Source organism: Marmota monax, unplaced genomic scaffold (assembly GCF_021218885.2).
Source record: "Marmota monax isolate L192 unplaced genomic scaffold, Marmota_monax_Labrador192_F-V1.1 WCK01_AAM20220418_F8-fsc00005, whole genome shotgun sequence".
In the NCBI taxonomy this organism is placed as follows: Eukaryota; Metazoa; Chordata; class Mammalia; order Rodentia; family Sciuridae; genus Marmota; species Marmota monax.
Genome location: NW_026692254.1, coordinates 17,285,948 through 17,358,036, shown reverse-complemented (window position 1 = coordinate 17,358,036; position 72,089 = coordinate 17,285,948). Strand labels below are relative to the sequence as shown.

At 36.6% G+C, this 72,089-nt stretch overlaps 1 protein-coding gene and 1 long non-coding RNA gene across 3 annotated transcripts; one reads left to right on the top strand and one right to left on the bottom strand.

The window, feature by feature from the left end:
• Positions 1-30,426: 30,426 nt before the first annotated feature.
• Positions 30,427-48,966, bottom strand: LOC124088934 (uncharacterized). 2 transcript variants are annotated; one of them, XR_009226108.1, is made up of 4 exons: positions 48,662-48,966; positions 42,031-42,269; positions 41,425-41,605; positions 30,427-40,204 (listed from the first exon to the last, which is right to left on the bottom strand). It is a non-coding gene; the product is annotated as an uncharacterized LOC124088934 (long non-coding RNA). The 2 variants fall into 2 exon arrangements; XR_009226107.1 differs by having other exon boundaries at positions 30,427-32,382.
• A 354-nt stretch (positions 48,967-49,320) lies between these two features.
• Arrdc4 (arrestin domain containing 4) lies at positions 49,321-61,827 on the top strand. Its single transcript, XM_046436296.2, has 8 exons — positions 49,321-49,774; positions 53,712-53,778; positions 54,007-54,154; positions 56,003-56,105; positions 57,078-57,334; positions 57,864-58,023; positions 58,581-58,735; positions 59,132-61,827. The coding sequence occupies exons 1-8, from the start codon at positions 49,468-49,470 to the stop codon at positions 59,186-59,188; spliced, it is 1,254 nt and encodes a 417-aa protein (XP_046292252.1). The 5' UTR covers positions 49,321-49,467; the 3' UTR covers positions 59,189-61,827.
• The last annotated feature ends 10,262 nt before the right edge of the window (positions 61,828-72,089 follow it).

The following is a 72,089-nucleotide window of genomic DNA, read 5'->3' as shown; positions in this document are numbered from 1 at the left end:
GTACAGGTGGAGGTTGATCACAGAAAAAAAGGAAGCCTTTCATGTTCCTTCTGTTCCATGTGAAACTGCTTGTGTTTCCTAAGCGCACACACAATGGTGGACAGCCTGCACACAATGGGATTATGGGACACTTTGATTTTGTTAAATGCTATGTCCGCACTTGGCACACCTATGTAAAAGAGGTTCAAATGAAAAAAAAAAAGGTTAGAAGGAAAACTACTATAGTATTTTTGCCAGGGTAATACAAAGATCCAGCATCTTATTTTCCCTGTTCATTTTTAAAAATATTTATTCTTAAGTTTTTTTTTTTTTTAAGGTGGACACAGTATCTTTATTTTACATTTACGTGGTGCTGAGGATCGAACCCAGTGCCTCGTGCATGCTAGACAAACACTCTACCACTGAGCTACAACCCTAGCCCCTTTAACTGTTCAAGAAATTCTTTCATATTTATTTTCAGATATAATAGTTTAAAGTAATATGTTCTTATAAATTATTTAAAGGTGACACAAAAATACTTCCTGATCTTTCCCATACCTGGCCTCTCCAGAGTCGAGGGCATCTTCTGAAAACTTTTTTTGTTCAGCTATATGCATAATTATATACAAATATATAATTTTACTTAGCAATATAAATGTTGTTGAATTTCATGGATTTCTCTACAGTTTGCTGTCTTCAATTAAAATTATGTTGGAAAAATTAATCTATTAGAATACAAATATCTAACTTGTTTATTAACCGCTGCTGTATCCATTTACCTGATATGTCCATAGAACAGCTTATATCACCATTTCCCAAGTATTGAACACTTAGTTTGTTCCCAAATTTTCCCTCTTGTCATCAATACCAAAATACAAATCCTTCTGCACACCTCTTTTTCTTTGACTTTCCTCTATTTTCTATACTTTTTTGAGATGTATTGCCTTTACAGTACGAAATAATTTTTAAACTGATGAGACTACCAATAAGGGAATATTTTAGTCAGTTTTTGCATCATGTGATCAAAAGACTTGACAAGAACAACTTAAAGGAGGAAAGGTTGATTGTGGCTCACAATTTCAGAGATTCATCCATGATCAGCTGACTCCATGGCTCTTGTCCTGAGGTGAGACAGGACATCACGGTGGAAAGATGTAGTAGAGGAAGGCAGCTCAGAACCAGAACCAGGAAGAAGAGAGAGAGAGCTCCACTCAGGGGACAAAATATAAACTTCAAAGGTACATACCTAGTAACCTACTTCCTCTAGCCACACTATCTGCCTACAATTACAACCCAGTCAATTCAGATCAGTGGATTAATCCAGTGACTTGTTACTCCTCTCATAATCTGATCATTTCACTTCTGAACATTCTTTCATTGCCTTACACACGAACTTTTGGGAGATACTTCATATTTAAATAATGGAGGAGTATTAGTTCATTTTCCAAACCCAAGAATTCCACAGTGTCTTTCATCCATTAAAATATAACATGTCAATGGATATCAGGACACCTAAAAGGGGTTAGTGAAGTCAAACAAAACTTCACAAATAATAAACACTTATTTTCCTCTAGAGGGTGTAAAATGTACAAACACAAAACTATACTTCAGCTGCATGCATAAATGTCACAGCATTAACTGTCCAGTGGGATGTTTAGGGACAAATTGAATTTAATGGAAACACTATGAAGAACAATTGCATTTCTGGGTGCAGTGGGCAATGACAGGATGGTGGACTAGATGGATCACAAGCCAGCTGGGTGTGATCAATCTTATGCCCTGACCACCATCATTACCAGCCAATGACAATCCTTTGCAAAGATCTCCCCCACAATTTATTACCTTGTCTCTTTTCTAATAGGCTTATTGTTTCGTGATAAGAAACCACGAGTAAATTAAATAAAGTTTATTATTTTAGATAAGAAAAGTAAGCTATTCTTTTTCTAGCTCCCGTTTTCCTTCCTCTAAATTTGCATATAAGCCACAACAAGTCCCATGTCATTTATCATACCCAAGACTCAGTGGAGCAGCAGAAATCACTGGGGAAAGGAAAAACATGAAAGACCCTCTCATGCCCTCTCGATTGGGGGAAAATGTCCCTTCAGTAAGCTCTCATGTCAGTAAAGCAGAAAGACGGACAGGCAGAGGTTCGCCCTATTAAATATCAGAGTAGAACGTGTTATTTTGTTTAATGGAACCGCAATGTGATCCTCTTCTGAATAGACAGTTTGATTTAAGAGAAAACCGAAAGAAAGAAAGCAATTTGGCCATTCTTGTTCAAATTGTCACACTCACTGAAGAAGAAAATAAAATGAGTACATTCTGCTTAACCCCACAGTTGCAGGGTAAAATATCTCCATGTGAGTATTTGGGAAAGAAAGAAAAATACAAGTACAGATTCTCAAAGACAAGTCTATGAAATTTACATCAAACTATTTGGGAAGTAATAAGACTGGGAAGAAGGGATTGATGAAATTTTAAACAGTTGTTAGAAGATGTTTTATCTGAGTTTTCAGGTAGTCCGAAGAAAAAAATATTATGTCGCACTACTCTGTCAGATTAATCTTAAAATCTTAATATTTTTAACAGGTGAACCTTTCGTGGAGCTTGTACCTGATACCATAGTTTATGAGTCAGCTTCAAATTTCTTCCAGCCTTTAATGTCCCCTGGCTCTGGCACCCTTCTGCACAGAGTTACTGAGTCCCTGCTCAGCAACTTCCTCCTTCCCTACACTAGCCCCATCTGACTTCTCTTTTGTTCCTTCTATTGAATTCATTCCATGGGCAATCAAAGAATGAATGCAGGAGCTGATAAGGATGCACACCATTTGCTAAGCTCTTAGTTGAGAAACAATCGCCAAATTAAGGCTTAATTAATGGTCTTATGTCACACTTGGGGAAATTTCTTTCTTAAAGTGTGTTTGTTCCTCCTGAACCAAAAGGCCACATGATGAAAAATTCCCACTTAAGCGGATGTTTAATTTCTTCCACAAGCACTTGGCATGTTGTTAGCCATCAGGGGGTGAGTAATTCAAAATTCATTTCAACTTCTATTTTTTTCCATTTTCTACTACAGAGTCTGGAAAAACAAAAACTCAACACCCACATCTCTACTATACTAGTGACTCAGATCTAGCCTATATAATATAAAGGCTTCCCAGCTCTATTCCTATCTGCTGGAAAGCAGAGATGAAGGCCAGCTAAGCAGCTGCTCTTTTCTGACCAAGAGAATTTTGGAGATTTAGCCTGGGTTGCTGAGCCACTGAAGTAATGATGCCTCATTCCCTAGGCTCTTTGTAATGGAAGGGAAATAAACTCTCTATTTATTTTAAACTGGATGTCAGTTGTAGCTAAATGCCATGGATGATAGACGATACAAAGATGACAATCTACTATAACTTCTTAAAGGGAGCGAGGTATCTAATCAATTAGCTATAATGTCAACCAAAATATGAGAAGTAGTAAATCAAAGAAAACAAAAGTCCACAACATGGAAACAGAAGAACAAATGTGTTATCCGTGTTTTCTGAGAAGCCCTCACAGGAAAAATGGCAACTTTGGAGTCAGAATTTGCAAAATGAAGTTTCTCCTAGCCAAGAGAGCTGAAAACCTACATCAAAGACACAGCAGGAAGTAAAGAATGATGGCCAGAGATAATTTTTTTTTCCTTTAAGAATAGTCCTAGGTAGCTGGAGAACTTGACTGTGTTTAATGAGAATATTGCTTGTTATGGTTTAGATCTCAAATGTCATCAATAAACCAATATGTTAAAGGTTTGGTCATCAGCCTGTGATTCTATTGGAAGGTGTAGAACCTTCAGGAGGTGGAACCTAGTGTGAGGAAGTTATGTCATTGCAGACATTCCCTTAAATAGGATATTAGGACCATGGCCCCCTAGTCTGTCTCTCTTCCCAGGTGCCAATAAACAGCTTCAATCTGTCATGCTTTCCCTACCATGATGTTCTGCCTTGTCACAGACCCAAGAAGAATGAAGCCAACTGATCATGGGCTGAAATCTCTGAAACTTTGAATCAAAATAAATTTTTCTTCCTTATAAATTGATTGGTTCAAGTATATTTTCAGGGATGGAAAACTGACTACCACAGAAAATTGATATCAAGAGTAAGGTCATTTCTGCAACTGTTTGCAGGAGGAATTTGGAAATGTTTGAAGGAGCCGGCTAAAGAAAGCCTAGAATGCTATCATCAAAGTCTAATGGGTGATTCTGGTGAGGGTTCAGAAGACCAGTGAGCTAGCTGATAGAAAATCAGAAAAGGCCATGCTCATGAGATTTAGATGGAATTAGGACTCTATGGAAACTGGACTACAGGCCATTCATTTTACATTTTGGCAAAGAACTTCCCCTAAGATTTTGTGGAAGACTGGGTTTAAAGGTGATAAACTACTCCATCTACCAAATAGGTGAAGACATCCCAGCAATAAGGCTGAGGCATGGATATTTGGGGCTTCTTTTAGCCTGATTTACAGTGAAAGCCGGGGAACAAACAGAAGCAGAATGGAAAAATTTTTGATTTGGCCAGAAAAGAAATATATGTAAAGTTGTATCAAGGAGGTATAGAAATCAGCACCATTAGAAGATACCAAATATTCTTCACTGGGAATATAGGAAAGATGCCTTGAGGGCATCTTAGGAATTAGTAAGATCCCACTCATCATAGCCTCAAAGGTGTAAAAGAGTAAGCTCATTTGAAAGGCTTTCCTTGGAGAACAGGTCCTTAGGGAAACCTGTTCACATGGGACACTAGAGAGCTCCTTTCTCCAGGATTCTTTTTCCCAGTGTTCAGCCCTAAGGACTTCTACAGCCAAAGGTTGAGGAGACTCGGATACAGATCACACTGGTGACAGACCTTGGCATGGTACATGTGATGCTGATTTCTCAGGCATGGAGCATAAAAGAGTTGTGGGCCATAGAGGATTTCATGGAGATTTCAAAGGAAATCTTGGAAGGCCAGGCAGTGTATGACAGGGTCAGTGTCCCTGCAAGAGCCCATGACAAGGTGATGTGTGAAACTGTGGAAGTGAAACCAAAGCTCTAATGGAGACCCCAGGAAGTTAGAGATGCCAGGAACACAGAACATCTGCTAAGGGAAGCTGCAGACAGGAATCAAGGCAGCCCGAGAGAGTGGCCATTTGTGCTATAGTTTTCAAAGCCATAGAAGTAGGACTGTTTAAGCCCTTTGTAACTCACATGCCACCTTGTGTCTTGGAAACCAGACATGGAAGAACAGGATTAAATATTTGACCTGCTGGGTTTTGGTCTTGTTTTGATCCAATCCATCTTTTCTACGACTCAATTGCTCCCTTTTGGATGAGAATATTTACCTCTTGTCATTGTATCTTGAAAATACATAAATTTATTTTAACTTTTACAGGGGCTTACAGCTAAGTATCAGAAGAGACTCGATTTGGACTTTACAACAACACTTAAATAGTTAAGACTGTGGGATTGTTGGAGAAAGACTAAGTGCATTTTGCAATGTCAGATGGACATAAGCCTTTGGGGGTCAAGGCTGCAATGCCATAGTTTGGATCTTAAATGTTTCTCAAAGGCCCATATGCTAAATGCTTGGTCATCATCTTAGAGCACTACTGGGAGGTGACAGAACCTTTGGGAGATGGGACCTAGTTGAAGGAAATTAGGTCACTTGGAGTGTTCCCTTGAAGGGGTTATTGGGACCCCAGCCTCTCCCTCTTTTTTGCTTCCAGGCTGCCACAAAGCAAGCATTCTCCTTCATGTTCTCCCTCCCATGATGCTCTGAGTCACTACGGGTCCAAAACCAATGAAGCCAATGACCATGGACTGAAACCACTGATACAGTTAATCAAAATAAATCTTTCCTCCTTAAAAGTCAACGTCTCACGCATTTTGTCACAGTGACAGAGGGCTGTCTAACACAATGCTATTGACCTTATGCCTTTAATCTATTTTCAAAACTGCTCTTTCAAGTCCCAGATTTTCCTAATCCATTCCTCACAGTCTTCCTTTCTATGTGTAGTGTCAGTCTCCATCACATACTCTTTTACAATGAGAACATAGGTATAAGTCATTAGCTATTGCCTTGCAAAAAGAAAAAGAAAAAAGAAAAACAAAGGAAGAGAAAACCTAATAGTTTTCAACAGTTGATAACAATAAAAATATAATGATTCCTTTTACATGAACGGTTCTCAACCAAAAGTGATTTCCATCCAAGGAAGACAATTTCTGGAGATATTTTGGAACATCATAATGGTGCAAGAAGGGGTGGGTGTTACTATTAGAAGAGACTAGGATGCTGCTTCATATACCACAGTGCAGAACACAGCCAGTCTCCACAATAAAGCACAATCTGGCCAACAGTATGGTAATTGAGGAATCCTGCTCTTATAATGTGTGATAGTGACTAGTGGAACTAGTCATGTGAGGCTTCATCTCACCAAATGAGTTCAATAGAAGAAGGTGAGGAACTGTGGGCATCAAGGTAAGAAAAGGTGGCTAAGTCTCTGTGGGATATGCCAATGTGTTTTCTTTTGAATACTTAACAAAACTACATTGACTAAAGCAGCATACCATTTAATACTTCTAAATTCCCCAATACAGGGGAATACACCTAACAAGATGCCTGGTAATTAGCACTCGTTTACTAGAATAATGAAGAAATAAAGGCCCATCACACAGGGTTCAAAATACACTTCTTTTACACTGAGGTTTGCTGAGAGGTAATAGAACAGCTTCTTGTTTATTAACTGTTGACATTTTAAGTCCCAGAATGCAATGATAATAACAAATTTTTAAAAGCCTTGTAAAGGCCATATTTACTATTTCATTCAAATACTCTGTGCCAAGAATGATAGTGTCACAAAAGTAGTTTTCTTAGAAAAACTTTTTTTAAAAAAATCATATTGAACTGCAACAGGATTCAGCCTTTGTTAAGAACTGTGTTTAGATCACAGATGGAATATTGAGAACTGTGCTAAATCACAGATGGTATATTTTTTCCTATATTTCACAAAACAGGCCATTTCTACCACTTTTTTTCTTTTACATTTTGCTCTTGGTAATCCTGTAGATTGAAAAAAAAAAAACTAAACTAAAAAGAAACATGGAAACATTTACTTTTAGTGCTGTTTATAATCTTATTCTTTAGTGGATGGATACATCACTGAATATTCTGTGGCTTAATTTACTTCAAAAAAAACTTAGAGTGTAATTCATTTTAGGTGAGCAATTTGTTTTATGAGCCATGCATGTTTATTTGGGGTTGTGCTGTTTTTTTATTGAGTGCAATAAAGACACTTCTTATCAATTGATTTGTTGTATCAGCAATGGGCTTCTTTCCAGATTGAAACATGGCAGCTTTGTAGAGGACATTATCCAGCATATAATTTCACCACAGATATGAATCTGGGTTCATTAGGGCCCACTTGCACTGCCTGTTATGACCTAATTTCTAGGATTCCTGCTTGATGGTGGCATTATCCTTCCCTGTGCACCATGCATAACATGGTTGTCAAATGGGTTCTCCCTCTTTGATGGTTCATCACATACACAACTTTGAATTGTGCCAACTTTTATATCAACTGATAAAATCAGAAGTTCAAAAGTTCACTTCCAGTCCCATATAACATAGAAACTGTAGGTGTTCTAAATCTTACACCTCTTGTGAATAATTAATTGCAATGCAAGGCAGAAACTGAAATATACAATTAGCATTCTAATAGTGTCAGAACACAACCAGGAAACAATTCTTAATCCAGATGTGGACAAGTACATTGCAGCTATATCTCATGAAAGCTACTAGACTTCTACCAAACAAGGGTATGATGAACACTGTCCTTTTGAGCCAGCTGACCATGATTCCCAGACCATGAAGCACCTTGCAAGATCTGTTATTAATGCTCTAGTGTGACATGTGATCGTACTAATTTGCATCTTTCCTGAGTGAGAAAATCATGCTTTGAGAACTAAATGATGCGGAAGAAGGTCTCATAAAAGTACATATCACAATGTCCTGAGAAACATTCCTTTGAACTTCAGTAATGTCATGCATGAAGCAGAACACAAGTGATATACGCCCACAGAAAGTAGAGCCAAGAGATTTAACAGCTGTGCAAACGGGTTTCAGAATGTAAAATCAGATAGCTATGTCTTTAGAAAAAGTATTTTTTAAATTCCCAAATATCACATCTGGTTGCATCAAAGTTGTCATTATGACATAGTATTTAAGATGATTTAATGGGTTATTGCAGAATAAGAATCTTGGAGTTTATTTAACTACTGTGCATTAACAAAATGTAGCTATTAAAATGATGTTCTGACAAAGCAGATAAAAAGATGTTCTTGATGTTGAATGACTTTATTATATATTTTTTTTACTATAGTCAGTATAAACATAGTTATTCAAACATAAACAGAATATATAGAAATATAAGAGTGAAAGTTGGGCTTTGTAATAGAAGTTTAAAGCAAGCAGTACATACCAAAGTATAGAAAACTATTCATCCTTAAAAATTTATGAGGTACATTGACTATGTGTATGAACATGGTGTGCCACAGTACAAATGTATCACCCATTGTCCTGGATTTGCAAATCCTCTGACTGGGCCTCTACTAGTTAACAGGTCAGTCCCCAACTTGATGACTGGGTATTTTGGATCTGGAAAGTCTCATTCACATTCATCCTCTTCCTCCATCAATATGAAATTCTTACCACTTCTCAGACACACACACCATTTACAATATAAACCTGAGGTGCTATGTAGTTAAAACAATCTCAGACAAATTATATAGGGCCCAAACTGAGATCCAGCATCCCAATATCCTGATTTGTTTCTCTGTCTACCATGTCTTCCCATGCTTGCTGTTATTTATGGAAGTTGCTGATAGACATCAACATAACACACTTTTCCAGACTGACCAAGTATACAAAAGTCTTTATACAGATTTTCTAGTCCTAGAGTGAATGTATTTTGTCTCAATATTTTTCTAAGATTCTAAGAATTTATAATGAAGGACTTGAATTAAAACAATTTATGGTGAACTCCAAAATTATGGCAGGTTGCAATGACTATATACCGGTGTCCTAAACAAAATAGAAATAGTCAAAGTACTGTTTTAGTGGCCCTGTTCAGTAATGTTTTCAAGAAAATAAACTCCTCCAACTTACCAGACCCTCCTCATAGCAAGTCTGTATTAAAGGTGGCAGAATTAAAGTTAATAACAAGAGGAAGAGGGGCACAGTGCTTGCACCAACTGCCTACTAAGAAGAGTTCCAGAAACATCCATACACACTATAGCTCATATCCACTGCCAACGCTTACTCTCCATGGTTGCATCCAGCCACAAAAAATAGTCCAGGAAATCCATTTTTATTCTGAAAAACCACAACCCAGGCTAAATCCTACACTATGGAGAAAAACAATAGAACAATGTAGTTGATGGTGACCTGTGAATTTGCCTGTAGACTTTTAAACATTAATGATCTTTTTTTTTGGGGGGGGGTCTTAATGTTTCTTTCATTGTCTCAGACTTGTGCACTAAAACAGCAGATAGGTTTTATATCTTTATCCAACACTGATCACTTTGTAATGGCTGCATGAGAATCTGAAACAAAAGTATGGCCTAAGTGACAGAGAGTTGTACAATTCATTACCAATGACTTATAATAGGAGAAGAAAAGGAGTAGAGAAAAAAAGGCCTACTTTTATGTTGCTGTTCTCACACTCATATGGCATTTATTTTCAAATTAAGATAATGGTTCTGTAAGTCAATAATAATAATAATAATAATAATGTTATAGTTCTATCATGAGGTAATAAAGTATTTCTATGATCCCTAATATGGAGGTAAAAAAGTTAAGTTTGGAAGCAGAACAATGGATTGTTGGTAAGGTCACCTAATTACAAATGGCAGATACAGAATTTGAATTTAGTTAATTTTAACAAAAGTCAGATTTTTTCCCCACTCTCTATACAATAATACTATCAAAAAATAATTAAGTTACACTCTTGGTAATCTTTCTTGGGACTTTGAAATATTTTGGTACAATGTGCTTAAAGCAGGAAGAGGACATAGCAATTATATATTACCCAAAGGTATTCCTCTCTTCAACTTTTGGGTCAAGACCAACTGAAACCTTCATTCCATGGATCCAAAATTCAAACAAAAATAACTAATGGAAAGGAAGCCTATATGAAACTGGGCAACAATACTAATAAAAATTATTTTTGATTGCCTTAAGCTCACAGATGTATAAACAAATAAATGAACTACACTGTTCTGTGAGCTATAGTAAAGGCAAGTACAAGGACCCATGTGGGTTCAAAGAAGCTGACTGCCACCTTCCTAGATATGAACAAGGAGGATGTCAGAGCCACTTCACAGAAGAGATGGATGGTTCCCAAAAGGGGTTGGTGATCACCAAGCATGCACAGGGGAGCACTAGCCAACCAGAGAGGAGCAGATGCCTACACTGTCCATGAAGAGTGGATATGTGCATGGCTGGAGCATCAAAAGTGGCAACTAGCAGGCAATGGAGCCAGCAGGAGGATTCTGAGAGAAAGCAGGCACCTGGATGAGGCTGAGTTTTACCGATTTTAGCCCCAAAGCACTTAAAAGCCATGAAAAATTTTTCAGCAGGGAAGCCATAATCACATGAATCTTTGAGAAAGACTGCTATGGAAGCTGGGCAGAAGTTACCAAGACCAGAGGTAGTGAAACTAGGCAAGAAATGAGCAGAATCAATGCAGAGTTTTTTCCTCTGAGACCCACAGATTTTTAAGGATTTAAAGAAGTCCTGGAATTATATACCCCAAACATGGGAATGATCGTGTCTCTTAGGAAGCACTCTGGGCCTTTCCCTATATTTTCAATAAAGCCCATAACAAGAAAGACAATGACAACCTAAAGTTTAAAAGCATCTTAGGTCACTGCAATGGAATTAAAGAGAGAAAAAGAGAGAGAGAGAGAAGAGTGATATAAAAAATATGGGATTAAAAATGCAGGTATTTAATTTTCTAAAATCAAAAGAGTAAATGTCTAAACAATATGCCAGCTATTTTTGGCTGGTGTTTCACATACCTGCCACATCCCCTTCACCATGTGTGTGCAGGGAGAGGCCTGGGTACAGATTTTCCAGGACAGACCAGATGGTCCGTACCCATCTCCTTGCATCTTCTTGATCTAATAAGTGCTATTTTTACTTCCAGGATCGTGTATCCCAAAGCTTGGTTTTAAAAGTAGATTCCTATAAATTTAAGTTTCTGAAAAGTTTAATCAAAGATTTTGAATACTTTTTGGCAGGGACAGAAAAGTGTTGAAGAATTTTAAATCTCAATGTTCTAGCTAAAGAAATTAAGCAGAAAATGGAGCAATTATCTTGTAAAGAGATAAACATGGAAAGAAAATCCAGATTAATTATTCTTCACTATTTGGGGTATCACAGAACCTTTGAGAAGTTGCTGAGCACTATGAATCTTCTCAGAAAAGAATACAAGGTATTTTCTTACAAAATTATATATAAAATGTTAGGCAGTTTACTAAACCACTGGAGTTTAAGAACACAGACACCATCTTAGAGTCTCCTAGTCTCAACAACTCTTTCCCTCAACAAATATTATATTATTATGGCTTTTCTAAATTATCCCCACCAACTTCTACATTATCTGGTTTTCATTGATCCCATTCCTCTGCAATTTATTTCACCTTTCCTGCATGCATAAATTTCCATCAATGGTAAAATCAAAAAGTCTAAACAAATACTTATTTCAGTTGCCACTGAATTCAACGCTGCCCAAATAGCATGCAAACTCCCAAGTACATTTACAAACCTAATATAGAAAGCTGGTTACAAGCTTTCACTTCAAAAATGCCTTCCCCTTTCAGTGCTAGTATCTGGTCTTAAAATCAGGTATGTGAGTCCTGATATTTCATTTGAATGAAATATTTGAATGAAATCAATTCTCTCTGCTACAAGGATAAATTCATTTATTTGAAAATTATTTTAACTGCCTTTCAAAATAAGTCCAAAACCCAGCAATGGTCATGTTTTCTTAATGGCCTAGAAAAAAGGAGAATTTGAAGGGAAAAAATGATAGCAAATTCTATATTGCTTCTTCTTTCTCCCTCATTGCAGTTACTGCAAACCTTTGATTAGACCTCTAAAAAAGACCACACATTCAATAATTTGAAGCAAAAGGTTAATGGTGTTGTTACAACTATTATCCCTTTTAAAATCATTATCCTCTTGTTTTTTATGGCTATATTACCTTCACCTTTCCATGAACCCACTTTGCCAGCTGTTTCCCTCTGTCATAAAGTTTGCTGAACATCATCATAGGAATAGGATAAATGCCATGTTTTATCAATCAAGCCTAAGGGAATTCGAGGCTTCTTATAACTACAACTGTAAAGGGAGTTTATTACAAGTTTCTGTTTTGATTTGTAAATTGTCCTTAAGTAAAATACACACCTGATGCCGATGTATAAGGAATGTTAAAATGCAAGACAGTATATTACAAAAATCTGCATCATAAAGTTTGATAGGTTGGCAAATGAGAAAGCTAAAGACTACAGAGGAAAGCATATAGTCCGGTCTCCTCTGTACGTCTACACCTGCCCACATCTTTATATCTGCCAATAACTAAATTCTATGGCCCCTCACTCCATACCACCCTAGTACTGCAAGGAAGATATGAAACATAGGACAGGTATTTTAACATGCACAAGTCCAATTAGAAAGTCTCAAACATAATTCAAAAACTGATATAATTAAAAGTTATTTTAACATAATTCAATAATACTTAAAATTTACCATAAAATAATGCCTAAATACCTCCATTCATTAGAGACTTAAAAACATACTCTTAAATTATGAGACATTATGAAATATTTATATCTATATGACTGCAAATATTAAAATGTGTAGGTTACAGCTAAACAACTATTTCAGGAATTCTGCACTCTTAATTAGAATCTTAAAACAGTGAAAATAAATGAATGAGGTATTCAACTAAAACATACATATAAGAATAAGAAAATAAATCTAAATAAGCCAGTGGAAAAAAATCAGAATAAAATTTAATTTACAAAGAAGTATAATTATGGATAAGTTGTATCTTATGTTATTACTGCAAACAATTTTATACCAATGCATTTGAAAACAGAAAATGTAAAGTTTTCTGTAAAATATTTTAATCACTAAAGTGTCTCAACGAGACATTTTGAATAGATAAGTCATCATCAAATAATTTCAATAAGCTGTCAAAACAAAAGCATTCCCCCAATCAATTGCACAGGCTAATTATATTAAATTCACAAAGTCCCAAAATAACTATTTTTAGAATTTTTACAAATGGAGTTTCAGGGAAAACAAGTGGGAAAGCACTCAGACTCAAAACATTGTTATAGCTCATGCCAAACCAAGCAAGAGGAGTGGAAAAAGAAATTAAAAACCCAATTCATTTATAAGCATAAATGCAAAAATTTTGATAAAATTGTTCCAAATCTAGGTGTGTATAAAAATAATTCATCATGAATGAAATGGATTTTTATATATATAAGGAAAAGACATTTTAAAATTATAAAATTGATCAACACTAAGAGTAAAGAACATTATTAAGATTATTTCTCTAGATGCAAAACAGTATTAATATAAACATTTATTACTATAAAAACATTTGGTAAAGTTTTTACACAACTTTCTTAACCTAAATATGGCATAATTCTTTAACATCAAATTTGATAAGAAATTCTAATAAATTCTGGAAAAGAAAAGAATTCTCACTATTAGTACCACTGCATAATCCTACAGTGGAAATCCTGGCCCATGAAATATGATAAGAAAAAGAAGCCGGTGGCTTAAGGTATGACATTAAAAAATATAATAAAGTTATTATCTATATCAAGGTTCTACAAAATAAGGCCCATACATCAAATCAAGCCATTGTAAGCCAAATCAAACCACATCTATTTGTTTCCATATTGTACATGACTGCCTTTAATTCTGAAAGTCAGACCTGAGTGTTGTAACAGAGTCTGCATGACCCTCAAGACAAAAACAAACAAAAAAAAACAAACATCTGGCCCTTTCCAAAAAAGTTTGAGTGCTCCTTCTCTACAAAGTGAAAATTAATGAAATCCACAAACAAGTAAAAAGAATAAAAGAATTTAACACAGTTTCTGCACTCAAGATCAACATACAGAAAATCAATAACATCTTTATCCACTAGCATTATCTACTAGAGACCTATAATATAAAACTGCCTACTACTCACAATAACAACAAATTAATAAACTATATAAAAATATGCTACACCTTTACAAAAAATAAAATAGTTTTGATGAATGTAAAATAAAACTGGATAAATGGAGTATACCACTTACTGAATATGGTCATAAAACACCACATCATAATAACAGCAATAGCAAAAACAAAAACCATATCTAGAACTTTCTGTGTACCAGAAACTACCCTATTCTAAGCTATAGATAGATAGATACACAGACAAAATCTAAAAGAAATTTTAATAAGAAGATCAGTGTAGAAAAGCCTTGTGATATCAAATATTGCAATATATTAAAAAGGTACCATGGTTATGACAGTGTGGACTTAGCACAATAGTAAATAAACTGACAAAGGAGATAAAACAGAACATTTAGATGCACACATATATGGACACCCCATATAAAAAAATGTGGCATTATAGATCAGAAGGACAGATGATTTCAAAATAGTGCTAGAATAAGTGATTATATATTGTGCTGGTTATTTGTTATTACCTTTCAAATCCAAGTTCACTCTTTTTGCCTACACTGTGCAAAAGGATCAGGGCCTGTTAAGTATCTTTCCTCTAATATGGCACAATGTTGAGCTTTGTCACTAGAGGGTACTCAAGAGACATTGCAAAAAGAGGGTACTGTGCTTTCTGGTTCCAGTGTGTTTACTGGGCATGTTCCTGGGCATGTTCCTGGGCTCAAGTTCTCTAAAAAAAAAAAAAGGAAAAAAAAAAAAAAAAGGCTCCAGCAGTGAAGGTAGCTTCCCAGTGCTTAGAAATAAGTGTCCATAAACAAGGGAAATCAAAGATCAAATGTTGGCTTAGGTATATTATGCGTTAATCTATAGCAGTTAAAATGAATGAATGAACCAATGATAGTTCTCTGTGTTTCAACATGAATGACTTACAATGTGAAAAAAAAAATTGCAGACTAGAGACAGGGTAGACAAAATAATGCTATGTATATTTAATGGAAAATATATGTTAAAATATAAGTAATTATATAGACTTGAAGGACAGATAATATTTTAAAGGGGTTTTATTAATATGTTTACAGAAGTAAAAAGTGATTTACTTGCAGATATAATACAGTGCAATTCTTTATGAACTTTACTCAATTTTACTCAATTTGAACATTTTTTGCAAAACTTCTACCAATTAACAACTAAAACTTAAACATTGATAAAATCAACAGGTCTTACTTAGATTTTTCTCAGTTTCTCTTGTGTGTATGGGGGGTGGAGTCTAGACAATTTATCATATGTGTTTCATGTATCTACCACAAGAGTCAAAATGCTGACGAGGTTCATAACCATGTTTTTCCTTGTGTTGCCTTTTTATAACCACATTCACCTCCCTGCTATCTCCTCCCTTCATTCTGAACTCTGTACAACCCTCAATCTTTTCTGCATTTCTAAATATTGCCATTTTAAAAAATGTTACCCAAATGGAAACTGTGTACAATATGTAATCTTTGAGATAGGCTTTTTGTTTTCATTTAGAATAATTCCCTAGAGATTCATCCAAGATGTTGCATATATCAATAATTTCTTTTCATTGAGGAATAGCTCTCCACAGTATGTATGAGCCAGTTTTTTAACCCTTCACCTGCTGAAAGACATCTGAGCTGTTTCCAGGTTGGGCTATTATAACAAAACAACTGTGAGCATTCACATACAGTTTTCTGTGTGGAAATAAGTTTACATTTCTCTGGGATGAAAGCCCAAAAGTACATTGGTAGTAAAATGGTAATTACATATTTGGTTTTACAAGAAACTGTTATGATTGAGTTCATAAAGGTCTACCAAAGGTAGATATGCCAGAGGCTTTCCCACCAACCTGTGGGGCAATTAGGAAGTGGTGGAAAGTTTGGGAGTTGGTGCCAAGTGGAAGGAAGTCAGATCATTGTGGGTACACCCTTGGGTGGAATATTGGGACCCTTCCCCTATTTTTCAACCACCATGAGGTAAGCAATTATGCTCTGTCACATTCTCCCAACCACAATGTACCCACTCACCACAGACAATGGAGCCAATCAATCAACCATGGACTGAAGTCTCTGAAACATTATGCCAAAATAAATCTTTCCTCCTTAGGAGCTGATTACCTTAGGTACTGTGTCACCATGACAGAAAGCTGATTAACACACTGACAAAATCTTTTCTAGTAGGTTGTAAGATTTCACATTCCTGTCAGAAATGTATGTACAACTCTTTCTCCAGCTCCTCACTGGCTTTTGTTATTGAAACTTTTTTCTTTTATCTCATGTTTATTGGATATCTTTTCATACTCTTAAAGTCATCTGTATCAACCTCATTAAAATATCTATTTTTTCTTGATATTTTGGTTGTTTTCCTAATTGGAATTTTGATTGTTGAGTTCAAGAATTCCTCATATATTCATATGCTAGACGTCAGTCCTTTGTCAGATATCAGATAAAAATGGTTCGAACCACATATTTTTTCCCATTCTGAACATGATTTTTCACAGAGCACAAGTTTTTACTTTTGAGGTTATAATGATCAATTTTTTTCCTTTGTAGGTCATGCTTTTGATGTCAGGACTAAGAATTCTTTGCCTAGACCTAGAAGATTTTCTCCTATTTTTTTTTCTAAAAGTTTTATAGTTTTACATTTTACATGTATGTCCATGATCCATTTTAAGTTAATTTTTGACTAAACTATAAGACTTAAATCAAGGTTCAGGATTTTTTAACCTATGAATTCCAATCTCCCTAGTACTATTTGTTCAAAAATCAAGCCTTTTTTCTATTGAATTACCTGTTTATCTTGGCCAAAATGTAGCTGATCAGATTTGTGAGGGTCTATTCTGGATTCTCTAATCTGTTCTATTTATACATCTATCTTCCTGCCAATACCACATTGTCTTCATAACATTTTTATGATAACTCTACCTCTAGCTTAGCAAAGGATGTTTGCCCTATGGAAGTCAATGTAGGGATCTTAATTGTATTTGTAATGTCCTGTTTATTTTATATAAAAAAGCAATATCTCAAAGAAAAAAACAAAACCAACATTGGTTAGATCTAGTCAATGAAAACCTATGTGTTTGCTTCATTGTTCTCTGAATATCTTAAGTATAAATATAAATGCAAACTGAAAGAGAAAAAATAAAAGCAAATTTAAATGAAGTTTATTTATACAACAGATACTTTTAGAGAACCTGCTATATAACAGGCATCATTCTGAGATATTGGAATAGAACAAAAGTCCATTCACACAAAACCCTTTCTTTCTCAAAGCATAATTCTATTGGAGGAAAAGGGAAGGCAGAAAATAAATCCAATGATATTATGGAAGAAAAATAAAGTAGTGATAATTCATTACGAAGAAAATAAGTAAGGGTGATTGGGAGGGAAATATGGGTTTATTCAAAGTGGTGAATAAAAGTCTCTGATGGAATATAAAAAATTTGAATGAAGTAAGGAAGTGGGTCATCTGCCTACCTGGGGAAAAAGAGTTCTACACAGAGACAAGCAAGAGCAAAGATATGCTTGGAGCATCTGTGAATATCATAGAGACAAGGAAACACAATGAACAGAGGACCAGGGTAGATAAAATGTGTGCGACGTGGAAGGGGCTCAGAGGTCATATAGGGTTTTGTGGACTATTAAAACTGCATTGGCTTTTACTCTACAAAAAATAAGTGGCTGGAAGATTGAGCAAAGGAATGATAGTGGTTTATTTATGTTTTAAAGGGATCAATCTGACAGCTGTATTTAGAAAATACTACATAAGTAGAATCTGGAACAATAATGTTATAGGCAGGATTCTAAAAGTGTCCCACCAAGAGTCTAAACGCCTATTTATTTGATCAAACACTAATTTGCATCCTACTGTGAAGGGACCTTGCAGACACAATTAAAGATACTAATGAGCTGAGTCTTAAAATAAGGAGATTCTCTTGCATTATCAAGGCAGACTCAAAGTAATTATATGCAAAAACAGAAAAGGCAGAAATAAGAGAGATGAGGCAAAAGGAGAGGTCAGATTTGAAGTATGAGAAGAACTTGACCTGCTGTCTTTGGCTTTGCAGATAGAGGAAGAGGGCCATAAACCAAGGTTGTTGGCAACATCTAAATGATGATAACTAGCCCCATCCAATAGTCAGAAAGGCAGTAGGACCCTCAGCTCAACAATCATGTAGAGCTACAGTCAACCTGAATGGATTTGAAAGCACATTTATCCTCAGAATTTCCAGGATGTAATGTAGCCCTGCCAACATTTTTATTTGACCCTTATGAAACCTGGAGAAGCGAACCAGCTGAGACTCACTTCATCTGGACTTCTAACCAACAGAATGATGAGATAATAACTTGATACTGTTTTAAGCCACTAAGTTAGTTGTCATTTGTTACAGAAGCAATATAAAAATGGTACAACCAGCTAATAGATTCTGAACCAATTCAAGTAAGAATTAATGGCTTGGTTGTACTAGGGGAAGTAATGAGAAGTGGTTATTTATACACTTAAAATGACAAAAAGAACAAACTGACATCAATGGAATTTGGAATGTGAAAAAAACAGGCACATTTTGACCTAAAAACATGGAAAAAATGCCTTTTATTAAGATGAGAAAAATAATAGGAAAAGATTGAAAAGACAAAACCAGTTGGAGCTAGGCAGATAGAGCATATTTATATTCCTTTCTATCAAATTAAAATGCATTTTCCTTGACAAACTGTTGAATCACAACATATACACTATCAAGTTGTATATTCTCAAATTTCTGTTCAGTTATTATTCTGGTTATTCCTGGATCTTCCAATAAAATATGGCATAAACAATAGATATGTTCAACATCATTATGTTCAGTATATACAGAACAATAAAGAATGAAAGATAAAATGGGTGTGAGAAAGGAAAAACTAATAACAGTATTTTAACTTATTATCATAAACTTCTTAAATTTGCATAAACTACTTAAATTAATATTCGTGATGTTCTAAATTCTGAAATAAAATTATAATATATCTATATATTCCACCAACACCCTCTGGGGAAGTACACATTATTATCAACTTACATATGACCTGAATCTTGCAGAAGTTAACAACTTTCACAAGTTTCATGGCTAAGAATTTAGTGGGGATACAAATTCAGGCAATTTAAATACAAAGCCTACTTTCTTAATCCTCACCCTATGAAGGAGGTCTTATTCCCCTCATTACTAATTATAATATGTGGAAACAGAAGCTTGGAGACATCATATGACTTCAACAAAATCACAAACCTATGAAGCAATGATGCTGGGATTCAAATGAAAAGACAGCTAAAGTTCTTTTATTCCTATAGATTTTATTCCTATAGTCCAAAACTTGAGTGATGCCAGTAGTGGGGAAATAAAAAGCTTTAAGTATTAATTATTCATAAGATACTGTGATTTGGGGTAGAAGAGACCTTCAGAAATGTCAATAGAACATACATTATTAATCAATTTATCAAAGTCAAGAATTTAAATATTTAAACATTTCTTTACTGACATATAGGTAGCAAATACCACAATCACTAAAACTATTGTTAGTGCATTAAGTTTCTACTACTCATTAATGAAGTATGGCCTTAATTGATCTAGGTCTGACCATTCTCTATAAGAAAATAGATTGGGAGAAAGATGGTGGGAGCCACTCAGTTCACTGACTCTCATCTACAAAGGTACTTTCTACCATGATGATATATATCATCTTTTAAGATCCTACTTTTCATTCTAGGTAAAAGTTTAGTTCTTGGAAATAATAGTTCAAAGTAAGTGTTGGTTGCTTATTTAAAAAAAAAACTTAATACATGTTTATTGTATAATTAGAGACAAAATGCTCTGACAGTACTAATACCAATAGATAGCATTTTTGACCAACAGGTACATTTTTAAAATTAAAACAACCCCCTGAGAACTGCCATAGAATTGATTCAGTCAGGAGGCTTTTACCTTGGCTATGGGCCATCGATCAGCTAGGATTTTCTGGGGCAAAGGTTGAGTTCATGATGTAAGAATGAATTTGACCTCCAAATAAAACACATATCAATCCAAATTACTGTCTACAAAGCTTATATTCAATGTCCAATGGACCAGTCCAAATAGCCAGGTCAGAGTCTCCTGATGCTTTAGGACTGGGGATGAAACCCAAGCAGATGCAGCTTTTTGATTAAGTGATGCTCTGGATTATGACACGATCCCTTGCACCAGCTAAAATTTTCAGTATATATTTGAAGCCTCTAGAGAAAGGCATCCATCAAAGGTCAGTCAATGGTCTTAGGCCCCATTGAGGAAGGGTAGACTTCAAAGCCAGCTTCAAGCAAAGATTAACCATGCATGAACCTGATCATTACCATTACAGAAGAACATGAACTTCAGAGGCACGCCCACAGTTTCAGACAGGAGAACTGCTCTTAGATATGTCAAATGATCTGTCTGGGTCAGACTCCTGATCTAGTTATCTCTAGTTCTCAGTAATTGGGTAGAACTGGGATTAAAAGTTGAATATTCTTTGTACTGAAAATGTAAGCGATGACAACACAAACAATAAAGATCTTGTTGCCACATGATAATTACTGGGAATGGATCCAAATTCACAAATTGTTCATCTGATAAGAAATGATACTTTATCAGAGAGGCTAATCATACTAGATAAAGGTTATCCCCAGTAATAGAAGTTGGTTAAAGCTGATCAAAGAGTTTGCATTCAATATGGCAAACAGCGCACTTAAATTTATCAATTTATACTTCAAAAATCTCATTTAGATATTAAAAAGTCAAACCAAAATAATAACAATAATTAGTGGATGAGAGCACTGAAAAATCAAAACATCTACCATTAGAAGACAAGAAACATTTAGAAATTGTCTACAGGACTAAAGTTGAGGCCTATTTTAGCTGATCCAGGAAAACAAGAGGGCAGCTGAAAAAATGAGTTATAATTTTTCTAAGTGATTCCCCTGAATATTTATACAATCAGCAGTTTCAGGTACTTGGAGCAGGCCATGGGTTCATGTTGCACTCCAGGCATGGGTATTAAAGCCAAAAAGAGAAGCTGAGTAGTTTCCAGGCAAATTTAGACCACAACAGTGGATGTGCACTTATGTACCTTAAGCAAAGGTGACCCAAGTCTCCTCATCTCTCCAAGACACACAGCTGATGAAGAACTCCTCAGCAGCTACTGATGGTGACTATTCTACATGTTAGGGTGTACATAAGTATACATATTTTATATATGCAAAAATGTATGTGCATATACGTGTGTGATCAGTTATTTAAAGAAACAGAATGGCATGAAAGAGAGAAGGTATCCTGAATAAGAAAAACACATTATTCCCAAAGAAATAGCAAGGAGACAGGGAAGAGAAAATCAGTTTGCCAGAAATTGGGGTGTATCCCTTTTGATACTGAAGGTTTGCATATGCGTCCATGTGTGCGCTTATGTTCACATTTGTGCATATCACAAGAATATGCTGGTAAAGAAATATAAATAAAAATTCTTAGACAAATAAAAATATGATTACCATTATTTAAAATGCAGAGGCGATAGAATAACAAAACGTTCAAATACACAATCTCCAATGTAGTCATTTCAAAATTTGAGAATGCAAAGGAAAATACAAATGAGGTGTATTTGAGAAGTACTATTTGATCAATATTGAGTTCTTAGAACTAAAGTTCTTAGAACTAAAGAACCAAAGCATTACAAAGGAAAACTGAGAGTCACCACATGTAAATACATATATCCTGTTATCATTTTTTAAAATTTAGAAGTTAATTCAAAAAAATACAACTAAAAATTTCTAGGATAATAAAACACACTTATTAGGAAGGAAAGAGAAGCAAACATGCAGAATTTGTTGTAGAAATTGCTGAGTGCTAGAATGCAATGAAGAAATTCCTGTATTGATCTGAAAAGAATTCTGTAGACCTGACTCCTTTACCAAGCCAAATAATCATTTACATATGTAGACAACCTAGGCGTTTTTCCCATTGTTCAAGAGCTCAGAAAACACACCAACAAACATCATTTCTGAAAAAGAATAGTACTTGATTATAACTCTGGCAAAATAAAATATTACATGTATATATTCAGAGAGAGAGAGAGAGAGAGAGAGAGAGAGAGAGAGAGAAGCCCTTAGACATGAGGCACACTAGAGAGAAAAGTAACCAGTAAAAACCTAAAGTTACATCAAAACAAGCATGACAAGACATTTCCAGGATTTCATGCAACTGTTCAGAATAGATACTTTTAGAAACAAGAGGCATAAGGAAATTTAAAAACCATATTTTCAAAAATCTGGAGCCAAAATAGAGAATGGTTTATAAAGTTACAACTATTATGAAAACTCAAGTTTTGAAAGACAGGGCATGAATACAGAAAATTTTTAAAATGCCAAAGTGTTTATTTTGTTCTGAGATTACAGATAATAATGGATGGAAAAGTACAGACTCAAAGATGCTTACCAAAATTTAGGGGTGCCTTTTGTAGAGAAGTAAGTGAGAGACAGCCAGGAAGCCTTCCAGGATAATCCTTCACAGTGTGCTCGCAGCTCCTCTTGCTGTGCTTTTGCTGTGAGAGATTTTCTGTAGGCACATTTTGTTTCAATTTAGAACTTTTTAAAGAGAAATGCAAATCAAAACCACCCTAAGATACCATCTCACTCCAGTAAGATTGGCAGCCATTAAGAAGTCAAACAACAACAAGTGCTGGCGAGGATGTGGGGAAAAGGGTACACTTGTACATTGCTGGTGGGACTGCAGATTGGTGCAGCCAATTTGGAAAGCAGTATGGAGATTTCTTGGAAAGCTGGGAATGGAGCCACCATTTGACCCAGCTATTCCCCTTCTTGGTCTATTCCCTAAAGACCTAAAAAGAGCATGCTACAGGGACACTGCTACATCGATGTTCATAGCAGCACAGTTCACAATAGCAAGACTGTGGAACCAACCTAGATGCCCTTCAATAGACGAATGGATAAAAAAAATGTGGCATTTATACACAATGGAGTATTACTCTGCATTAAAAAATGACAAAATCATAGAATTTACAGGGAAATGGATGGCATTAGAGCAGATTATGCTAAGTGAAGCTAGCCAATCCCTAAAAAACAAATGCCAAATGTCTTCTTTGATATAAGGAAAGTAACTAAGAACAGAGTAGGGACGAAGAACAGGAGAAGAAGATTAACATTTAACAGGGATGAGAGGTGGGAGGGAAAGGGAGAGAGAAGGTAAATTGCACGGTAATGGAAGGAGACCCTCAGGGTTATACAGTGGAGGGGGTAGAGAGAGAGGAGGGGAGGGGAGGGGAGAGGTGGGGAGGGGGGAGGGTGGATGATGGGAAAGGCAGCGGAGCACAACAGACACTAGTATGGCAATTTGTAAATCAATGGATGTGTAACTGATGTGAATCTGCAATCTGTGTATGGGGTGAAGGTGGGAGTTCATAACCCACTAGAATCAAAGTGTGGAATATGATATGTCAAGAAATTTGTAATGTTTTGAACAACCCACAATAAAAAATTAAAAAAAAAAAAAAAAAAAAAAGCAATCTCAGTGGGGCTGGAGCTCAATGGTAGAGTGCTTGCCTCACACATGTGAGGCACTGGGTTCAATCCTCAGCATCACATAAAAATAAATAAATAAATAAAGGTATTTTTTTTAAAAAAAGTGATCTCAGAAACTAGAAATAAGAGCAGAAATTCCAAATTGTTACAGGTAAAAGAGAATAAACAAAATTCTTATCAGGAATGAAAGAAGATATAATTAGAATATTATTTAGTGGGATATCCCCAAAAGATCACCATAAATGCAAAGGAGTTAATTTTGTCTTCTAAAACAAAACAAATACTCGCAATTAAGTAAAATAAAATGCAAAACTCACCTCTATTATGTTTAAAAGAAAAGCTCTTGGAAATAAGCAATAGATAAAAACATGTCAGGCAAATGTTAACAAGAAAGGGAAATGGCAATATAAATATCTGACACGGCCAAAGGTAACAAGGGGGAAAGAATCTACTGCAAGTATATTTGATAAAGGGAATTTAAGGTTGAGTACTATTCACAGGTGTGGAGAGACCGAGATATCCAAACAAGGTGGGGGTTAGGTGATTCTAGCTCATAACTATAGAAAGCCAGAGTCTATAATATTTGAAAAATTCTCTAGTTAATTTGATTGTATTTAAGTAAAAGAATTTTTCACCTATCTAAACCCACCTCTCTCTGCTCTTGCTTGGTAAGGTCAGGACTGAGACTCTGCTGGCTACATGCCTTTTCTGTCAGGTGATTTTGTGTTAGGCTCTTTGTGTGCGGGTTTTTGTTGTTGTTGTTGTTATTGTTTTTTGTTTGTTTGTTTGTTTTTATTTACAGACAAGGTCTCACTGAATTGCTTAGTGCATTGCCTTGCTGAGGCTGGCTTTGAAATCCTCTTGCCTCAGCCTCCTAAACCACTGGGATTACAGGAGTGCGCCACCACACCTGGCTCGTGTTAGGCTCTTGACTATTGGGTGTTCTTGGACGTAACTATAGGGTTGATAGAAGGAGATCTGACTGGCTCCTTCACCTCTGCTCATGTATAATTTGTACCTGGCTCATCCTCCTGCATCAGAAGTAGTGGTGATTACATTCACATTTTTCTCTGATAAAAGCAGAGCCCACTTCAGGGCACCTCACTTATTCAGCAACTCCTTCTCCAGTGTCTGGGTCCTAGGCTCATAAGGCCCCTTCTCTGTTTCAGACTTCAACTGAGTCATGCTTCAGGCATCCCAGTGTCTTCTGCTTGCAGAAGGCCTATCTTGGTGTTCTCAGCTTTCATAATCACAATCACGTGATCCAGTTCCCCTAGTAAGTCCTCTCTAGTTTTTCTACCTACCAACATACCTACCTACCTACCTACCAACTTACCCACCTATTACCTACATAGGTATCTGCTATGAGTTCTGTCTGTCTGCAGAACCTTGATGAATACTGATGTGGTGACTAGGGAAGAGCTAGCTGACAAGATAGAGATATGATATAGAATGATGTAAGGACAATAGCCCTAAGGGTACCTAGTGACAGAATGCTGCAGGCAAAGACAACACCAATGGAGGCTTCAAAACAGAGCAAACTTAGCATGAAGGGAGGTTAGGCTCCTTCTCTCAACTCAAAACTATAGCTATAGGATCCACAAGTTAATGTTTTTTAAAGATGTTAGCTTTAGGATAATTTTATATGTAAAATAAAGAATAAATACACAGACTCACACCAAATTGGTTTAATTTTACATCTTATTTCTATAGATATAAGTATACTTTTAATCATTACTTTTGTTTTTAAAAACATTAAAAAGGAAAAGAATAATAATTTCTATGGTTTTAGAACTGACAAAATGCTAAAACACATTTTGAATTATAATTGCATTTTAACGTTAATGTAAAGAATTTATCGTTCAACTAATAAGATTATAACTTTCACTTTCAAAAGACACATGTTAATTACTTCACATAGTTTAAAATAAGTTGATTGGGTTTACACTTTTTTTTTGCCAGTGTAAGTTTAATATTTTCAATTAAATATTTTAATTAGTTGTTCATAAGGTACCTTTTCAAAAAGCACAATCATTTGCAAGAACTTGAGACCTCTGAACACCATCTTAAAATTTAATTAGTTTATAATACCTTTGAATAAATCATAGTTTTCAGGACAGCGTTTTTAGGAGGTTGATAAACAATTAAAATACATTACATAGCCAGTGCAAATGTGAAATTTAATTTTTATTATTATGGAATATTCTGTGTATCTTAAAGAACATAAATAAGATAGAGGTTTAAGGTATAAAAACAATTTTTAAAATACTCATCAACCTTCTATAAGACTAACTGGACATCAGCAGTACTGTTGAAGTGCCCCAAGTGTTGTACACCTTTCCTCCCTATACCAGTTCCCCTATAACCTCCCAAGAGTAGACAGACTTCTAACAATTGTACGCATCTTTTCTTTGTTTACCATCATAATGTATGACTTCCTACACAATGTTCTATTTATATTTTAAATACATGTCTTTGGCCTTCCTGAAAGTGTTATGCTATATGGTTTTAATGCATCTTGTCTTTTTCAACACTCTGCTCATGAGACATATTTAAATATACATAGCTCTACTCAAGTCTTTTTAATTAATTCACAGGGTGTATTGTATGAATATATTAAAATTCACTGTCTTACCAACGGACTTCTGTTTATTTTTAAAGTTTTGCTATCAGAAATGTTGCTACCATCAATACTCTTGAACACATCTCAGTGCATTGGGTGTATTCCTTTGAATAGGTTTTAGAGTATATGCCTATTCAATATTAAAAGATAATGACCTGACCAGCCTGGGATTGTGGCTCAGTATTAGAATGCTTGCCTAGCATGTGTGAGGCACTGAGTTCGATTTTCAGCACCACATATAAATAAACAAAATAAAGTCCATTGACAACTATAAAAATATTTTTTAAAAAAGATAATGACCGATTGTTTTGCTAAATGGGTGCATGAATTTATATTCTCACCAGAAATGTATAAAATTATAGTTGCTTGATGTTTTTACAGTATTTGTCAGAATTATTACTTTTGCCCATACCTGTAAAATTTTTTTTGTTATTGATTCTAGTTTTTTCTAAAATACATTTTTGATCTTGACCCTTGTGAAGCATATACTTTGAAAGTATCTTCATACTTCTTTAAACCCTGCAATGAATAAAACTTCTTATTTTAATGTGTTCAATTTTATCTACTTAATTCCCCTTACTTCTTTAGTTTTATTTAAGAAATCTTTTTCTAACCAGAAATTGGATGTGTGTGTGTGTGTATGTGTATGTGTGTTTAAATTTTGACTTATCTAAGAATCCAGATCATTCTAGCTTCCTAAGACTAGTTTCATAGAGTTTTCCATTTCCCATTTTGCAGAAGAATATGTATAAGATTGTAAATTAGTTAAAGGTTTAATAGTATCAAACTGGGAAATTTTAACTACTGATTTGATTTTTTTAATTACTATTATTGACTCCAGTGTAATGGTGATTCCAAAGACATACAAATATTAAACTTGATACAAATGTATGTGCAAGCACACTCACTCACACACACAAACACTGTCATTCATTTCCATTTACAAACATACATATTTATTTATTTACTTACATTTTTAAATTTATTTATTTTTTAGTCCTGGGCATTGAACCCAGGGGTGCTTTACCACTGAGCTACATGCACAGCCCTTTTTAAATTTTTTATTTGGGGACAGATTTCATGAAGTTGCTAAAACTGACCTTGAATTTGCCATCTTCCTGCCTCAGCCTCCCTGGTCACTGGGATTATAGTGGTATGCTACCATATCCAGATAAACAGATTTTTAAGTGGCAAGAACTTAACAAAAAATAGTCAATGCTTTTGAAAAAATATAATTTTACTAATCATTGTTTATGTCAGAAATGCAACACCAGGAATTTTATTAATGGAATTCACTATAATAATACATTAAATGAAAAAAGTCATATAATGATTTCAATAGATTCTTAAAGCATTTAGGGAAAAAAGCAACCCATTTATTTTAACAAAAATTATCTAAACAAGACATAGAAAAAAATTCTCCAGTTGTTCAAGTATAGACAATAAGTAGATAAAATTTATAGCCAATATTATACTTAATCTTGAAAACTTAGAAGCAATCCCATTTAAGTCTGGGGAAAGACACACTACCATATCTTTTTCTTCCATTATTCATTACTGAACTAAAAATATTACTAGAATATAAAAATAAAAACAAAGTATTGAGTTTAGAAGAGAACATATAAAAATATATCTCTTCTTGCATTAATACAGTTTTTTTTTTCCTTAGAAAACTCAAGACTTACTGAGTAACAATAAAACCTCATGAAAGACTCATGTAAGATATGAAGTTAGAGAATCAATGAATAAAAATCAATAGTTTTGAGAATTTTTAAAACACTGGATATTAGGCAATGAAGTACGTGAAGCCTGAGAAATGGGAAACAGGAAGATGAGTCACATAACTTCTCGGCTTACTGCCTTAAGAGAGTTCCCAATTCACAGAACACAAAGAAAAAACCCAAGAGGAAATAACAGATTTTCCTATTTGAGATGTCAGGGCTGAGAGCCTGCAGAAACTAAGTAGGCTAGAGCCTAGAGAGGACATGGAAAGAGAGAAGAGAGCAGAACAAAGACCTAAGTATGGGGCCTGCAGAGCATCCCCTTGAAGACTTCAGCTGAGGATCACTGAGGATGGCTGAGATGTCAGTGCATGTGTGTCAAGAAACTACTAAGGCCAAAGAAGGAATGACCTAGGAGTACTTGGGGCATCAGGACTCTGCTCTCATAAAAGACTCCAAGTAATGTATGTTTCCACTAGCAACACTGAGAAACCTCATGCTTCACAGTGTAACAGGTATAGTACCCAGAGGGCTTTGCCTCAGTAGTGGGAATTAATCATAACCTGAGCATTCTTCTTGTCTTGCCTAACAAACTTTAAAAGCAAGATGTAAAAGGATCAAACTATTTACAAGTTACTGCATCTTAGAAGAGAGCACAAAAAGATCTAAAGGAATACCAAATATAAAACAAAATAATAACAAAAATAATCTATCACCCAAAAAGAGTAAAATTCACAATATCTGACATTCAATTATAATAAACAAGCAGAAAAATACAACCCATCATGAGAAAATTCAACTGAAACTAATGCAGGACACACTTAGATATCAACAAAGATATTAAAACATTTATCATACCATGTGTTCAAACAGTTACACAGGGACAGAGGACATAAAGAAGACCTTAACTACAAAATGTGAGTTAAAAACAAATACACATAAGATTAAAAACAGGTTGGGTGGGGCATGATGGAGCACACCTGTAATTCCAGCAGCTCAGGAGACTGAGGCAGGAGAACTGCAAGTTAAAAGCCAACCTCAGCAACTTATCAAGACTATAAAAATAAAATTAAATAAATAAATAGGGGCTGGGAAAGTGGCTCAGTGGTTAAACACACTGGGTTCAATCCCAGGTACCAAAAACAAAACAACAACAACAACAAAATATTAAAGATTAGGCCTTACAAAGGAAAAGATTAGTGAATCTCAAACATAGCAATATAAACAGTCCCAAATGAAAAACAGAAGGAGGGGGGTACTAAAAAAATGAACACAGCCTCAGTGAGCTACAGGTCAACTTTTATCAGCCTAATATACTTGTATTGTAATCCCTGAAGGTCAGGGGGATAGGAAGAAAAAAATATTTAAAATTAATAGCTAATAGTATTCCAAACTGACGTAAGCTCCTAACCTACAAATATAAGCTGCTCAGTAACCCCATAGTATAATTAAATGCTCAAATCTTAAAAGCAATCAAATAAAAAAGACATATTAAGTACAAAGGAGCAAAGGTAAGGATTAAAATGTACTTCTCAGAAAGAATGCAAGCAAAGACACACTAAAGTAACAACTTTAAATGGTGAAAGAATCTACCAACTTAGAACTCTATATCCAAGTAAAATATCTTTTAAAAGCTAAATGCAAAATAAGGACTTTGGGGGGGGGGCGCTTACAACAGATCAAAGAATTCATCACCAGCAGATCCTCATGATAAATTATGCTAAAGGAAATCCTGCAAACAGGAGGGAAATCATACCAGATGGAAATACTGATCTACAAAAAAAAAAGAATGAAAAGTACTAAAAACTGACTACATGGGCAAATATATGCTTTTTAATGGCTTTAATATTTTTTATAATATAATTCATCATTCAAAGCAAAAATGACCAAAATGCAGTGTGGTGTTTATAATATATGTAAAAATTAAATGCTTAACAACAATAACATGATGATTGGGGAGAGAGAAACTGAAGTACTATATTGCAAGATTTTTAAGTATAGTGATTTATTATAATATCACTTGATAGTAGATGATTCTAAGTAAAGAAGTATTCTACAAAACCAATAAGCAAATAAGGAAATAAAAACAAAATCAATATTGGATTACAATTCATCTCCCAGTATCTCTTTATTTTCTGCTTTAATTTTTAGTGAAACTAAAGAGAGCTGTGTCAATCTTAATATTAAGATATGCCTTAAATACTATAAGTGAAAAAATTGTTATCTAGGAAGTTTTCTGAATAAAGAACAACCATAAAATCTGACCAAGGCAAAAAGGGAAATTAAAATATTTTATTTAAAGATGGAAAATATTATCTGAACTTAATTTATTTGAATGTAAAAAAAATAGAGAAAATTTATTTTCAGTTAATGTGCTAAAATTCCTGTGATATATTCAAAAGCATTGTTGCCCATGTGGTGCTTTTGGGGTTGCAATGCCAGGACTGTGAAGGAGCCAAACTTTACAACTATATCCTTTTTATTTATTTCAAAGTTTTTAATATTTTGTTGTTGTTGTTGTTGTTGAAGATGGACACAATACCTTTATTTTATTTATTTTTTAATGTAGTGCTGAGGATAGAACCCTATGCCTCACACTTGCCAGGCAAGTGCTTTACCACTGAGCCACAGCCCCAACCTCAACATATCCTTTTTAAATAACTGAAACTAAAACTGAATAAGTAATGAGTAAACCTGTTGATGGAAAATAATGTAAATTCTCTTGTAACAAAAAGTCCTTTGCAGACAGTATAAAAACCATTTTCATCTTTAATACGTGTACCTACATAATTTGGGTTTAATACCAAACTAGAAAAATTAACAGAAGAAAAATTCGTTGTAACTATTAAAATATTTTGACTTTTTAAGAATATAGATTTAATGATTAATGGAATAATTAACATAATATGTAGTAACAACAACTTTAAATTGCACTGAAAATACAACTTTCATAAAATAACGGTGATAGTCAATGAGAAAATATACTAGAAATTAAAAGAATGCTATTCACCATAGCAAGAAAGTCATAAAATACCTAGGAATAAATAAATCAAAAATGTGGAAGGCATACCTGGAGAAAACAATAAAACACTAATGTAGGACCATCAATGAAGACCTGAATTAATAGGAAGATATCCTTGTTCCAAGATACAAAAATTTTATATTTTAAAGGTTCAGCCAGTTCTCCAAAATTTAATCAGTGTAGCATGAAATACTGTTCTGACATAAGTTTTAGATTTACAGAAAAATGAAGCAGTAGAATTCTCAATATATACCCCTCCTTTCACACTCCATTTCTCTTGTGATTAACACCTTGCATTGGCGTGGTACATTACAATTGATGTAATAAAATTAATAGAACACTGTTAACTGAAGTCCCCAGTTTATCTTAGGGTTTTTTCTTCATATTGTACAGTTTTGTTTTGGTTTTGTCTTCACAAGTGCAAACTGTTGTATATTTACCCTTGAAGTATCACAGAACAGTTTCACTTCAGTGCCCTAAAAATCACCTGTGCGCAACAGGAATTTTAAAACTGGAAATTGAGGACCTAATTTTAAAAATCTTTGAAAGGAGGGGGGAAATGCATGAAAACAAGGAATTTTTGGCAAGACAATAACAGAAACTTACTTCATCAAATGTTAAAATCAACATAAATATATACTAATTTAAAAATTTGCACAAATAAAGAAATGTGTGGTCATATTAATGGTACAGAAATAAAATTCCAAAACAAAGCATGTTTTTTGGGAAACAAAGTTAGGCATTTCAAAATAATAATTGAACTAAACATGAAAATTAAATTTATGCCTTCACATTTTATTTTAAAAATCAACCTATATTTAAATGTCTAAACTTAATAAAGTTATAAATGTACTATAGAATATATAAATAAAATAAATGATAATATCTGTTATGGCTTGAATATATGCCCCAGAAATAATGTGTTGTAAACTTAAGCACAATGCAACAATGTTGGTAGGTAGAACATAATGCTGGGAAGTGTTTGGATCGGAATCTTCATGAATAGATTAATGTCATTATAAAAAGGGTTCCCATATATGGGTTCATTCTTGCTCCTTTCTCTTCTGCTTTCTGCCATATGAAGACATATCTAGAAGGCCCTCACCAGTGCAGATGCCAGTGCCTTGATCCTGGACTCTACATCCTCCAGAACTGTCAGTCAATAAATTTTTCTTCATTATAAATTACCCAGACTCAGGCATTCTGTTAAAGTAGCACAAAATGAACAAAGACAAATATCTTAATAAGTTGATAGATAGAAAGACCATTACTTAACTTAGAGGAGTTTATTAAAATCAAAAGGGATTGAACAACAAATTTGATTGTAAACTTTTCTGTATAGTTTGAGTCATTACTAGGAGCCAAACTTTTATAATTAAATATTTTCTAGAAAAAGAAGTGTAATGAAATTTCTCCTATGACTAGTCTCTCTTATCAGTTAATTCATGTAACTTTTTTCAAATAAAACCAATGCTATTAAACTTCTTAGTTTGTGTAGTAAAAGAAAATTTCCCATTCATTTAAAAAATTATTTGCATTTCTAACAAGAAGCCAAAGAAAATTAAAACATAATCTTCTGGAAAACACATTAAGAAGGCTTTTTAAAAGTCTTGTACCACCATCACCTACTGAAATTAATTTCCATGATTCTGATTTTTTTCTCCAATGTATTCTCTATACAAAATAGGTACATTTTTCATTGTTTTATTATAGAGTGAAAAATTCAGTCATTGACTAAACTATGGACACTGCTTTTTTCTTTCTTTCTTTCTTTCTTTCTTTCTTTCTTTCTTTCTTTTTTCTTTTCTTTTTTGTTGTTGTGGTGGTGTTGGTGGTGATGTGGTAGTGGTGGTACAGAATTAAATTGACTATACAATTTATTGTCCAAACCAGGACTTTGTGACTGTGGAAGAGGACTCTATTAATAATTAAACCAAGATAGCATGCATTAACAAGGACTGTCCTGAAAAACTAAGATGGGTGATCACACTACGTGTTAAGTTTTAAGCTTTTGATGGTTGGCCCTTTTCCTCAGTCTGGTTTTCCACCAGTGTTTCCTTATATCTCAGATTCTAGGAATTCCAAACTAAGCACTTACAATTTCTGCAATATGCCATGCTGGTTCACACTTTCAAGGCTTTCCATATTTAAAGCCCTTCAAATGAAATGCCATTGAGTACTACAGAACCTCCTATGGAGCTTTTAAACCCCAGCTCAGTTGTCATCACTTAGGAGAAACCAGTGCTAACCTTCCTTTAGTGGTAACCATTCTTTTTCATTAATTAATAGTCAGGTGGAAGACTGATTACAGGCTGGCACTTTGTGGTAGTTTTAAAATGAATCTGAAAATTCTTTCACATTCTTCCTTTCAAAAAATAGAGCTAATTCCATTTCTTTTAAATGCAGGACAAATGTGTGACTCATTTCTAATAGAGAATATGGCACAGTGAAGGTATGAGTCTTCTGAGGCATTGCCACTTTTGATTTTCTTTCTTAGGTGGCTTACTAGGCATGAGTCAGCCATCCTGTTGGCAAGATACTTAAGCAGCCTGTGGAGAGAGGCCTTCATGAGGAATAACTGAGGCCTCCAGTCAACTACCAACCCAACAATCAGGTGAGACTGTCACCTTGAAAGTGCATCCTTCTACCTCAGATGATTACAGCAAAGACCAATGCCTTGCCTGAAACCTTATGAGAGACCCCCAAGCCAGAAGGTCCTAGCTAAGCCACAATGAGATTCCTGATCTTCAGAAAATGGGAAATAGAAATGTTGATTTTTGTTTTAAGCCACTGTTATGGTTTGGATATTAGGTGTCCCCCAAAAGCTACTGTATTGATGCAGGAATGTTCAAAGGTGAAACAACTTGATTAAGAGAGCTGTAATTTATTCAGTCTATCCTAGTTTGAATGGACTGGAGAGAAACTATAGTCAGGTGTTGTCTTATGGCTGGAGGAAGTGGGTCACTGGGAGTATACCCTGAAAGATACATAAGGGGGGAACATTAATGATTTCAGTCTGATAATGACCAGTGGGAAAATGTGGAACATTTGTTCTTGATGCCAAGATTTCTGGAGTTTCCCCACTCCTGTTCTGTCTGGTAAGTCAGCTTTTCTTTTCCTTTTTTAAACTACCACATGCTTTCCAATGAATGCATTTCTTTTCTAATTGAGTTAGCTAGACTCATTTCTGTTGCATATTATTAAAGAAGCCTGCATTCCCTACCACAATCGTGGTAACCTATGCTTTAGTACCATGAGACCTGAGCATGTGACTGCATTGTTACCTTAGGGCATGTTCCTAATAAGCACTGATACCCCTTTTCTAAGAACTATGAATCAGAAGATACCACAGACAAAGCACTCAGAGATCCCTCAGAACATCACTGGAATTTTTAAAATTACCTTTTAAAATTACTTAAACTTTCCTGAGTACAAAAAGTAATATAAATGCAAAGCAATAGCAATTAATGCAATAGCCCAAAATGTTATTTTCTGCAAAGGCTGAACTGTCTAGCAGCATTTCCATGTGGCAGCGCTGCTGTATGCCAGGGCTATCATATGCCAAGAGAGGCCAAAGATTTGGGCGATTGGACCAAGTATTCATATTTAAGCTTGGAAAGCAACCATCTCCTGCTTTCTGCTTTCCACTGACATATGGCAGCTTCATACCACTGTTCTATTGGCTCATTTATTGCAGTTGAGTTTTATAATCACTGCAGGCATGAAATACTTAATGAATTTCACTTTCTGCTGGTCATGTTTCCTCACTAATACACAACATCAATTGGGGATGACAGAAGGTATCAGCTCCCTTCCCAGGTATTTAAACTGTGAGCAGTCATCTCTATGCAGAAAGAGTGCCCATGAACTTTCGAGAGCTTTGATTATGAAGAACTGAGAGTACATACAAATGCAACATGATCAGATGCCTCCCAAAGATATTTAACTAGCTGACATTTCAGCAGTTTCTAAAAGAAGATCATTAGTATTTCCTTTCTTTAGAGTTCTAGCAGCTGTCAATCAGGGACAGACTCGGGCACCTGGCAGTAGAGACAGTGCACCATGTGGTTATGGGCGCAGACCTTTAATCCAAAAACTGAGTTCCAATCTAAGATCCATTTATTACTGAGAGATGTTAGACAAGTGTCTTAATTCTTCTGGGGCCTCAGTTTTCTCACTAATAAAATTGTGCCCAAAATGGAAATTACTCCATAGGGTTCTTCTGAGAATTAAATTTAACAATATATGTAATTCACTTAGTGTAGAGCTTAGAACATCAAATTTGTTCAATAAATGGTCACTGTTACTGCTTTTATTATTACAATTACTAATATTAACATCACCACACCTAGGAATTATTTAACATGCCAGCACCTTCTAGGGATGAACTACAAGACTCAGGGACACCTAACTCATCAAGTCACAGCAAGGGGCTAATGTTGGCCCATGTGGGACTGGCATCAATGTCCAAAGGCAGCAGTGAGAAGGTGGGGAAACATAATATGGCTCAGAACAAAGGTCAGCACTGGATGCTGTCAGCATCAGCCTTCACAAATCCACCTATGTTGGACCAGGAGTATCAGAAGTAGAGTCTGAACTCAGAAGAAGAGAAGTGAGAACTTGCCTCTATTGCAGGACTGGGTTCCAGTTTCAGTGGTGCACTAGAGCTGAGCCTGGACTGGGGCAGGAAACAAAATAGCAAGAAGGACCAAAGACTGATTCCCATCAAACAGAACAGAGATCTGGCTTGCAAATTGTTAACTCTCCAAACCCAATCTGTCAGCAGAAGGGAGTGAGCTTGCACTGTGCTGATATGACTGGTTCTACAGTGGGTTGAAGGCAGTGTGTGATGGGAACCATTCCTTATTTGTAGGGATAAGACCGTCTCCCTCTCTGAGCTGAAGGAATAAATAAAATTGACAAAGAAAATGGAAAATAACCCACCACAATGGTACATCTGGCCATAGCTACCAAATGCTCCAGAAGGCAATGGCTCTGATAAACTAAAAAAGAAAACATCATCCGATTTGTCAAATACATGACATCAGAACTGTACAGCCCCTTCCCTGCCCCATATGGCAGATATACCTGAAGGATCCCGGCACTGTTTTTGACTGCCAGCATTAGTCATTCTCAACAGAATGCTCTAGGACCCCACTGGTCATGGTGCTTCTCAGAGGATATCATTGTGCATTTGAACAAGAAGCTCATTTGCACATTTCAATTTAAGAAATTTTATGAGGAGGCTCTTATCTATTGGTGGCATTTAACATCAGAGTCCAGACCTATTCACCAATCATGGTTTCAATCCCTTTTAAGGGATTAAAAATTGGTGCTGAAGGTATGAAGAAATAATAGTAAGCGTTTCTTAAGAGTCAGCCAGAGTCTTTGGATTCATGAGAAAATCCCCAGGTCACCAAAACTAAGACCATCTTAGCCAGAGAAGATGGAGGGCTGGAAGAGAGGAAAGCAGACAAGCTATCTGGGAAGTGAAAGAGAAACTCAGAGTATGAGCACTGGATGAAGACACTGCATGTCACCCTTAACTCCTATGACCTGTTTTGTCATTGTTTCCTTCATTGTTTGCGATTGTATTAGTTTTACTTCCTAATTTATGCTTTAGAGAAGATCAAACACATTCCCCTGTGCTAAGGTGCACAAGGAAAGGTGACTCTCTTTAAGTCAGAATGGTAGGTGGGAGCTGCTCTAGTCCCCCGGGAACCAGGAACTGTTGACTAGAGGAAGTACAAGGTGCAGGCACAGGAAAAGATACAGGTTTGAGGAAACACTCAGGGCTACCCCTCCATGACTTAGAGATGTTCTTTCTTAAAAACTGAGTGTGTGCCTTAGTGTAGGCATAAATTTGTACAGATTGATGTTCATTCAGTGGATTCCTAAAAGATTTGCTCCTTGTGGCTTCCTTCCATTATCTTTGAAAGGGATGAACCTTTTTTCCTCCTCACCCCGTCCCAATTCACATATCCTCAAAACCTGGCAAATGATTTCATAGATCACAAGTTAATAACTCACACCTGGCACCTCTCCTGCATATTTATTTCTTTGAAACTACAACTTTAAACCTGACCCTACCATTGTTTCTAAATAAACAAGGGTTACCAGATTGCATTTAAGAAGTTGAAAACTAACTCATCTTTTGGATGATGAGTGTCCAAAGCCATTTTCTTCACTCACAGTGTACACTGGAATTATCTGGAAACCCCAAGCATCTGTATTTTAAAATTTCCCCAGGTAAAGTACAGCCCAGTTTGAGATCGCCTAAGCAATATCATAGTTCTGCCTTCCCCTTCTCCTTCCTCCTAGGTACCTCCTCTGGCTGAGAAGCTGGCAAGACAAGCCTGGGAAATGAGAATGTGGCGCATCTTGTATTTGTATATTTTTTACTCAGGCACAAACCTGGTTTAACCATAAACCCTGGACAAAGAATAATAGACCCCAGTTGTAACTAACACCTGTGGATAAACTGTGAACTTTGCCTCTGCTTCCCTCCAACATGGACAAAGGTCCTTCATGAGCAGGTTGGAGAAATGCCCACGGACTCTCTCACAATACCATTCATCTCTTGTGATCAGACACTTCAGGTGAGTCACCTGATATTAAGTAAATTGGGATTAATATCACAAGTATGCCTGCTGATAACTCCACCTCTGATCTGTGTGTGCACCCTGTTTCCACAGGCATTTTTCCAGTTAACCTTTAAAGAACTTACTTCTTTGAAAATCACTGAGCAATAGATTTAAAGTTCATAGATATGGCAACAAATTCAACAAATTGTTTAATTGGAAGTCTTAAAGCTGGGTTCAGAAAACAGTTAATTACATTTAATGGCTTCTTTATGAAATGTGCTTTTTTTCAAGGATGGTTGGCACAGTTTGGTGAATGGTTAATGTCTGTCTTCTAGAATGTTCAGATCAGCCACTTCTTGGTTGAAAAACCCATCTGCATTTGGATATGATACTTTGAAAAAAGTGTGTTGGCAATAAAATTGCTTCAATAAAATGTTTCTTCTTACAGTACAGCCCAGTGTGTCCAATTTTAAAGAAGGTATCCCTCAGACTCAAATTTATGATAAGTAATTTTAATCATTAACAATTTTTCAAGTGCCTCCCTGCTATGCCTAAATTCAATGAATAAATAAATAAAAAAGATGATTTCTACCCAGCTAGAAAGCAGAAGAATATTGGACCCAACATTACGGCAATGCTCTCACTTTTCCTAAGTAATCTATGATACCATTGCTTGAAGCAAGAAGTCTCATCATGTCTCAGAAAAGCAGAATTCTATGGTACTCAGTTTCATGACAAAACTTGGTTTTGAAAGAATGGCCTGGATAATTACCTGGAAAATAGTATGAGAACATCTTTAAAACACATACAAATCAAGTAACTAAAATCCTGAAATGTTTTTTGTTTTTTGTTTGTTTTTTGTGGTGCTGGGGATTGAACCCAGGGCCTTGTGCATGCCAGGCAGGCACTCTTCCAACTGAGCTATATCCCTAGCCCATGAAATGTTTTTTTATGAAACATAAATGATACCTGAAGCTCACTTTATATATTTTGATTTAAAAATGTGGTTTTAATGAGAGACACATCTTCTTTATATCTCAATGAGAACATATATTTTTTTGTCTACAGAAAGAAGGGAGATTTCCAGAAATAACATGACCACCAGCCAGTTACATGAAATATCATAATTTGTGAAGCATGCATGTTCACATTCTCACTTAATCCTTAAATTATCTTCAGTCCAACCTTGAGGAAATTGAGGCTTGAAGAGTACAAGTAGCTTGAAGAGTCCAAATAGCATTAGGAAATGGCAGAGCTAGAACTTCAAAACCAGCCTGTCAGACACAAAGTCCACCTCCACCAACATCCTCTTCCCAACAACAGCAAAGGCCTCCATGTAATGGACACTTACTGTATCAGAGACATCCTCCATGCCATATTCCATTTAACATGATAGACACACAATGAGAAAAGCATTAGCATCTGAGTCCTAGTGAAAATCTCTTCCTCAGACTCACACAGCAAGTGTTGGAAGTAAGGTTTAAACCTAGGAACTGAAACTCCTGTTCTTTTCACTGACTCTGTGCCCTTCATCTGCAGCGGAGACCTTCTCTCCACCTAACGATGAACTTCACACAATAAACTCCACTCAACAGTGATGTGCAGCCCTGTAGCTGATGCAAAAGGCCAACCATTCCATGATCGTATATGTAACACAGGCTTCTCTGTCTAGCCCAAGGGTTCAAAGACACAGGGATATTATAATTACAAGCTGTGGGTGAATGTGTCATTTTAACACTTTGATATCTTATTTTCCCCATGAGCCTATGATCTACTTGACCCACAAAGAAAACCTTAGGAAGCTTTATATCCAAGCCCTGTATTCTAATATATGGAGTCCACCAAGGGCCAAGGACAGGATTCAGATGCAAAAGGCAATGTTTCTCCTCTGCATAGCAATAATCAATTCAAAAATGTCTATGAAAAAATTCCCATTCAACTCAAAATAATGGGGGAAAGTTATAAAATAAACTTTATCAGAAATGTGTGACTTACATTAAGAAAGAGATAAAAATTCTATTGAAGAATATATATATAAGTGCCTGGATGGAAAAAATTCAATATTTAAAAATATTCATTCTTCACAATGTAATAGATAAATTAAGTGATTTTCTAATGCTATTTCAATCAAACAACAAAATTTTTGATTAAAACCTGACAAGATAGTCCTAAAATTTGTCTGGAAGAAATAAAATGTTTAAAGATCAGAGATTCGGTAACATTTGCCCTCCTAGTTATCAGAATATACTATAGAAAAAGCTGAAATAAACACAAATGTTGTTTTGGTTCAGGAATAGAGAATATATCAGTATAAAATAATTTTAAAACACACTGATAAGCCAGGTGTGATGGTGCATGCCTGTAATTCCAGTGGCTTGGACGACTGAGGTATGAAGATTGCAAGTTCAAGGCCAGCCTCAGCAACTTAGCTCAGTAAGACCCTGTCTCAAAATAAAAAATAAAAAAAGGGTTTGGAATATATCTCAGTGGTAAATTGCCCCTGAATTCAATCCTCAGTACCAAAACAAAACAAAACAAAAAACATACTGACAGATCTGTATCAACTTATCACATAATAAAAATTAATGTTTCATTCAATGGGTAAAGGAAAATTATTCAATAAATTATATTGCAGGAATTGGCAATTTGGGGGAGATCATTAAATATTTTCTTCACAAGTTGCTCAGATTATTAAAGAGTTGAAGGCTTAAAAAATCACAAGTATTAGAACAAAATATAGGGAAAGTGTTATTGTGGGAAGGGGAAGCTTTCTTACAATTTTCTAGAAAATAAAGCTGAAATGTAAATGATTAATAAATGTTTATATTAAATAAATTTATATTTAATTCAATTTAAATTAAAAGCATCTCTAGGATAAAAAAACAAAAATGTATAATATGGCAAAATATTTATAATATATGACACCAAATTTCAATACCTAGAACACTGTAAAAAGATCTGTAAGTCAATTTAAAAAGAAAAAAGGAAAAAAGCAACAATTATGAGTTCCCATTTCAAAAAATATATATCATATGAAAATATGCTCAGCTTCACTCATAATCCCTCCTATTCCTAAAAAGGTAAATTTAAATCACAATGAAATACCATCTTTTACTTATTTCCTTGACTAATTCAGGCACAACATTGGAAATTTTAAAGTGATCTCACGCACTGTTAGTAAGGATATAATCTTTTTGAAGAAAAGTTTTGTTATATCCATTTACACTAAAAATGGCATAGCCTTTAAAGGATATTAAATGTTATTACTATTCATGGATCTAAATCTAAAATAACCTAAATGCCTATCAGTGAGGCTATGATTACACAAATAATGATGTGGTCAGACAATAGAATCCTGCCACTATGAGACAGATTTTTTGTATTAATAGGAAGTATGAAGTAAAGGAGAACATAGTGTACAACCCCACAAGTAATATATGATTATCAGTGTATGTATAAGACAAATGCATAAAACTATATAAGATTGTAACATAGAAAAATAGATACCTATATATTCCTAAATGCACATGCATTTACCAATGCATTAATAATTTGGGAATGGTGGATGGCAGATATTGCTTCAGAACAGGGGGAAAGGGAGCTGGTGGTGGAAGGGTCTGAATGGTACCGAATCACAGGCATAGGACTCACCCATACTCACATGCTCATTGGCTCTTGTCCTTGAGTCTATCCATTGGAATAGAATGTCTTCATTCTTTGGACCTCAGTTCATAAAATGACTTTTTAAAGCCATTATAGCCTCCACAAGTTTCATGAAAATTTTTTTTCCATAATTCAATTAGAATTCTTTGTCAGGCAACATATACTTGCAAGAAGGTGTTCTGCGAAATCAATAATAGAGTCAGTTATTACATGGCAATTTCAATTGGAGCAGACCCTCATGAAGGGAAAGGGATATTAAAGGGCAATCATGTAGAACAAATAAGGTTTGGTCAGAGATTAACTTTTCTCATGGATTCTGCTTTCAATATAGATGTAATTATATTTATTTTAGACCCTTAATTGTTACTTACCTTGCATGTCTTGATTTCGTGTTTGCTTGTACAGTTTTAGTAATGGCAATGTAATGTACGATTAGTTCATTCATGGGAACTCTTCCCTCTCTCTGCTCATTCTTTTGTAATCACAATACAACTACATTATGCATGTGTAAACCATGAAATAAGAAGGCAGGACCTTTTCTACTACTCAGAATAGATTAACTTCTGTCTTCCCATCAAATGGGGAATCAAACAAAAATTATCACCTGTATTTTGGCTATGGGGGTTGCATTGGTTACTTAGTTGCTCCTTCCCCATGATCCTTCTCCTTTCAAACTTTCCTCCAAGTAAAAATGCTTATTTCAGTTGTTTCCTTCTCAGCTGCCACAGATCATTTTTGGAAGACAGTGGATGGCATATTTAGGCATACAGATGCACAGGGTGATCCAGAGTATGATTAACACAGAGAGCAGCACCTCAGTGTAAATAAGGCACATACAGGACACTACGAAAAAGAATGTACAGGGAGATTTGTTACTGTCTCTTCATTCTACTTATTAAAATAAGTTTAGCTTTTCCCTTCCTCTTCCTTCTTTCATATTTTCCCTTCCTTCTTCTAACCCCTTTATCCTTGAGGCAAGAGCAGTGAAAAAGTTGGGTTTGATCTTGGCTCTACAACTTATCCTACCTGTGAATGTGAAACATGGCACACAGCCCATCTGTCTGAACCTTAGGCTCCTTATCAATCATCTTGGCATTCTATCCCAAGATGCACCTCCACAGGGTTTCTGTCAGTTTGAATGTGATTGTATATGTTGAACATCTGGACTGAAGTTTAGTAGGTGTTTCATAAAGGTTAGTCCTTGTCCTCCTTTCTAGAGGTATTTGCCTTGTAAAATTTTACCTCCAATTGTGAAACAGAAATTTGGGCCATAAAAGAATTTCAAACATCAGCAAAAACATAGGTTCAGTGCCCTAGTTAAGATCTAGGTATGCACAAGCAGATATCATATTTACAAGCTAAAAATTCTTAGGCAATAATAAGATGAATGCTTGCACTATACAAAGAGATAATGACTGAGTGTTGATGGTTATGCAGCAATCCAACTACATCTGTAAGACCTGAGGATGAAGGTAGAGAAATTAGGACTTCTGGTATTGGGCAATATGGAATATAACATTGAATCCTATCTCTTCCAAAGATCAAAAACAAATCTCTGAAGATGATAATAATAAAATAAATGATCTGAGCACTGGCAATAGGAGGTGGTTTGGGGGGCAAAGTCAAAAACTGAAGAACAAGATTAAGTTTTATGGAAGGTTTTTGCCTCTTTTATTTCCTGGCTTTGAATGAAGGGTGTTCCCACTGTGGGACCATGCAAGGGCACAAGCAGCAGAAACTCAGAGAGAAATATCCTTCAGCCAGAGAACCAGGAAAAAGGGGCACATGAAAGCAAGAGAGAATAAGGTCAATCCATGTTTGCTTGCTTGTTTGTTTTTTCAATAAAAGCTTACTGTGGAAAATATCTGTATTTACAGAAAAGCTGCAAAAATAGGATGGAGATTCTAATGTTCCTCACACCCACTGTTAACATTACCAGGTCCATTTGAGAAAACCAAGAAACTTGTATTTCTACATTGTTATTAACTAAACTCCAGGCTTTATTTGGATTCAATGGTTTTTCCACTGAAGTCCTTTCTCTGTTCTAGGATCCAATCCAGGATAACACACTGCAAGTTGTCATCATGCCTCCTTAAACTTCTCTGGTCTATGACCCTTCCTCAGTCTTCCCTTGTTTCCTGTGGCCTTGAGAGTTTGGAGGAGTGTTAGATGAATATTTTTAAAAATATCCCTCATATTGGGATTGCCTAATTTTTCCTCGTGCTTCTACTGGACTTATGGATTTTAAGGAAGAATATTAAAGAGGCAATGAGTCCTTTTCATAATATCATATAAGAGGAACACACTATCAACATAACTTATCACTAGTGATCCTAACTTTCATCACCTGGCTAAAATAGTGTTCACTGGGCCGAAAGAAAATCACTAAGTCTAATACATATCAAGCTGAGTGGGAGAAGAATCTATATAAATTATTTGGAATTCTTCGGGGAGAAAGATTCATCTCTTATACCCATTTATTTATTCATACTTTGAGAATGGCCTCAGTTCTGGGCTATATTAGCTTCCGATGAGAGAGAGAGAGAGAGAGAGAGAGAGAGAGAGAGAGAGAGAGAGAGAGAGAGAGAAACTTTTTCACAAAGAGAAAACTTATCTTTCTTGTTAGAGGAAGTGGGAAAAGAAGACCCTATAATCTGAAGTGAAAGAGGAATCCCCTCTTTCCCTTCACTGCTTTGTCTGATTGCATAAAACTATTCAGCAGCATCTTCCTCTAAAGAGAAACACCAAATTTGTGTCTAGGGGATTAGAAAAAAGGGATCCTGGGTGCCACAGGGAGTGGGGGAAACAATAGAGAGTGAAGTAATGAAAGAGATTTCTTAACTCTGTGTGTGAAGTGACATCAGTCCCAGACTCCTCTGAGCTGCTCATGTGGAGACAGACTCACAGCAGGAGAGCAAAGGCATTGAGAACTAAGCTGATATTGGAACCCTGCCCACAGAAGGGCAGAACCTGCAGTCTGAATATGTCCAAGACCACTGCCTGTGAAAGTAAAAGAGAGGGTGTTTTCTAAAGGATTTTAACAGGATCCAGCTAATCATCTGATTCAAAATGTCCGGGGAAAAAAATCTAAGATCACTCAACATATAAAAACAAGACCAAACCAAAATAAAAAAGAAAGAAAAAAAAATTCTAAAGAGGAAAAAAACAATAGATGTCAACCTGAAATAACTGATGTACTAAAATTCTTAGAAAGACTTTTAAACAATTATTATAATCATGCTCAATGGATAAAAATAGACATTATGAAAATAAATGGAAAGATCAATGTCATTAGAAAGGAAACAGGAACTATTGAAACTGATTCTTTTAGAACTGAAAAATAATATCTGAAATTAAAAATTCATTCAATGGTCTCAAGGAGAATAGAAATGTGTTGATGAACTTGAAACAGTATTTATTCAACCTCTAAAATGAAGAGAATAAAAATTGGGGAAAAAAATCAATCTCAGGGATGTATGGGGCAAAATTTAACAGATCTAGCCTTCTAGTATTGAAGTTCTAAAAAAAGGGGAGAAAAATGTTAGTACAGAAAGGAAAATTTGAAGAAATAATTGCAGAAAACACAAATTTGATAAAAGACATATATTTACATCCATAAGAACAGAAAGAAACCTCCTGAAAAGTATAAATTCAAAGAAAACCAAACCCACTTATAATATAATCAAACTACTGAAAACGAAAGATGAAGAAAAACAGTCAGAAAAAATGACTCATCAGAAAGAAGGGAACAAGAATCTGAAGGATTGCTGATTTCTTACCAGAAATCCAGGTTCTCAGAAGACAGTGGGATTATACCCATAAAGAACTTACAACCCAGAATTCTATATCCAGTAAAAATATCCATCAATAGTGAGGGCAAAAGAAAAAAACAAAAACCTCAGATGAAGGAAAACTAGCAGAATTCATTGCTACAAGGCCTTCTCTAAAATAAATACTAACTGGAATTCTTCAAACTGAAATGTTGTCATGAGGGAACCTTAAATTTCAGGAAAAAAGAAAGAGCACAGAAATAATAAATATTCCAACAATCATAATAAACTATCTCTTGAGTTTTTACAAATATAAATAACTCTCAAAAGCAAAAATATAAAAAGTATCTGGTATAATTTTCAATGTATGTGAACACAACACACAGGTCAATTATAAGGTAGATTGGAAATAGTATTACCTAGATTAACTGCTAAAAATATAGATTGGAAATAATATTACCTAGATTAACTGCTAAATATATAGAGAATTATGGTCAAAAAATTAGGTATAAACAAGCTGATTACTAAAAGATTTACAGGTAGTCAAAATAAAGGTGTTATCTTTTCATCACTGGAACAGAATCCTGAGAAAATCAACTTAGAGAAGGAAAGATTTATTTTAGCTTACAATTTCACAGACTTCAATTCATGGTTGGCTGACTCCATTGTTTTGGGGCCTATTTGAGGCAGAACATCATGGTGGAATAGCATGGTGGAGCAAAGCAGATCACCTCAGAGTAGCTGGGAAACAGAAGGAAAGAGAGAACAAGGAAAGAGGTCGGACAAGATAAGCCCTTCCAGGGCACACCCCCAAGAACCCACTTCCTACAGTTTCTACCATTTCCCAATAATGTGATCAAATTATGGACCTATCAATAGATTAATCCCTCTGTGAGGGCTGAGCCTTGGTGATCCAATCACTTCCTCAAAACTCCTCAGAACATTGCTATACTGGGGACCAAGACTCCAATACATGATCCTTGCAGGACATTTCAGATAGAAAAAAAAAAAAAAGGGAGAACAGAGAAACACATACTTAAATGAAGTCATAATCAAATCAAATATGAAAATGATCCACATAAAAACCAATTGTCTTAGTCCAACTGGGATTTTATAACAAAATACCATAAATAGCATGGCTTATAAACCATATTTTTTTTCTCACAGCTCTAGAAAATGAAAAGTCCAGGATCAAGGTACCAGAAGATTTAGTATCTGGTAAGAGTTCATCTCCTCATATATGATGGCTTCTGTGTCTTCACATGATGGAAAGGGCAAGAGATTTCTCTGGGGCCATTTTATTAGGGGGTAATTCCACTCACTCATGAGCTAATCACCTCCAAAGTCCTCACTTCCTAGTGCCATTTCTTGGGAATTAGGATTTCAACCCAAACATTCTGATCAGTATACCAACCTTAACAAAATTACATTCTATATAAGTGGTCTAAGTACATCAATAAAACCACCAAAGATTTCATTTTGCATTAAAAAAAAACCCTCCTATATCAATGCTAGCTTAACTTATAACATAAATACACATAAAAATGGAATGTTTTGATTGAGATGAGTCACCATGTAATTTACCTTCTCTCTAGTTGTAAAATACTTTTAGTCTGTTTAACTACTCTTTTAAATGCCTATCTGAAGCAGGTCTGCTCTACAGCAAATTTGATCAGATGCATTTAACTATTCAAACCGCTTCAGGTACATACTACTCAAAAACTATCTTCCCCTCTTCCTTGTTAACAGAATTCTGATACTAACAACCCCCAGAAAAGAATCATTGAGTCAGAAAATCATAAATATCTCACTTTTTTTTGCCATTTAATGACCTACAGGTACACATGTGACTCAGTTTGGACCAATGACATGTATGAAGTCAGAGCATCCAGGAAATAAATATATTTTCTGAGTATCCTCTTTGCTGCTGTTGTTGTTGTTGCAGACACTCTCTATATATTTCAACTTCTGTGAGAAGAAGAGCTAATTAGAGCTATGGTAACCATTGCCACTGGAAGAGCATCGGGCTATGGCACAGGAGAAAAGATTTTTTAAAGCATATATGGTTCTAAACTTGGTTGTCCAACTCAAAGCAACCAGGTTACCACAAGGCAACAAGAAGTTACCACTGAACTTCCTGTCAAGTAAACAAGAAATATATTGTTAAAGCATTGTTGGTGACACCTTCTACTGCCTATAGTCAAACATATGAACTGACAAATGAACAAAGAGAGCCAGGTCTTTCTCTGCACAGAATGCCATGTCTGCAGTGCTGTCATTTCATCATTCTGTTAGGGTCATTGTCCTACTTTTCCTGCCAGTTAATACTGACAGGAGAGGGTTAGAGAACAGCTGCATAGAGACAATAAAGTATAGTAAGAGGCAGAACATTATTTAAAAGAACCAATAATACTTCATGGGTTGGAATTTATCAATGAGTCTACATACATTTAATGAGCTTTTATTATATACTGAGCACTGTGTTAGATACTAGAGATTTAAAAATCAACAAGTTCTGTGTTTCAAGTGGGAGTGACTGACAATATGTAAATAAACATATACAATCTGATTGTGTTATGAAGAACTACAAGCAGGGGAAGGAGAATGTTGGGGGCTAGACAAAACAAAATAGTAAGAAAAAAAAAAAAAAAAGCTATTTCAGAACTTTAGGCCGAGCTGGATTTTTGGCAGTAACCATTTTTTGAGAGGTGATAAGGAAACTCTGAACTCCTACAACCTTATTAAATCACACATTTATAATCCAAACTTAAAAGAGGGCATCAGAACAATGTTTACTTTGGGATTTTAAAAAAATAATCTACATCAGAAAGCTATTTAAATCTCTATTTGTGATGAATCAATCCATAACAGTTCACAAACTTGGAATTTTTATAAAGAGATTATTTAAAAGGTTAGAGAATGCTAGCCAGATGGCCAGATGCTAGATGGGAATAGAAATTTAGAAGAGAAAAGGAATGGAAGATTAAAGATGAAACTGAAACAGATTATAGACAAGAAAAGCTATGGGCATGGGGGGAGCAAGTCATCAAGGAATCTAGAAATTTCATGGACTATTATACAGAGGTCAGGAAATACTTTTGGGTGGGGCAAAACTTAGGTGATGCATGCTTGTTTTCTCTCTCTCTCTCTCTCTCTCTCTCTCTCTCTCTCTCTCTGACATATTTGTACATCTTTATAGGGCCCAGTATAATAATTTGAAACATATATATAATTCACAGTGATCAAATGGAATAGTATTCAGCCGCAAAAAAAAAAAAAAAAATCATTTACAGCAACATAGGTGGTAGATACTGTTTCAAAACAACCTGATTCATGATCCTTTTCAGAACAGGAAGAATAAGAGTTCTAGTCATTCCCGGCCTAAAAAGAGGCTCCTCAGCCTGGGAGTACTCCTTAGGGGAATCAGGTTTAAAAGCATAAGCCTCAGCATTCTTTGGCTCTTACCTATGCTAGGAATTCTGAAACCCAGGAGAGGTGGGGCTCGGGACTTGGAGGTTGGTAAATTCCTGTTGTCCATTAAAGTTCGGATGTGACCCGCCCCCAAGTTTCAAAAGGAAACAATACTGAGTTCCATTTTCCGGGATATGTATTTCCTTTCTCTCGATCGTTGCAAATGTAATGATAAATACCATCCTGCTGCAGCCACAATTTCATGTTCTAGTGCGAACCCGGTGACTCTTAACAACAGAACCCACGCAGCCAGAAACCCCGCCCCCGCATGTAACCATAGGAACAGCTGACACGCCGAAAGCCGGAGATACCCTGTTCTGCCCCCTCCCTGACAGATATTGTTTCCCACTATCTGTCCACATGGGCGCTCCACCTTATTATTGGTTCCTGTGCCGGGACTGTGCTTTGCCCCAGCCAATAAACGCCCTGTGCACGTGCACTCTTGCGTCTGTCGATTGGTCAACACTGCTTGATCACGCACTGCCTACATGAGCTAGCCTTTGCGTGGGGGCGCCAATGAAATGATTCAGTGGCCGTTTACAACCAATTGGCAAGAAGCAGGTCTCACAGCTGGCCTATGGGCGCGCGCCGAGGGTGGGCAGTCTCGGCCCCTTTCCAGTCCCAGTTAGGTTTGTTAAAGAGACAGGCCCCGCGGTGGGCTGGTGCTTCACCCGGCACCGCACAGCGGCCGCGGTGGCCCTTGGCGTGTGGCAGGCGCCCTTGACAGCGGCGCCTCTTTGCTCTGGACCCCGGCTCCCGGCCTCCCCGGACCTCAGTGGCGGGGCCGCGTCGCCGGCGGGATGGGTGGAGAGGCGGGGTCCACCGCCGCCTTGGGTTCCGAGGGCCGCGTGAAAAGCCTGGGTCTGGTGTTCGAAGATGAGCGCAAGGGCTGCTACTCCAGCGGCGAGACGGTAGCCGGGCACGTGCTGCTGGAGGCGACCGAACCGGTGGCCCTGAGCGCGCTACGCCTGGAGGCCCAGGGTCGTGCCACCGCCGCCTGGGGCCCGAGTGCCAGCGCCCGCATCTCAGCCAGCGGCGCTGCTTCCCCAGCTGCCTCGGAGGTGGAGTACCTGAACGTGCGCCTGAGCCTGCGTGAGCCCCCGGCCGGTGAGTGAGCACTACTGCCTGGGTTCCCCGCCAGGCCCCTGGGTCCCAGGGTAAGGGCCAGGAAGGGGACATTCTCTGGAGGATCACGCGCAGGCAGAGTGCCCTCCTGGCAGGTGGGCCTGTCGCAGGCTTCAAGAGGTGGACTTCCCAGTGGGGGTCGCAGATGAGGGGCAGATAACAATGCTTGTGCCCCTACCTCACAGCAACCCAGAGATCAGACCTTGCGCCCTGCAGCATAGCCCTATGTGGCGACTCATTCTTGGCTGGCTGTGGTCGAACACCTGGTGGGTGTCCCAGGATCTTCTAGAACCCAGAAGGGAGTGGGTCATTGCCATGGGGACCTGTGATTAGACTGTCAGGATCCAGGGATCTAGGTTCCTTAAGGCGGTGGGCATGGAGGGTGGAATCAGGGTCTGTAACGTTCCATTCTGATGCCTAGTGTTTCATGGGCCTCCACTTCTTCCCATCGTGGACCTAGACACTCCTTGGTTCATGATGAATTAGCAGAAACTCAGTCTTGGGAAGAGGGAAGTAGTTCTTGAGAGGTGGTTCAAAGGAAGTGTTTCTAGACCTGACCATCATACTTGATTTACATCTTTGGGGGAGTGGGGCAACTTTTTTATTAAGAGTTCTGACTTTATCAGATATTGCCACTTTTTTGTTTCCTTCACGTCCTGTTCCTCCTGCCTCTCTCCCCTTTCCCAAAAGGCCTTTGGAGACTGCCATCTGGGCATTTCTGGATTACCCCTCCTGTTCTCTTTTGTGAAATCCAGTCAATTAATGTAGGCTTTTCTAGAAGTCACCATGCAGGGATTACTACATGGATGTTGCATTCATAAGTACCAAAATTTATACCCTTAATTATGAAAATACTAAAAGTGAGTCTTTAGTGTTTTTTTTTTCCCTCAGAAGAAATTATTTTAAACTCTTGCCTTTCTGCCTCATCAGCTTTTAGCTATCAAATAAGATAATTTGACAAGTAAAATGCATTATAATTATATTCTTAAATGTTGCTATATCTTTCACAAAATCCAATGCAGTTTAGTCTTAATCCTACTATGGAATAGACCCTCCACAGTTAAATCCTCCAAAGTGTTTGATAATCTGAGTGAGCACAAATTTATAGGTAAAGGATATCTGGAACCAAAGCTTTCTTTTAGGTTAATGAGAGCCCTGGTAGATGACAGTTCCTGCCTGCCCTCACACTCTTTCTTTAGTGTAGTTTCCAGAATCACCAGCAGGCCCTCTCCCAGTGGTTATAGCCAACACAGATTTTCAAGATGGCTGACTGGGAAGAGGCCATGGAAGAGAGAAGTAAATTGGGTTTTGTCCAAAATTCTTAAACTTCCTGAACCCATAACTACTGAGTAAATAGATAGAAAATTAAAAGTAATTGAACCTAAAATTAGGAATGAAAATTGCTTTGGTAAAATCCGGCCTGGCAAATGGTTTTTCAATTCAAAAAAATAAGTCAAATTTTATTTTTTATTTTAATGGAATTGAGTCTCTAAACCTAAACAATTTGCAAATCTTCAACTCTTTTTAGTGATGTATCATAACAAATATTAACAACAGTTACATATTTTTTTTAAATCAGCCTCTTTTAGTTGATGGGGGTGGGGGGAGCACCCCTAATATCCATAACTGGAAAGAAACAAGCAACTTGACACAGTCATAGGTTCTCAGGGTCACTTAATTCCAAAACATGTCTTTCAAAAGAGATTTTTAGAAATTTCGATTTCTGGAAAATGCAAACACTGGAATCTCTCCAGATATTTCTTTGGAATTACTAATCAAATCCAACTACTGTGATTGTCTTCATATGTTGATTGACAAATACTGAAAGATAGAACCATACAGTAGGTTTCAGTTCTTGGGCACTCAGTAGCAGTGTGTGACCTTACATGAGTCCCTCCTCTTAACTTAAGCCCCAGACTCTGCCTCTAATGGTCTTCTAGACCCCACAGCTCATGAAAATCTTTAATTCTGAGCTTTGGTTGTGAGACCATTAGTAAATTAAACAAATTCCTGTGACACTGTAGTCCTCAGTAAGGCAGAGAAGTAATGAACCATGAGAGCAGAAGCAGAAATATGTACATGGTTGTGAATGTTTTCATTAAAAACAAAGAGAATGAAATAAAGATTTTTATTCCAAATACTATAGCCCATTTTTATCAGTTTCCTCTTGTTGTTGTTTTTAATTATGTTTTAAGACAGTTGAAAGTCTTATTTTAAGGGGAATAGTGGATATGTTTCCTCTATGAAGGAAGAACTTCATCTCTTTGTCACTCCCTGTTGGTATCCTAGCCAACTCTGTTCCTCACATGCCTGTCATGCTTCCTCATGACATGCCTTTCATCTAAGCCCCTTCCCAACTCATCTCCATTCCACCATCAGGTCTTCAGTGCCTACATAATCCTGTGTGGATGTTCTAGGCTCTAGCACTGTCTCGTAATTAGTTGTGTACAAGTGCCTTTTCTGCTGGTCTGAGGAATTGAAGTTATTCATCTTTTTATCAACAGTGCCTGGCATATAAGCCCTATAAATTTGAACTCAGATGAAACCCACATTTTTAAACATTTGTAAGTACTTTGTCGTGCTCTGCAATCTAATGATTAGAATTTATAGTCCAGTACTCTCCGGAGAATTGGGTCCTGAGCCTTTCACTGGATAGCTGCACTGTGCAGAAGCTCCCCTTGCTTACAGTAGTGCAGCTCTGCTGTGACACTGTTAAGACCTGTAGGGCTGTTCGTGAGAACACCTTAGCCCTGGGACTCACCCTATCACTATCATTTAATCTGATCTCATGTCCCTGTGACTGGTTATTGTTGACTTTGCCTACAAGTCACCCACCTGTGAAGTACAACTATGCAAATGGGCTTGTGACTTTTTTTCTCCCTAATGCATTACACATTAAACACTGAAGGTAGATTTAGAAGACTCAGCAGGCCAGTAATATATTCCTAAAATTACACAGTTAAAATGTGTAAATTGTTTAAAGTCATGAAGCTCTAGTAATTAAGTTTTTTAAGAATTCCATTTCACTCCTGATTTCCTGTCCTTCAAAAATTCAGCCTTAAATCTGAGCTTGAAATGAGAGAAAGTTTACAATATCTCAGGAAAGTCACCTGACCAGCACGGATGCCATCAAGTCCACTTTGGACCTGAACTCTTAATAGATTGTCTATGTACATTCATCAGAGACTCCAGCAGTGTCTCTGGTCTTATACAGTCCACCCACACACTGCATTTTTGGCTTTCTCACAGTCAGTACATGAAATAAAATGAAACCGGCAATCCAGAGCAGGGGAGGGGGTCATGTCCTTGCTTGGTAAATCCAAGTTAACTGCTAAGAAATCCTGTTAATCTCACTAGAGCTGAAGGGTAAATACCTGACTCTTGCTTAGTGGCTTGTCTTGTTGGTTTGACTTTTTTATTTTATACCCACTATTAATAATTGTCAAGATTTTTTATTTCTATTTCCACCTCTTCCCAAAGAATATAATGTGAATTTTATATATAAAAATAAATCTATCTTTTGCTAAATTAATTTTAGGTCCAATTTAATATTAGTATCTCATGTTAACATAATACAGTAGGATATGTGTGTGTGTGTGTATGTGTACTGCATATGTATATTGGTGCCCTGAGCTCTAGAACTTCATGGTAATTACTTGTGTAATTGGTCTTTTCTGAGATAAAAAGGTGTGTGTGTGTGTGTGTGTCCCTCCATAGACGGCCTGCTTCTTACTTTTTAAACCTAAACTACCATTTTTACTGGCTAAAAACTGGTACACATTTCATTCTCTGAGTCTTTTTAATGAACTTTTGAATTCTACTGTGTCTTATGGCCAGCAAAACCTTCTTTAGGAAATGTGATTTAGGTTGTGAAGCTCTTTTTCTAGTACTAACCTTGTTAAAATAATCTCTTCTACAGGTGAAGCCATCATTTTATTGCAGCCTGGAAAACATGAATTTCCATTTCGCTTTCAACTTCCATCTGAGTAAGTAAAGCAGGATAGTTTGCAATTTTCTTAGCAGTGTGTCCATCCCATGTCTGAGTCTTGTCAGGATCTTCTGGCTCTAAAATGTGTGTTCATCCTCTGCAGCCCCTCCATAGATGGCCTGCTTACTCTTGTTCTTTCAACCTAAACCACCATTTTATAGAGTACTTTTCCCAGGTTGGTTAACTGAAAAATAAACTCATAAATTAATGCCTTGGTTTGTTTCAGACCTTTGGTGACCTCATTTACTGGGAAATATGGAAGCATTCAGTACTGTGTGAAGGCAGTTTTGGAACGACCCAAGGTACCAGATCAGAGTGTAAAACGAGAACTCCAGGTTGTTAGTCATGTCGATGTCAACACTCCAGCATTATTGGTAAGTTCTTCCTTTTCGTCTTCCTCCTTCTTCTCTTCCTCTATTCCCTCTTTCCTCCTTCCTTTCAATAGTGGTATCTGTATTTCAACAGTTTAGTAGTAGTCTGTCCTGTCACTCTCTGATGGCTTAGAAAATACAATCTTGTCACCCATAGGCATTCACTATAAATATATGATTCTAGGTTGGGCAAATTACAAATTGTGTGTGTTAATACTATTGATTATGTCCCTGCTGTTCAGGGTTCTTTTGCCAAAAAGTTACACAGGCTTGAAATGCATTAATAAGGCTTAATAACAATAATGCATATACAGAGTGTAGTTACTTTTACCAGAGCGGCCACATTCACAGGACTGTGGTATTCTAAACTCTTCAATAATAGCAGGTTGAGGAACAGTAATTATGGAAGAGTATTAATCATGCTCAGCCTGTTATTGAGGCTCAGGCCATTATGCTATGTATCCTTCCATTTTGCATGTCATTTTCTAACATTAAGTAAGTGCATGCAGCTGCCGCTGAGATCCTTTCACTTATCATCTCCTTATGACAGATTTGGCCACATTAAAGCATTGAACTTCTAATAATCACTAGAAATACTGTAGACTGATAAGAAAGATCAGGCTATAAGTAACAACAGAATAGGCAAGATGGGAGCTAATGAGCTAGATTCTTTTATCTAAACCCATATTATCAAAATAATATAAAATTATACCTTGTACTTTCATGATAGCTACTAGGACCTAATGGTTCTTAATTTAAATATGAATGAATGATTTTTTACTTCATAGAAAATACTGAGATAATTTAAACTTTCCATCATGGAATTGATGTGACAAAGATGTATTTTAGTATTATTTTTCTAGCCAGTGTTTTAAAAAACAAGGGAAAAGCCAACAATTAAAAGTTGTTTAACTCCTATTTTCACACAAAAAAGAAGTGCTATTTACTTTAATTTTACCTTTGGATAAATGATAACAAGTATGGATGTTTGCATGGTCTCTTGTGTCCAAAATCATAAAGGAACCAGCATCTGACTGACCAGGCTTATCGCTATGACTTTAAACTTTTTTAAAACGCTTGGTGATGCCAAGTGTCTTGCAGTTTTTAAAAACAACTTAGAATAGGGGAGTTAAGTATTCTAAAGCCTTTATGATCATCATGACAAATTACTTAAAGGGATTTTGTTTTTGCTAAAAAGAGGCACTCATTATCCCTTAGTGTTCTTTCCATTAAAAAAAAAAAAAAACTATTGCAAGTAACTTTGGGTTTCACAGAAAGCTTTGTGTGTATGCAGCTTGTAAACTAAACATTTAAAATCCTGTGTCACTTTTCTTGGTATTTAAAAATAGAATAAAATACTATGATGGGGCATAATGTGTTTAATAACCTTTTTAGATCTGTTAACATATGTATGTTGTCACATTATTACTGTTTCATAAAGCCCCAAGACCGTTTGAAATTTCTGCTGGGTAATCATTTTGAAATAATGGGGGGAAAAAAGAGAGACAGAGGAAAAGACTGCTTATTTCACATAGTAAATACCAAAACAAATATAACTTTCTGTTTAATTTTTGTATCATAATACAGCCTTTGCTTCTTTAAAGGGCTAGTATATCATTTCCCAGAAATACAGTAACTTCAAAGTAAAATAAGATGATGTCATGCTAATTTGAATCTGAAAATTCACCCTAGTGTTCTTAAGAGGGAAATAAGATTTAGTATCTGAGATGTCACATGAGACTAAGAAAGGTTGATATTTCTTCACAACTATTCTATGAAGAAAGATAATTTTAAGTTCTATGAGTTCTCTAAAATGATTTAATTAAGGTTATTTTATTTTAAATTTTCAAGACCCCTGTATTGAAAACTCAAGAGAAAATGGTTGGCTGTTGGTTTTTTACTTCTGGTCCAGTCTCGCTGAGTGCCAAAATTGAAAGAAAGGGATACTGTAATGGTAAGCAGGCTGTTGGGAAGTTCAACTGATTGACTTATTCATTTTATTAGCTAATTTTACGTGATTTTAAGTAGTGTTTTGTAATATACAAAGTATATCATATTTTAAATCACAAAGAATAATTTTTAATATAAAAATTGATGTTCAAACATTTTTAAATGAATGAATAAGTTCTAGAAATACTTGGTATTTCTGACTTCAGTCCTATTACTTTAGTTTTAACAAAGAGTAAAACTAGAAGAGTATGAAAGTGCCAATATCATTGTTGCAAAAGGATGTCTAGAGTCATGTTTCTCAGAAGAGAACTATTGTAATATGAAAGTACTCTTAGTATCCTGATTTCTTGCTGGTTTGAGATTTACAAATATTTAGGCCTAGAATATAGAAAATTAGCAAACGTTAGTAATATTCAAATTTTAACTATCATTTGTGAAGGGCTTAATTCCTGTAGTGAATTTAGCCTCTAATCCTAGGTTATGGCTTGTTGGAAATGAGTGTGGAATGGAATATTATGGCATGATGTGTAATGTTGTAAAACTCTATCCATTGTTTATTTGTGCCTTAGCCTTAGTAATTCCTTAAAAGGCTTTGTTCTCCTGTTGGGAGGAATTTAATATGATAACCACTAGTGTGTTTGTTTGTCATCTGTTAAACTTAACATTAGTACTGAAATTATATACTTATATTTTTACCTTAATTTATATGCATACTGATAATTTACCTATCTTAAGATTGTTAATATCATTTTACTACAGAAAAGAAAATAATGCAATAATTAGAAAATAATATCAACCTAACCTACAGTGGATTTTCACTTATGTGATACATATTTACAATGCAATTTATCTATCAGGGCTTCTCAGTTCATTAATATTAGAACATTTCAGCTTTAATTGGTGGTGGCCCAGTTTGATTTCAAGGAGTACTTTTTAGAAGTCTTTCAATCCATTCTGTTTTTGTTCTCTTTTTTAGGAGAAGCTATTCCAATCTATGCAGAAATAGAGAATTGTTCTTCTCGTCTGATTGTTCCCAAAGCAGCTATTTTCCAAACCCAGACGTATTTGGCTAGTGGGAAGACCAAGACCGTCCGTCACATGGTTGCCAATGTGCGAGGAAACCACATTGCATCCGGGAGCACTGACACTTGGAACGGGAAAACTCTCAAAATCCCACCTGTTACTCCATCCATCCTGGATTGCTGCATTATCAGAGTGGACTATTCCTTAGCCGTAAGCAGAGCTCTTTGTAAAATTAAAAATACTTGCGACAGAGCAATAACTGGAGCCATGTCACTGTCTGTGAATATTGTTACTTATTTAATACTTAGGAAAATGTCATTTTATGTCAGCATTACTACCAATTGTGAAATATATGAAGATTGGCCTTTGCTTTTACAAAAAACACAATCCTTCTGCCCAGGAAGTTAATAAAGAAACTTAAAAGGGATTGAGATGCTTTAAGGGGCCCTTGTCACATTGACAACATGTACTTATATTCTTTATTTATTATTATAAACTATGCAAACTTAAGTGAAGTATACTGAGGCCAGATTCCTGTCAGAGGGTACTCACTGCATTTTGTGTATTTCTCATTTTGTTTGCTCTTTATTTTATTTAGTCAGGACAACTTACATTTGTAATGGGGTGGGGTGGTTGGTGATAAAGGCATTTATTGCCTTGAAAAAAAAAATGTAATTAGGCCATCTCCTATTAAGCCTAAGTTAGATTTGTGCCTTTTTCCTCTATTTTGAAATATTAGGTATACATTCACATTCCTGGTGCTAAAAAACTGATGCTTGAGCTGCCTTTAGTTATTGGTACAATTCCCTATAATGGTTTTGGCAGCAGAAACCCCAGCGCTAGCCAGTTCAGCATGGATATGAGCTGGTTGACACTGACCCTGCCAGAACAGCCTGAAGGTAAGGTATTTTGAAGTTCTCTCATAAAGAAGCTTTACATAGAAAGTAGCTACAGACAGGATGTATGAGATAATAATGCTTAAATGTTAATGAATACTGGTACTACAGTTACCCTTATTCTTTTCACTACTCAAGAATCATAAATCATTCCTGGAAGAGACCTTGAAATCTTAATTTTTTGTTTAGGACACAAAACTGCTCATGGCAGACTCAGGGATAAAGTGTACATCTCTTAATGCCCATTGGTCATAGTAAAACAATAAAAAATAGTCAAAATAAAAATACAGTGTTATATATATTTTTGTAGCCACATTTCAGGGATAATTGCCTAAACTATAGCACAACCATCTCAAAAGAGTAGAATATAATTAATATTAGTAACGATTTAACAAAACAATCAAATTTTTTTCATTGCAGTTGGCACACAAACAGACTGATGAGAGGGAAATGCTTTATTTTCATCTTCAGTGTTGCTAAATTCCTTGTCTTTGTTAGAGTTCAGAGAGATAAATTAATTTTACTTGAATTTCTTAGCTCTAACTCCATTACTGTTTTAGCACCACCAAATTATGCGGATGTGGTATCAGAGGAAGAATTCTCTAGACATGTTCCTCCTTACCCTCAGCCCCCCGACTGTGAGGGAGAAGCGTGCTATCCTATGTTTGCCTGCATACAAGAATTCCGGTTTCAGCCCCCACCACTTTATTCAGAGGTAAACAAAGTGAAAGAAAATTAGACATTTATTATGCTGTCTGCAAATATTAATTTGCAGTCCTCCTTTCATGCAAGTGTCTGTTGCTAACTCATAATTAAAAAAGGATACATAGAAATGTGTTTTTACTGTGCTCATAGATTATTACTGATCCAGTAGCACATTTTCCAGTATTTTCCATGGATCTATGGCATGCATATACAGTGTCATGGATTGATTTTTCAGATGTTCTGTGGCCATGGAATACCAAGAACATAACAGCCTGCTGGCACTTAGTAATGATAGGCTTTGGGCAACTTGGCATATAGCCATCATATAATTAGAAGTAGATAATAAAACCATTTTAAAGAATGTTACAACTATAATCTTGCTCTTTTTTTCCCCCTTTTTTCTAAGGTTGATCCACATCCTAGTGATGTAGAAGACACACAGCCTGTTTCCTTCATTCTCTGAATGTACTTCAGAATCACTGTGTTCATCATCAAATTAGAATGTTGCTTCTTTCACCTGCCTTTCTGAGGGTGGGAGAGAGAAGGCTAACTTAAGAACATAAGTAAGAATATGAGAACATTCCAGTGGGCCAATAGGATGGTTGCGCTAATTTATTTGTTCCCTTTGAAAAATGGGATGAAGATGTGAAAAGTCGAAGAATGTAGTGGAAGTCCTGGTGGTGGCAGAGTAAGTGTAGGAGTGCCTGTGCTGACCTGAGAGGAAGGAGCCTGAAACTGGTGGGAGCATGCCTTTAAGAAACTGTGAGAGCATGCCTTTAAGAAGGCTTGTCAACGTGGAACGGAACAAAGGTGTCGTGAACTTAAGGCAACTCGGACTAATTGGGAAAAGACAGTTGCAAAGAGCCAAGCAGCATAGAAATGTGTGTGAATGGCAAAGTGGCCTACTCTAAATACAAAGTGAGACCCTCAGGTTTCAGGGTCTTCATGATTTCTTTCCATATTAGCACATCAAGGACTAAAGTCCTTGGAAGCATCCTTTCTTGAGACCATGCTCACGTAAAGGTCCTAATGAAGTAATGACCGTTTTCACTCCTTCAATAGTAGGTTACAGTGTACTTTATAAGTTGGCTGTAGAATGTCAGGAAACCTAAAGGGCTTCTGGAAAGCTTTACACTTCAAAGGGGAAAGGAGAATTTTAACATGAAAATATGCTTTGTTGAAGACTGTACTATTTACCACCCTTAAGTACTTCCACAGGATATATATTTGACTTTCCTCTTGTCTTACTTTCCTATGGGCACATTAAAAAAAGAAAGGGGGATCAAAAGCTTACATATTCAGGATGCCTTGATAACTACACAGTCAAAAACAAAAACAAAAAATCTTAACCTACCTCTAGTGGGGTTATCAGATGTTTTTTAAACTCTAGGCCTGATCACCCTTCTTCAGAGTTTCTGCTACTTACTATAGCAGTCTTATCTATCACTAAATCTGAAACTAGACCAAGGGTAAAATCCACCATGTTAGCATTAAGTGAAAATAAACATATGTATACCTAAGGATATTTCAAAATAAATGCAGAATCAAAGAGGATAGAAACATCTTTTTTTTAAAGACATACATTTGATTTCTATCGAAAGGCTTAAATCGACTGATGATAGTCACTGCATTATAAATTGTTTTCAGATTCTTCAGCAACTATTTAAACTGTGATTTTCTTTATTGTTTTGGTGCAATATTTTATTGTCAGTTAATCTCAGGATTTTCAGACCAACAGGATTATGTTGCTGCTAAATGTTTGAGCAGTGTTTTCACTGTCCCCCTGTCCCCTCCTGTGCATGGTCACATACTCACCTGCTTTTCCTTCAGTCTGTTGGTTCTGTGAGCTGAGAACATTTCTGGACACTCATTGGAAGGGAGATAGGGATTCCCATGATAGAGATTGTGGACCAGCCAAGTCTTAAGGGTTTGATCGAGAAACCCTGGTGCTTCCCAGGCATGATACTGTACTTCATTCAATAAAATGATTAACTTATCTTTAAATCAGTATGTTCACTTAGAAATAGAAAAATTCTACTATGGTTAAATTTTGTATTTAGAAATCAGTCAGACATTTGATCAGGGATTTTCTACAAACATTAGGTAAATGTGCGCTTTTCACCCTTCTCAGATACCGCTCTTCTCTGTAATCATGTAACCATCAAACACACTTGTTTCATGACAAGTCACTGTTTAAAATCATAATGCAAAACTGTTATATGAGTAATTGTGGTACTATATTTGTCACAAAACTTTAATCCTTGCTTTGGTTTTTAGAGATTATTTTTAATGTTTTGTTTTGTGTGTCTTTAAGCAGGTTTGTGTATTTGAGTGCTGTCCAAACAGCTTTATTTTTACTTGAGAAAGATCATTTTCAGCTGTTTATTGACTTCTAAGCTGAAGTTTACATGCCATGTCTAGACATTGTCCATCTCCACAAAACTAAAACAAAGGGAAACTGTATGGACAGAGAGAGAGAGAGTTGAGTTATTTGGCTCCATGTAGAAAAGTAACCACTTAACGGAATCCTTCAGTAGGATTGTTTTATCTCCTTGATTAGAGAAATCACAAAGTCCCCCTGCAAAATTGAAACAATTTTGTAGCATTAAGAAAATAAATCAGAAGTGTGACTTGATACTGGTCTACCTGACCTTAAGCAGCTGTAGGTTCAAACTGCATACCTTTTCATAATCAAAATATGAATACTGAAAACTACATTGGAACAGAGAAAACCTACAAATGAAGATAAAAATTTAGCTGCTATTATTTGTCTGTTTATTCCCTTCTTGTTCTTTAGTTTTAAAAAAAAAGTGGCCTTAGAATTTTGTTTTTGATGAAAAAATTTAAAATGTGCATCTTTTGGCACACAAAATCCTTCCCTTGGCAAAACTGTTTGTGTATATATGTTTCTGTTTTGCACAATAAGAAACTCAGTAGGCAGGGGTTATGTTTTTGATAAGTTAACTATGAAAGCTTTTTTTTTAATTTTTTATTAAAAATATAACAGTTTAACCCACAGGAAAAAAACTAAAGATTGTATTTTGTATTCTTGCTTGAACCCCATGGGTTCTTTTTGTTAATAAAATTATTCTATTAATGCTGTGAGTTGCTAATTTTGTTTTTGTTTTTGTTTGAAAGACTATATTATTGTAGACTGAAGGATAATCAATACCAAAAACCACAGTGTTACTAAAAGGTGGCTTTGTCTGTATCTGCTATCAGAAGGTAAGGAGCAGCCTAGGATTCTGACCTTATTTCTACAGTGGACTCAGTTTCCCAAGACAGCCGCTTTTTAGCATTCCATGAAAAAAAGTACTTGAGATCTCAAGTAAGGAAGCTTAAGTTCTTTTGGTTAGTGGAGAGCATATCTTCGTTTATACCCAGATTATAGCAGCCACTCTCAAGCTTCCTGAGCTTTAGTATTTGCTTGGCCAGAATCTCATCAGGATTGAGTTAGCAGGTCTGTTGGGCAGTCAAGGGTAACACTGACTGACGTAAGCCTCCCCTCTGTACAAATACTCATGGGTGCAAGTACTATGATTTGTACAAGGAAGATGTGATTATAAATCATCTCAGGGAAACTGCCCAGACTCTCTGTCCTGGAAAATTATAACCTTAGCTAAGCATGAAAAATTAGCCTAGTTAGATTGCTCTCCAGTTGTTTTTAATATTTGAGATGATGTTATTATGTAATAAACAGGCTGTTTCTGCATTCATGTTTGTCATCAACATAACATGAAATGTTTTGTCTCAGTAAATACTAAGACAGAATCTACAAGATAGCCATTAAAGTTTCTGTAGTTTATATAAGAAAATTGTGGATTAGAGAATTAGAACTAGGCCGGACACTAACAAAGAAACTAGGACAAAGCCCTCAAGTTACCAATGAGGATACCAAAAACCCAGAGAGGTGTAAACTGAGAGCTTGGCCCACATTCTCTGTGAGGTCTCTGCTTGCTCTAAAATTTCCTGATTCTACAACTTTAAAGAAGTGATGAAAACAGTCATTGTTTTCAATTACACAGCTTAAAAGTTGCAACCTGGATACTAAGCACATGGTAGGTCAAGAGTTGTCAGTGTTCATATCTAAAAACCCTCCCTCCACAAAGGACACGGGTCTTTGTCTAAATTGCTTCCTAAGTATGTTTAATTAGTAGCTGGAATCCTTTCTTCACATACATCTAAGACATTTATATTTTGAAATAATTATAGACTCACAATAAGTTGCAAAAATAGTACAGCTAAGTCTTGTATACCCATCAATCACCCCCCCACCCCCCATGGTAACATCTTACATAACAAAAGTACATTAGCAAAATTAGGACAGTAACAGGGTACAGACAGCCAGTTTTGCATGCATTCATTTTTCTTGTGTATGTTTTTGTGTACAGTTCTATGATGTGTTATCATGTGTAGATTCATATAATCATCACTACAGTCACATAAGGAACCACTCCATCACCATCAAGAAACTGCCTGGGGCTGTCCCTTTGTAATCATACCGTCCTCCCCTTCCTTCCCTATCCCCAACCCATTGATCTGTTTTCCATCTCTATAATTTTGTCATATTGAGAATGCTAGATAAGTGGAACCATTCAGTATGTACCTTTTCAAACTGGCTTTTCTCACTCCACATAACAGCCTAAGATCCATACAAGTTGCTGCTTGCATCAATAGCTTGTTTCTTTGTATTTCAGCTGATACATTTTAAAAGAAAACTTAATTTTGCACTTAGCAAAGAAAATGTATAATAATTATATGCACATAATACTTTTGTTAAGATTTTGGTTTTGAGTTTGAAAATTTTATATATAAAATGCATAAATGCAGCTTTACCCAAACTTTCAGAGGTGAATTTTCAGCTTATCAAAGTACTTAAAGTAATGTGAAGCAAGCTATCACATTATAAATGAGTTAAGACATGTCTCTGATGAAAATACAGACTGTTATTATATAGAGACAGAAATTTTATTGGGGCTATTTGTTGTATCAGCTTCTGAATCTGATACATTTTAACAGATTATTCAGGAAAGAGATTATATTTTCTGGTGTGTCTGTGTTAATGTCTGGGTTGTTTTTTTCTTTTTTCCTGTCTCCCCTTCCATTCCCTTCATCTACAATTGCACTTCTTAGTGTCTGAGGATATGAAAAACCCATTTGTAAGCTGAGAAATGGTTTTAACTACTTTATATATGCTTATTCTTACTGACACAGTATTATAAAACATGGGCTTACTTGTTATAAGATTATTAAATTTTTTCTAGAGTGGAGAGCTTTTATTTTATAGAAGCCATTATGTAATAACTTAAGGAGCTTTTCCATAAAGCCAGACATGAGTCCATTGGGGATGGAACATAGCAGAAAATTAGACTAACACAGTGATGGGGTTGGGAGTAGGTTAAAAGGGTGACTAGTCCCCATTTTCAGATTATTACAATAATTGAATTTACCATGAATTGTGTCTTTGGTGGAGCTATTTCTGTGTTCACTAATGCAGATATCACCCCCACCCAAATTTCCAAGAAACTAGGATCCACCTACTTGTTCATATATTAAGTGATCTATACATGCAAGGTATTTGCCTTAGTTCCCTCTAAGAATGTTTGGACCTGTCTAAACTGGTTATTGAATTGATTAAATACAGTATGAAATTTCATGGCCTATAGTTAGTTAATTCCAAAACATAGTACACATAAATGTGCACACATGTCCATACAAAGTGCACGTGTGCATACACACACACATGCTCTGCTGCTTGACTGGAGGCTTCACTCCAGGGGCAAGAAAACTCATCAACACCTGCACTGTTTGTACACCTGCGATTCTGGGGAGGGCACATTATTAATATCCATAATGTGATATTATTATATCCCACCACTAAAACACAAACATTATTTTCAGTAGCTGATATTTTAGTGGGCAGTAAACAAAGGGAGAAGGGTTCACTCAACAGTTGCACATTTCACACACAGCCTATATCACCACAATACAGGAAGTCCAAAGCAAAACCCTAATGTTGACCCATGATAGTGAAGAACATAACAGAGACAGGCCAAATTATATTGTTGTGTGCATGCACAAATTGGTAAAAATAAATCCCACCATTATGTACAACTACAATTCGTCAATTAAAAATACGTTAAAACATAATAGCTTGAAAAATAAATACAGTAAAACATAATAGCTTAAAATATAGCCAGAAGTGGAGGCACACAACTGTATTCCCAGAGAATCAGGAGGCTGAGGCAGGAGGATCACAAGTTCCACATTTGCCTTAACAACAACAACAACAACAACAACAAAAAGCCAAGAAACTATCCAGTTAATCACTCTTTGAGAGCTATGCTATAGAGCCACTGTAACAGTTCAAGAGAACCAAGGTTATGGAAAAACAGCTTAGGAACCTAAACACTATCATTTTTTTAAAAATTGCCTGAATCAAAACTGGGTGAAGAAGTATGGAGACTGCTGGGTATGCATACACATGGGTGGAGTGTGATATTAAGATGAAGTCTTCCTGTATCCTTCTACTAGAGAAGAAAGTCAAAAAATCCTATTAAACCTCTTAATAGAATCCTACATCTACAGAGGTGATTTAAAAGCAAATCTCAAAGTGTGTAATTTTATCCTTAATTCAACCATCTTGCCCTCTTTTTAAAATGCAGAATATTGGGTGCCAAGGCAAACCATGAAAGCAAATATCGACTTTTATCATATCTGACATAACAAACACTTTGATCCTGATGGCAAAAGATAACATCTCCAACATGTGTGGGCATGAACACTGACAGCTGCTCCTCTTAGAGGGTGTCAGGATTGCATCAGACAAATACCATGCTTTTCAGAAAACTAATCTCACTGTACTTGAAGTACAGTTCCAGAATTGTTCTCCCAAGAACAAAACAAGATAATTTCCTCTGCCAATGGTAAGATGTTTAAACAGTGTGTACATTAAACGGGGTGAGGGGGCTGAGTTCTTATGATCTCCAGCTTGCTCCTGAACACCGAACAGAGCACAGAGCACAGACCTCTCATGGGGAGGAACTGGGTTGGCAGGAGCCAGGGACCTTAAAGTTGATCTTTTCTCTCCAGCTTCCACCAGCCAGAGATACTGGATCTTTGAACCTTCAGCCTAAACCTGACTGGTTCCAAAACAAACAGCACCTCCACAGGCTCCAGGACAGCTGCTGGGGACAGTTGGAATGTGTCTGATTGCCCCAAGTCTATTCTTAATCTAAGTAGCTGACTGAGGACACACCTTGAGTCTCTGCCTCCCGATGGCCATGTGACACGTACACAGGTCTGAGCATGAGCCCTTCCCAGACAGCAGACCTGGAGCCTCAATTCTACCACCAGGAACCCCAAGGAGAAGAAAGGGCAAGAAATTCCTTAAACTGAGGAATAACTCAGAAATGGCTACTGTCAGCAAAAACAAGGGCTCCATATGTCAGAGAAGTTTGCAAGTGGGAAGTTGTCTTTGATAAGCTGGTGTGTATGCACGTTGTTTTTTGTTTGTTTTGGCTTTTAATTTGCTCCTTTCCTTTCAGAAGAAAGTTGATACCTTAAGACCTAACCAGTCCCAAAGCTTGAACCTCTCTTACTCAGACAGAGCCCTGATGACCCCTGCTTGCCCAGGGGATACAACTTGTTCTGGTTTGTCCAGGACTTCTCTGGTTTTACCACTGAAATCCCAACATCCCAAGAGTCCCTCAATTCCAGGCAAACTGGCACAGTTTGTCACCCTGTCCCTGCCCCTCCCATCAAAGGCAACTCTGCTCCCCACACCCACAGATGTCATATGTGGCTTTGCAGAGAGCTGTGATCACCTGTCTCTGAGCCTCAGCACCAAATTCCTCCTACTGACACTCAACAGCTCCTAAGCTGAGTGTCTTCCCAGAAACAATAAAAACACTTAGATAGAACTTGAATTCTCAGACCCTTTTGACCATCTGGCATTTGGACTGTGACCCCTCACAGAGGCCAGCACTATGGTTGACAATGTCACCTCCACACTCCAGAGCCTCTCCTGCTTCCAGCTTCTCAGAAGAGCCTAGGGAAAAAGGTCTGACTCTGGATCATTGGTCACACTTGTGCCATGCATATCCTTCTGAGCTCTGTGCACAAATGTACATGGTCAGAGGCCACACACACACACACACACACACACACACAATCAAGAACCTCATTTTCCTAGAGTTGCTGAGTTGCTTTCTTCCCCTTAGAGTTTTTGCAATAAGTTAGGTCCAATGAGGATTGGATTCTTCTCTAATCACCAACCTGGATCATGACCACGGTCAGATGGTATGCTCATATGGATAGAGAACAACTGCATGGTATGGTGACACCACTGTGTTTAGAGATGTCTGGTGGGCTCTCTCTCCCCCTCTCTCTCAGTGATGGGAATTGAAGTTGGGGCACTGTGCTTGCTCACATGCTAAGCACACACTACCACTGAGCTACACCCTAGCCTTGGAGGTTTTTGTTTTGTTTTGTAGTTGTAGATGGACGGAATGCCTTTATTTTATTTGTTTCTCTTTATGTGGTGCTAAGGATTGAAACCAGTGCCTCACATGTGCTAGGCAAGCACTCTACTACTGAGCTACAGCCCCAGCTCCCTGGAGTTCTTTGACATTGTCCTCAAAGTCTGCTATGGTTTGAATATGAAGTTTCCCTCAAAAGCACATGTGTGAGATGAGGAGACAAGAAATGATTGGGTTACTAGAGACTTAACCCAATCACTGAATTAATCACCTGATGGGATTAATTGAGTGCTGACTGAAGTCAGGTGGGTGTGGCTGGAAGAGGTGAGGCATTGAAGGTGTGGCTTTGGAACATATATTTGTATCGGGTGAGTGGAGTCTCTCAGTTTGCTGATCATCATGTGAGCCACTTCCCTCCGCCACACTTTTCCGCCACTAATGTTCTGCCTCACCTCCAGCCCTAAGGAATGGAGCCAGCCTCCTATGGTCTGAAACCTCTGAAACCATGAGCACCTGAATACACTTTTTTCTCCTCTAATATTGTCCTGGTCAGGCCTTTTAGTCACAGCAGCGAAAAAGCTCATTGAAACAGAGCCTGTGCCTTGTTCTTCTTAATGTCTTCACTGGGAAGAAGTCTTAGCCTTTGAGAATGAATTTGATGCTTTCAGAATATCCAAAGCCCTTTCAAAAATAAGCTGAGAAGGTAAAGCTGGATGCCAGGCTGGCGGTGATACCAAGGAAATCAGACAAAGCAGAGGTGAAGGCCCATGGCAAGAGGAAAGACAATAGTGATCAGGATGCCTCTGTGGGGTTTGGCAGCTAGATATAAGAAAATTTCTGAACATCTGACACATGATACATATTGTACCTGAATGTTCCCAGGCACCATCAGCCTCTGGAGGAGAGCTGAGTCCCATTAAAAATAACACCCCCATGTCACTGAATCTCCTATCCCAACTTGCTCTTGAAAAAAAATCAGCTTCTTACCAAGTCCTTCCCCTACTCCCAAGAACTTCCTGGAAGTCCCCATGAGTTACAAGAACTTCCTAGAAGGCCCCAGGAGAAAGTCAGTTCCCACTACCCTTCAGTATCACCTCTAGTGCCCTGAAAGCTTCACAAACTCAGATTATGGTTGGTGTGTGTGTGTGTGTGTGTGTGTGTGTGTGTGTGTGTGTGAAATACAAAAGGTGATTCCTTTCACTTTGTATTTTATTTTTTAGGACTTCCCTCCCAAAGACTTTCTTGAGCCTCAGTCTATTGCCTTGTTTTTAGAGAAACAGCTAATTTTCTTTTTCATCGGTAAACTTCCCTTTCCTTAAGGGTCAGGCATAGAACCTTGAGATGGGGCTGCTGGCAGAAATCAGGGGACCCATCCTACTCACAATCAGCAGGCTCCTCTGAAGTTGAAAGTTATGGAACTGGAACAAGCTTGTCTTGCCCACATCTTCTTACCTTTGGAATGAGTCTCCCTGGCCCCTAGAAATTACCTCAACTATTTTCTGGGCATCTGTACTGGCTCAGAGTCAGATTGAGGCTCCCCTTCTATCTGTATCCAGATGGCCTAGAGTCACAGAAAAGCAGGGTCTCTGCAGGAAGGGTTTAATATTCAGCCCTTTGAAAGACCACCTGCCCCAGACAGCTTTTTGAGAGGCTGAACAGAGAAGCACACCAGACCATTATTACATTCCTATCTGCAACACCAGGACATGGGGCAGGGGATACAGGACACGTATCCATAAGGAAGGAAAGCATCCTAGCCTGGAAAGGGCAGTTCCAGGGCACACTACAATTGGGTCCCAGACCCCTAAAGAGGAAAACACTGGGTCATGTGTCAGGATGTCAACTGGAAGGAATTAGGGACCCATGTGGGCATCTTACTTCTCACTGACCATTTTTCTAGCTATCTGTGCTAGAGTTGGGTTGTATTGCAGTGTCAGAAATGTAGTGCCCATACCCTCCACTTTTTTTTAATTGGGTCTTCCTATATGCCCAGCCTCAAACACTTGGGTTCAAGTGATTCTCCTGCCTCAGCCTCCCATGTAGCTGAGACTACAGGTGAATATCACTGCTCCCAGCTTACAGACTTTCCATATCTCCTTTTCACCTATTTGGTTGAGATGGAGGGGCTTAAACCCTGAAATCAGCTTTTCCCATAAAAAATTCTCCACTTGTGCTCAGTATAGAGACTTGAAGCCCAGGGAATTTTTATATTTATTACAGAGAGGCAAGCAACCATTCTGTGTGTTTCCATTAACACAGACTGGCAATTAATGCTTTTGGTTCAAAAGCCTTCAAACATTTGTACATCCATTTGCACGTTTAAATGGCTCTGTATAACAGGCAAGCAGGTGGTTAACTATATGTATATTAAATTCATAGAGAAACTGGTAATTTTCAATTATAATTGTCAGTTCACAGTTTACATGATAAGAATTTTTTGAATAGACCCATTAGCTGATTTAGTTAGCCAGGGTTTTTATAAATCATGGTTTATTTGCTTATTCTACTTATAAAAGAGAAATTTTCAGTATTCTCACATGAATCAATAAATATTTACTTTGGTCTTTATTCTGCTCAAATGCAAAGTTTGACAATGGATGAAATATCATTGGCTTTTCTTAAACAGCTGTTTGAATGCGACTGTTTTATTAGTTGTTTTGTTTAGTATTATTACTCAGATAATGGTTTAAAAGTTTTATTCATTTGCTATTAATTTGTTTTTTATAAATAAAATCAAAATAGGGCTAAAGCACCATCCTTTATAATTTTACAATGTAGTGTACTTTCCTGGTAATGTGTTTTTGATAATAGAAACTTCCAAGCCAATCAAAAGCTGTTCCATTTTTCTAAATGATATCCTTTAAAGCAAAATTCTGAAATATATAGCACTAACTTGTGCATAATAAAATTTGATGATTTTGTTACTGTGGATAATATTTCTCTTTCATAGGCAACAGCAATAATTTAAAAGCCTCTCATTTGGCTTTTACAGCTCAAAAGGCAAAGCAAGGCACCAGATCTGTGGAGGAGAATACTGAGCTGGTATTGAGACATGGAATGCTGTTCTGAGAAAAACTTTCAACCTTTTCAACCCTTTGCAATCCCTCAGGACTATACCTGGATTGCCCCCTTTTTAAAAAACAATCAAGCAGGGACTTTCTATCTCTAAGACATGTAAAGAGAGCTAGTAGAAGATTTTTCAAATAGTTTACAAAATCTTGGAATTCCAATTGTCTCCTTGTAGTCCACCATATCTAGAATTAGGTACTGTTACCATTCTTGGCCTCTTTCTTACTTACTCTTCTCCATCTCCGTCATCTGGGAATGAACTTCTTAGACGATATAAGAAACAATATAAAAAACAGTTTTCTTTAGTCCCACAACCTGTTTACTATGGATCCAGCCAGTGGAGAGTTCATGAGCAAAAACTGATTCATCTTTTGAAGCAAATAATTTTCATAATTTTCTCATTTTAGCATTAAGACAATTATGCAAAGCAGTCATTATCTTCTTTTAATACGTCAGAGAACTTAGGAAACTCAGCAGAGTTCTCAAAACTAGTTAATTAGAATTTCTGTAAAAGCCAGTTTTCCTAACCTCCCACAGCACCACCCCCTTAGGGCTCAAGTGGACAAGCATATGTGGTAACAGACACGTCAGTGGAGCCCAAGCATCACTTGCCACCTGGGCACACGGGAAGCTACACCAGGAAGGAGGGAGACAGGTGAGATGGTGAGAGGCTCAGCAGAAGCCCGGGAGTATGGACTTCAGCTGGCAACACAGGGAGCTGTTCACTGGACCTCTGCAGAACAGAGTCAAGCTGATCATTTTTCAGAGCCATAACTTCTCAGTGAGAGTTTTAACAGTCTGAACTTGTAAGAAGCTGAGCCAAACAACAACAACAATAAAAACAAAACAAAAAACGGAACTACTCTTTTGCTAGAGAAAATGAAAGTGTAGCAACCAGGAAGCAAAACTAGGCACAGATAGCACAGATGAGAGAACCCATTGAGTTGAACTCTATTTAGTCTGGATAAATATTTGTTGAGGGAGCATGTAAATAAAGGAGAGAAAGAATAACAATAGTACATGCACAAGGGAAAGAGCAAGTGGCCCAGGCAAGGTCACTTTAGCAGGTTAAAAACAAATAACTTCACTATTGTTTTCATTTAAAGCTTCTTTTTATTTCATGCTGTTTACCTTTAGATATTTACATTGTGGAAAGGGTAAAGGGGTCATAACCTTCATTTTCTATTCTTACACATCTGAGCCTCTTTGCAAGTATCCTCAGTGCATTGAACAGAGTGGCCCTTTAATTCCTGCAGGGCCTTCCAAGTTGATATAAAAGAGACCTAAAAACAGATTTCCTGTTTCTATACTGGGAGAAAGCAAGGCCTGGAAATGGAGAAATTTGCCCAGGGTCACTCAGCACTTTCTTATCTGGTCATTTTCTACTGCTCATATTAGAGTTTAATGTCAGTTCTTTTAAAGTGGAGATACACTGAACATGCATATATTGAAAAACAATCAAATGCATATGGATGTCTCACAGGTCTTGGACACTGAATTCCTAAAAGAAATGAGAAATAAAACTGAGAAGTGATAGTTGTACCACACAGGAAAGAAAATCAGATAACATGCAGAGAAGACATATAATTCTTCACATCTGTTCAGCCCTTTCTTTGGAAGTGATATAGCCCTTTGAGTTCACGGTCCCCACCGGCCCCTCAGAGGGTGACCTGAAGACATTCCACCCCTTTATTGATTTCCCAGAGATAGAAAATTCTCCAGAGATAGTGAAGGCCCACTCAAAGATTTTACCCAGCTTTTGTATTCCAATGATCACCTTCCCAACATCTCACAGGTGGAAAGACCCATAGAAGG

What these genes read in the sequence shown, in the direction of transcription:
- Arrdc4 (XM_046436296.2), top strand. Translation starts at nt 49,468, where the DNA reads ATGGGTGGAGAGGCGGGGTCCACCGCCGCCTTGGGTTCCGAGGGCCGC. An exon ending in AAGAAAGGGATACTGTAATG is followed by an intron (nt 56,106 to 57,077) that starts GTAAGCAGGCTG and finishes TCTCTTTTTTAG; the next exon opens with GAGAAGCTATTCCAATCTAT. An exon ending in CCCCACCACTTTATTCAGAG is followed by an intron (nt 58,736 to 59,131) that starts GTAAACAAAGTG and finishes CTTTTTTCTAAG; the next exon opens with GTTGATCCACATCCTAGTGA.